At 41.3% G+C, this 72,089-nt stretch overlaps 1 protein-coding gene across 3 annotated transcripts; it reads left to right on the top strand.

Annotated features, from left to right (window-relative positions):
* The first annotated feature begins 32,667 nt into the window (after window positions 1-32,667).
* On the top strand, window positions 32,668-69,049 carry CCNYL1 (cyclin Y like 1). Of its 3 annotated transcripts, none has more exons than XM_035007271.1 (10): window positions 32,668-33,042; window positions 43,786-43,860; window positions 45,496-45,530; window positions 50,647-50,747; window positions 53,844-53,879; window positions 56,349-56,400; window positions 57,647-57,766; window positions 61,836-61,906; window positions 65,424-65,586; window positions 67,004-69,049. In XM_035007271.1, exons 1-10 carry the CDS (start codon window positions 32,817-32,819, stop codon window positions 67,118-67,120), a joined length of 996 nt encoding a protein of 331 aa, XP_034863162.1. In that variant the 5' UTR covers window positions 32,668-32,816; the 3' UTR covers window positions 67,121-69,049. The 3 variants fall into 3 exon arrangements, with proteins under 3 accessions (XP_034863162.1, XP_034863161.1, XP_034863163.1); XM_035007270.1 differs by having other exon boundaries at window positions 32,675-33,042; window positions 61,740-61,906; XM_035007272.1 differs by lacking the exons at window positions 50,647-50,747; window positions 56,349-56,400 and having other exon boundaries at window positions 32,676-33,042; window positions 61,740-61,906.
* Window positions 69,050-72,089: the final 3,040 nt, after the last annotated feature.

The raw sequence follows: 72,089 nt of genomic DNA, 5'->3' as shown, positions 1-72,089 counted from the left end.
TCTGTTCCATGGAGGTATTTATTTTTATGCTTTTTGAACCCAATTTTATCATTTTCATTTTCCCTTTTTATATCCCATTTATTATTGCTATGTGTTTGTAATGGGTGTGGGGACGGCAGCGGGGAGGGGACATTTTATCAGAGCGTGAGGCTGCTCTACCACTTGACCGGACATGGGTTGTTTACTTCCGCTTATATTTAGTGTGCAAAGTGATCAAATATTACTTCATTCCTCTTTTGATTCCTCTTCCTACTTCTGACCTTAAAGAATCCTCCTTCCTGATGTTGGATAAATACTCACTTTGTCCACTGTGTCTGAAGACTTTGCTATTTTATTCGAATCTTTAGTATGTATGTATGTATGTATGTATGTACATATGTATTTATAAGTAGGCTCCACTCCAGTGTGGAGCGCAACTTGGGCTTGAACTCATAACTCTGAGATCAAGACCTGAGGTGAGATCAAGAGTCGGGCACTTAACAGCTCAGGTGCCTCTGAATCTTTAGTTTTTAAATTCCACTTGGAACATTTGATTATAAAGCATGAGATGGGGAATTTCTTCTTAAAGAGCTAAGATTTTCTCAACACCATTTATTGAAAAATCCTTTATTTTCTCATTATCATCCCCTAAAGTATTATATATAATAGGATTTATTTCTGAGCTATTTGTTCTGTTCTATTAATCTACTTCTCTCATCACCTTCTAATAGCATTCTGTTTTAATTATTGCATATTTTATATTTTTTTATTTTTTATAAGGATTTTATTCATTTATTTGACAGAGAGAGAGTGCAAGCACACAAGCAGGGGGAGTGGGAGAGGGAAAAGCAGGCTTCCTGCCAAGCAGGGATCCTGATGCAGGGCTCCATCCCAGGACCCTGGGATCATGACCTGAGCCGAAGGCAGATGCTCAACTGACGGAGCCACCCAGGCACCCCAGATTTTATATAATTTAATATCAGGTAGAACTAGTCCTACTGCATTATTCCTTCTTTTTTCAAAATGTGTTTTAGTTCTTATCTATTTTTTCTCAATAAATTTTACTTCATTTTTCTAATTTGAAAAAATCACTTCGGAATTTTTATTAGTATTTGTACTGAACAAGTAAAAATTTGTATTACATTTGAGGATAACTTACAGGAGTATGACATGCTTTAATATGTCATTTTTTAAATCTCCCATTAAAATGGTTTTGGTTTTCCTCTTGTAGGTTATATCCACTTTTCAAAGTAATTCTAGCTTTTTAATGCTTTTTTTCCTTTTTCCATTGTTTTTTAGAAATAATTACTTGTGGCCCATGGGACAACTCTATCTGGTTAACTGTTTCCTATGTTGGCTAGAATTTCCATCTCTTTTGTTCTTATTAGTGAAAGTATTTAAAGGTATGAATGTACCTCTTTGGTTATGAAAGAACTTCTTGCCCTTTTCGAAAAACCCTGTTCAAGATTTAGTTCAAAGCTATTAAGTAATTTTTAGTTTTTATTTTTGAATGAGAACATTGTGGGGTTCCTGGAGTAAGGAGGACACACACAGGAGGCTGGAAGTGAGTTGGGATGAGATTTTGAAGATCTTAGAATGTTTGGGCTCAAGAATCTGGCATTGCTGAACTACAGGAAGTGACAATCCAAGTTCTACATTTGTCCTTAAAAACTCAACTTCCGGAACACACGAAATTCCTGTAAAGTTCGCTTTGTGCTACAGCACATAGAAGCACAATGTTATATTTGAGAATCACTATTTGTTCATTTCCTGTAAGACATGTTTGAATGTAAAATGGGAGGAAAAGCCTTGTATTTCAGTTCCTTCCTGATTTTTTTTTTCCTTAAAGGGAGGGGGGAGCATTACACCGTCGTCCCCCACAGTTGAACACAAGCAAAACTCCGCATCTATGCCCAGCTGTAAAACACAGTCATGGAAACAGCACTGTAACTACAAATACAGAAAACATTTTTTATTGCTAGAAAAGCGCAGTGACAATTGGTAAAGATTCTTTGTAATGTTATTTAAAACCTGAGAAATCTGTAGTTTGGGTTGTTTTCCCAGCAAGTTGAAAGAACTTTTTTCCCTCCCTTAAATCTTGGATTTAATTTTTCTTGGTCGAAGGCCCAGTGCAGCAAGAGTGGTGAGTCAGAAGGGATGCCTGAAATAGTTCATGTACAAGTTATCTGTGTCCGTGTCTTATCTTCCTTGGATGGCCAAGACTGTCTCTTATTCATCTATTTATTCCACAAAAGCCCAGCCAAGTTCCTATATTAAATGTTTGCTGAATTATGTTAAAAATGTTTCAACTCATCTGTCAAAAATGTGAGACAACAAGTAGCATTTTGTGATGTGTATGTTGATGCGAACTTAAGGCTTGTACTTAGAATCATAAGGCCAAAAGTAACCCAGAAATTTCCTTATCCCTTTCCTTGACTGGAAGAATTGCCCAATGAATGCTATCAGCTGCTGATGAAAAATCTCTGGTGAAGGTATTTTTCAAAATAGGAACAGCAAAGTAAAAACATTTCCTACAGAAAGTGATCATCATTATCTAGGAAAAAAACTGAATTACACATGAAATAGCGGTATGTCCATCTTTCAGGGGTGAGATAGAATAACAGATGCAGGATCACTAAGCTCCCTCTCCAAAACCCTTAAAAAAATTAAAAAATAAGTTGGCCAGTAAATAGTATACTAGCAATGTGCAAACTGAGGGAAGCCACACATTCCGAAGAATGTCATCCTGCGGTAGATTGAGGGGGTTTAAGGAGTCTTGTCACTTCTCCCTTCTACCCTACCCTCCAGAGCACTTCTCAGAGGTGCTACAAGTGACCCTATAAGAGCTTCTACTGGCTATCCACATGGGTATCAAGTCCAGAGAGCCTAAGAATTTGGGTAGGAAGGGTTGAGGCAAAATTGTTACTAAAGGTTGTCGTTGACACCAACCAAAAGAGAAGAGAGAGATGCCTTAAGTACGTTTCTGCAAGGGGTAGGTAAGTTGTTGCTCCAAACTAAAGAAACAGAGGATTCTGAGAACTCTTCCTCCCTGAGGCTCCTGGACATTCTTCATTCCTTCATCACTGCCATATATCTCCCCTCAACCACTCTCCAGTGCTGGATTGGAATGTAGCCTAAGACACGACTCTTAAAAACAGATGGGTGGTTGCCAAGGGCTGGGGTTGGGAGGGAGGAATGGGGAGATGCTCATCAGAGAATACAAATTTCCAGTCATAAGATGAATACATTCTGGGGATCTAAGGTATGACACAGTGATTATAGGTAATACTGTATTGTGTACTTGAAAATTGCTAAAAGAGCAGGTCTTAAATATTCTCACACACATGCACACTAATGATAATTATGGGAGGTGATGGATGGGTATTAATTAACCTTATAGAGGTCATTCTGCAATATATATACCTATATCTTATTATACCATCGTTCACCTTAAACTAACACAATGGTATATGTAATTATATCTCAATAAAGCTGAAAAAAAAAGACATGGCTCTCAATGTGCTTGTGGGTCTTGTGGTGGAGATTCATTTAATCATTCAACATTTTTGCAGCACCTATGAGCCATGAATACATGACAAGAAGACAGAGGCTTTGCCAAAGGAATGACGCAGCTACTCCACGAAACGGGATTTAGAAAGTGATATTCGTAAGTTGGATAGCCTGGGAAGGCATTGCCAAAGCACTCATGATTAGAGGGACTCGTGGATTGGGTAGGATTTGGACTGCAAGAGAGAGAGAAGGTGATGGCTGGAAGTGCGAAGGCATGAGTAGGAGGGCTAAGAGAACGCAAGCTGGAAGGGGAGGTCTGGGTCTGGTTGGGGAACACATGGGGGTTTGGAAATGTGGGAGGGAAGGGCAAGTGTGGTAGGCAGAATAATACCCCCCCCCCAAGATGTCCATGTTCTGGTCCCCGATTCTGTGAATATGTCACCTTACATGGCAGATGGAGCTTTGCATATGTGAATAGGTTGAGGATCTTGAGATGAAGAGATTTTCCTGGATTATCAGGGTGGACCCAATGCAATCACAAGACGGAGGCAAGAGGGTCAAAGAAAGCCATGTGACCGTGGAAGCAGAGCTTGGAGGGATGGGAGGCAAGGAATTGGATCGTTTCCTAGAGCCTCCAGAAGGAATACAGCCTTGCCAAAACCTTGGGCTTAGGCCGGTGAGACCCATATTAGACTTCTAACTTTCAGAACTGTACAATAACAAAGTTGTGCTCTTTTAGGCCACTAAGCTCATAGTAATTTGTTTCAGCAGCAACAGGAGACAAATACAAAAGAGAAGAAACATTAAAGGTCCTTCAAAAAATGTTCACAACATCCTTAGGAAGCTGAAATACAGCGGAAATACATAGCAGAATCCTCTTACAACCGTATTACCAGGAAGAAAGGGAGGCTTAGCGAGATCACACCACTGCCCAGGATCTCACACATGGCAAAACGTAAAGCAGAGTTCCAGCCAGTCCGACCCGCCCCCCCAGCCTGCTGCCCTTTCTGGGCACCAGGCTGCCTCTGGCAGTGGGGAGACGATGAAGTGGCTGGGCAGGGTGGGCAGGTGGGCGGGGCCGTGTGTCCGAGGAGTGGTAGCCTGGTGGAGCATGAATCCCCACAGCTCCAGGACCGTGCCTCAGACACAGTGACCGCCCAGTCAGTACTGATGGTCGGAGAACACCACCACTGACAAGATGACAGATGACAGTCCAGCCCTACCTGTGACTTTGCCCTTTCCTCCTCACCCCAAGGTAGATTCTGACTGGGGGAAAGAGAGTTTGTCCAGAGGCAGGGCAAAAGGGAAGTAAGTGAGGGGTTCTAAGTTCCGAAGAGAGAGGGAAGGAGAAAAAGAGAGAGTGGAGGGGTGGGGGGTGGGGGCACTAGGGATGAACTCTGTGTACTTCTACTGTGGCTTGGGGTCACCAGGCTCAGAGGAGTCCCTACCATGTTAATGAAGGGGCTGGTCAGACCTTTCCCCATTGACTTGGTCTGATCACTTCCCTTTCCAAATGTTAAAATATGAATTTAGGGGCACCTGGGTGACTCAGATGGTTAAGTGTCTGCCTTCGGCTCAGGTCATGATCCTGGGGTCCTGGGATCGAGCCCCGCATCAGGCTCCTGGCTCAGCGGGGAGCCTGCTTCTCCCTCTGCCTCTGCCTCTGCCTCTCCCCGCTGCTCATACTCGCTCTCTCTCTCTGTATCTCTGTGTCTCAAATGAATAAATAAATTTTTTTTTAAATCTGAATTTACTTTTCTTTAAGAAAATCTGTGGAAAGAGGGGCACCTGGGTGGCTCAGTCGTTAAACGTCTGCCTTCAGCTCAGGTCATGGTCCCAGGGTCCTGGGATCGAGCCCCGCATCGGGCTCCCTGCTCTGCGGGAAGCCTGCTTCTCCCTCTCCCACTCCCCCTGCTTGTGTTCCCTCTCTCGCTGTGTCTCTCTCTGTCAAATAAATAAATAAAATTTTAAAAAAAAATCTGTGGAAAGACTTAAAAGGCGATTTCTCTTTGCTCTGTAGATCTTTTGTGCCATGTTAAACTCATCATTAAAACCAAATTTATACCCTAAAAGGGTGCATTTTATGCTATGTGAATTGTATCTCAAGTTAAAAACAAATTCAGTCTATTTAGTTAAGATCCCTGGAAGGAATTAAATGTTAAAATCTACCCTAAAATCAAGACTAAAGTCACTGTTTAAACAAAGGTTAAGGTTTTACACAGCATGTCAAATGAAAATGTCTGCTCTGTGACAATTACCCTGGAAAATCCCATGAATTGCCCAGGGTATAGTAATAGTGAGCATTAGTATATTACCTCCCGCTTCTTAATAAATCCAGGGCAGCCAGCCTTTCTTCCAGGAGTCCGTCACTGTTTCTATGGTTAAGCAACAGATGAAGCTGTTGGCTTGCTTTTGAGGCCTAGGTTGTGTGAAAAATACAATTTGAGTGAGCATAGTCACTTGTCAGAAATTAGAATCATACATGATGCAATTTCACTGTATTGTTAAATTGTACTATTTATCTCAGATTCTTTCATCTAGTCACTTTCCTCACTTCTGTTTAGCTTATGATTAAATTCAACTGTCTAGTCCTAGTGAACCTTACCATTCTTTCTGTATTATTATATGTGCCCCTGTAAAAAAAAAGGGGGGGAGGTATAATCCTTTCATATAGATACACATAATCTTAACATTTTCACGTTTTTCTCTTTTTTATTTTTATTTTTTAAGATTGTATTTATTTGACAGAGAGAGACATAGCGAGAGAGGGAACACAAGCAGGGGGAGTGGGAGAAGGAGAAACAGGCTTCCCGCAGAGCAGGGAGCCCGATGCGGGGCTCGATCCCAGGACACTGGGATCATGACCTGAACCAAAGGCAGATGCTTAACCAACTGAGCCACCCAGGCGCCCCTCTTTTTTTATTTTTAAAATACTTTTTTAAAAAAGATTTTCTTTATTTGAGAGAGAGAACACATGCACGAGTAGGGGAGGGGGAGAAGGAGAGGGAGAAGATCTCAAGCAGACTCCACACTGAGCCGGAGCCCCATGTGGGGCTCAATCTCATGGCCCTGAGATCATGACCTGAGCCGAAACCAAGAGTCAAACACTTAACCAGTTGAGCCACCCACGTGCTCCTCTTTTTTTTCTATTTTTTAAACACAGTTGAGATCATCCTGTATAGATTGTTACACCTTTTCATTGTTTTTCATTTTCTGGTATTATAAATAATGCTGCGGTGGGCATATATGAACGTAATTCTTGGCCTGTCCAACTGTACTTTTTCATTTTTGAAATTTTGCAATAATAACAGATTTAAACTAACAATTACAGGAAAGTTGGAAGTACAGTTCAAAGAATTTTATTTTCCCTAATCATTTGAGAGTAAGTTATCAACCATTAAATATTTCTGTGTGTATTTTCCTAAGAACACTCTCCTACGTGACCATAAAATAACAACCCAAATCCAGAAATTAACACTTCTACACCACTACCACTTAAAAACACTTAGTGCTCATTCAACTCCGCCCCCCTCTCCCAGTTCTTCCATCATATCAGAAGCATCAAATTCAGAATCAGGTGTTACCTTTTTAATGGTACACACTGGAACATAGGTTCAGTCTTTTCTTGATCTCCTGGACTTGATACTCTAGAAAAATACAGCCCATTATTTTGTAGAATGACCCTGAATTTCGGTTTGATTAATGTCGCCTCATGATTAAACTCAAGTTTATCCTGGATTTTTGGCAAGAAGGACCCAGGACTGATGCTGAGTTCTCTTCGCATCCTCCCAGCTGGTGCATGATTTAACTTCGTCTCGTTACTGCTGACATTCACTTGGATCATTTGATTAAGTAGTGTCTGCCAGGCTTCTTCATTGTAAATTTACTCTTTTCCCCTTTGTAACTGGTAAATATTTTGTGGGATTGTCCTTTAAAAGTATGAAAAGATCCCATTTCTTATTAAACTTTCCATTTATTTATTCATTCTTGTACATTGGTGTGGACTTGTAGATTCTTGTTGTATTCATTGGATTATAATCCACTGATATCATCATTTATGTTAATGCTCAAATTGTCCTTGATTTGGCAGTTGGGGACCCTGTTCAGCTGGCTTTCGTGTCCTTTGGCATATCCCCTTTATTCTTTGAGTACCTTTTTGTTTTCTGGTATAGCAAAATATCATAGGCTTTCTTTGTACTTCCCTTGTACCAACCCTGGAATCAACTATTTCTCCAAGGAAATCTGATTCCCTTTAGTGGGAAACGGTATTTAAAAGCCAAGATCTGGGCACTGGCTGTACTCTTTGCTATTGACATGTCACTGGCCAATACACAGCATGAACACACAATCACACACACAGGCAGACATTTACATCTAGAATTATTTCTTTCCTTACCTATAAAACCATCAGTTAACACTGATCCACCTCATTCCAATTCAATGTCTTTTCATACTGTCCTCCTGTAGGAAAAACCAGGCTTGCATGATCTTTAAAATATTTGCTTATTTGATCAGTTCCCTATATGTTACTGTCCTGGGTTGAATGGTGGACACCCCCCCCCCAAAAGATTTGTCCACATCCTAAGCCCTGGAAACTGTGAATGTGACTTTATCTGGAAAAAGGGGCTCTGTAGATGAGATCATCTTGGATTATGAGTAAGCCCTAAATCCAATGACCACTGTCTTTATAGAAGACATACACAGAGGGGAGAGACACACAGGGAGAAGAGGGGAAGGCCACCTAGAGACAGAGGCAGAGATTGGAGTTCTGCAGCCATAAGCCAAGAGATGCCGATAGCCACCTGAAGCTGGAAGAGGCAAGGAAAGATTCTCCCCTAGAGTTTTTGAAGGTGCCAGTGCCCTGCAGACATCTTGTTTTCAGACTTCTGCCCTTTGGATCTGTGAGAGAATAGATTTCTCTCCTTTTAAGCTACCAGATTTGTGGTCATTTGTTACAGCAGCCCTAGGAACCTCACAGCCCCTCTGCTGCCCCATCTCCCATGCCAAGGCCCTCCTTTCTTGGCTCCAGGTCTGAGCCTCCCATTTTGGGCCACTTTCCACCTTCCTCATGGATGCCCCCCTCACCCCCACGTGAGCTAACACACCCCACTCCAGGCCATCCTCTGTGTTGATGTCCTCCTTACAATGTTGCCAGATAAAATGTAGGATGTCCAGTTAAATTTGAATTTCAGATAAACTACAAATAATTCATGCAGGATTTGAGACACATTTATACTAAAAAATATATATATATTCATTGTTTATCCGAAAGTCAGGTCAAACTTAACTAGGTGTCATGTTTTGCTTTGTTAGCTTATTTTTTTTCTCCTAAATCTGGTAACCCTACCTCCTCACCCTACTCAGGCTCAGATCTTCACCCCCGCTGTACCAGGCCACCTCTCCTTGGGACAGGCTCGACTCTCCACTGTGGCTCTGACATTTGCGCCAGGCTGCCCCTCTGGTGGGGTCCCCGTGCTCTCTGCTCAGACTGTAGGACCCCACCCTGGACCATTGCAGCTCCCCACTCGAACTCCTACCATCACAGACACATACCTTGTTTTGCTCAACTTCATGGCTTTAAGATGGAATTCTTTAGGAAGAGAAGAGAAAGGAAGGAAAAGAAATAGAAGAAGAAGACTGATTATTCTTTTAAGTGTGGTTTACATTCTCCCTGTAGTGGAAGATTTTAGTGTGAAGAAATGGCCCTTATTAGGGTTCTCCAGAGAAACAGAACCAATAGGATACGATGTGTGTTCGTATATCATAATATATATACATTGTATGTGTGTATATCATAGTATATACATTGTAGGAATTTTAGGAGTTATAGGAATTGGCTCACGTGGCTGTGAAGGTTGAGAAGTCCCACGATCTGCCCTCTGCAGGCCAGAGAACCAGGAAAACCAGTGGTATAATTCAGTCTGTCTGAAGGCCTATGAACTGTGTATGGTGGGTAGGGGTGGGCCTAGTGTAAGTCCTGGAGTCCAAAGGCCTGAGAACCAAGAGCTCTGATGTCCAAGGTCAAACGGATTGGATGCTGCCCACCCACACCGGCGAGGGTGGATCTCCTTTACCCGGTCTACTGAATCAGATACTGATCCCCTCCTGAGATGCCCTCGTGCGCAACACCCAGAAATAATGCTTTACCAGCTACCTGGGCATCCTTTAGTCCAGTCATGTTGACACATAAAATTAACTATCACATGGCCTATATGGGGAATTGATAACCCTTTGTCAGCCATTAAGTAGAAAACAAATTATGTTTTTTGAGGATTACCTGAGGATAGTGAGATTTTTAAAAGTTCAGATGCTGGGAGAAATAGCATTTGAAGGCCTTTCAGTGCCTTCTCTTCTGACCTCCTCCCCGTTTTTCAGCTTCTGTCCTTGTTACCGCCTCTCAGGTTTCGACCTTGTGTCTACTTGGGATTGTTATGAGTTTTCTGAATAAGGACCCATGAGCACCAACTCAGAATTTCCCACCTATTCCCATAAGTCATTGTCTCAGCTTCAACCAATCCTTTGATTGAAATGAAAAAAGAAGGGTGGGGGGTGGGGGTAGATGTAAAACCAGATCCCATATATCCACTAACTATTGCAAAGAAATCAATAGTCCCGCTCAGAGTGACTTTCCTGCCAAGTTCAGTTGCTCTCCTCTGGGATCCTCAGGTGACCCCAGACCATCCCCAACAACATTACACACCAGCTTCGCCTCAGCGCCACGACCTTGCAGATAGGCCTTTCTCATGTGCTCTTGGGGCCAATGCTGCATTACTGTTCCTGTGTCCGGGCACCGGGCAGAGCTGGAGGCCTGGCCTCTCTCCTCTCTGCCTACCTTCTTTTTTTTTTTTTAGATTTTGTTTATTTATTTGACAGAGAGAGACACAGCGAGAGAGAGGACACAGGCAGGGGGAGTGGGAGAGGGAGAAGCAGGCTTCCCGCCGAGCAGGGAGCCTGATGCGGGGCTCGATCCCAGGACCCCGGGATCGTGACGTGAGCCGAAGGCAGACGCTTAACGACTGAGCCACCCAGGCGCCTCTGCCTACCTTCTGTCGCCAGCAAAGCTCTGTTCCTCTTTGTACCAGAGACTTGTTGCTCACGGCCCCTTCCCTTTCCACTCCCTGCTGTTTCCTGCTCTTCACCCACGGAAGTGTGACCCTGGACAGGTCCTTCTCCTCAGGCTGAAGCCATGTGGAGAGCCTTCACGGCCTTTTGATTACCTACTTAGCCCTTTTGACTCGTCCATATAACTTCTACAAAGTTATAAGGCCAAAATCAAAACTCAAGCAGTGTTTGGGGCTGAAATAATAAGCAAATTAGAAACTCTAATTTAGGGAAGCAGCTCCATTTCCTACGTGCTCTCTAGTTATGCTTTTTAATTTACGGTCCAGCCAACTATAGCCATAAATTAAAAGGCGATGGTTAGAGCACCCATTTCTGATCCAATAAATCACAAATCCAAGTTAGCCCGTCAGAGCATAATATGCTCTTTGCAGTGTTTATAGCCGTAAGGAGCAATAAATGACAAATGACAAGGGCTCGCATGCAATAAAGCTGTTTCCACACTGTGAGAAAATCCCCATCTATTAGTAGTTACACTGTAGCCACGCCAACCTCATAAATTCAGATGCCTTTTCTATGTCGGAATAGTTTTCCATCACAAGCAAGGTACCAAGTAATGTTTGTCTTTCCGAAGATTTGTCCCAGTCATTTCTACCATTCCTGCGTGAATCACACTGGTTCATCTGTTATGACTCAGAACGTCGTGGCCAATGGTCCACAGAAGCCGAAGTGACAAATGCACAGTTGGCTCGTGTGAAAACCCATGTGGGCTCATTTCAGGAACAACAGGGGGAAGATTTACGGTGGTAGGGCAGCGATACGTGTGGGAATTCTAGCAGTGGTGGAGCCGGGACATGGAGCGATCAGGAGAGGGTTAGACCCACCGCCTGAGCTAAGAGAAAGTTTGGAGAGAAGCGCTGAATGGAGATCATGGTTGCAAAGGGAAAACTCGCGGCAGGGGAAAGCTTCAGGTGGGCGCTAACTTGGATGCCCCAGGTTTGCCCAGGGGACACCTGGGGGCCTTCAGCACTGAGCAGCTTCTGCTGTGAAATGCATAGTAACGAGCCACCAATGAGGTGACGGGTGACAAAAAGAGCTTACAAAAATCTTGGTGATGTTCTACCGAGGGAGAAACAAATTTTGTTTTTTATTTAATCATTACTCTCTGTTGAGGTGTCACATATTTGAGTAAAACTCATTTTATTGATGTAGATAAAAATCAGACTCTATTGATCAATTATCCCTGGGTTGTGCTTGCCTGTCCCCAGTGTTTCCCCCCATCCCCGCCTTAAGTTTTCCTCCACCAATAAGGAGGACGTGGGAGCAAATGCCTGCGACCTCAGGAGCAAGCGTGACCACTGTCATGGAGCAGAGACATGAGGTGAGGGATGCCCCACTGCGGTAGGTTTCACTTTCCCTCTGTCGGGCTCTTTGCCTCAGCTCGGGGCTGGACTCACGGCGAGGGAAGAAGCCCAGTTCAGTTCCCTATTATGGGAACTGGGCATCTACAGCCACATACTTTATAGATTATGTTTCTTCCGGGTGAAACTGCACTTTGGAATTAATCATAAGAAAAATCTTGGGAAAGATGCAGAAGGTAAATTTAGTTTCCTGCTTGTTGTGATGAAGCATGGCATTTACTTTTTTTTTTTTTTAAAGATTTTATTTATTTATTTGAGAGAGAGAGAATGAGAGACAGAGAGCATGAGAAGGAGGAAGGTCAGAGGGAGAAGCAGAGCCCCCGCCGAGCAGGGAGCCCGATGCAGGACTCGATCCTGGGACTCCAGGATCATGACCTGAGCCAAAGGCAGTCGCTTAACCAACTGAGCCACCCAAGTGGCCATGGCATTTACTTTTTAAGAATTCATTTGATAATGGTTTGGTGTTGAAGGTGTCTTTCGATGACGCTAAGAGGGTAGGGAATACAGTTCAGAGAAACTTCTTAGCCTCGACACATGTAAAGGATGACATTCTTAGAGCATTTCTACCCAGTGAAGAATTTAAGGAAATGAAGATCATGTTATTATATATGAAAGAGCCTTGAATTTATTTTTTTTAATTAATGTATTTATTTTAAGTAATCTCTCCACCCAGCGTGGGGCTTGTACTCATGACCCTGCGATCAAGAGTCACACGCTCCACCGACTGAACCAGCCAGGTGCCCTGAGCCTTGAATTTACTTGAAAGGTTGAAAAATTGGAAGAACTTAGATGCTCTAACTATTGTTAATGATTAGTCTCTTGTGACTCTCCTCACAGGGCCCCACGGCAGGTGGGCTAATAATACAGTCTGAGGCGCTCTTCTCTCAAACACCGCTTGAGGACTCAAAATTTAGCTGAGGCAACTCTTCCCACTCCAAACCGTAGGATTCTTGAATAAAATGCAATAACTTTAAAAATGTATAGACAGCGGGGCGCCTGGGTGGCTCAGTTGGTTGAGCGACTGCCTTCGGCTCAGGTCATGATCCTGGAGTCCCGGGATCGAGTCCCGCATCGGGCTCCCTGCTCGGCGGGGAGTCTGCTTCTCCCTCTGACCCTCCTCCCTCTCATGCTCTCTGTCTCTCATTCTCTCTCTCTCAAATAAATAAATAAAATCTTAAAAAAAATATGTATAGACAGCTTTTGAAAGGAAACACCTAGGTGCCAGAACAAGAGATGGAACTCAAAACGAGAGCAACAGGTGTATGAGAGCAGGACAAAGAAGCCCCAGGGCCACTGTACACAGACATTGGTCCTAATGGCCGTGGGCTGGCATTCCAGTATTGTCCTCGTGGAGATGAAGCCTGTGACTAAGGGCTCACACCAGGTCCGGAGCTGGAACAAGAGCCCTGCTTCAGAGCAGAGCCCAGGGAGGGCTGACCCCTCTGGGAAAAGAACGTTACCCATACTGTACCCAGGGCCCACAGGAAGCTTATGCCCTGGGCACTTTGTGTGCAAGAAGGAGTCTCCTTTGAGACATGAAAACCCCAAGTAAAGGTCTAAGATCTGAATTTATAGTGTCCACATGGGATGAGACTTCCGAGCCCCAAGATTAGTATAAAAGTAGGTCCTGGGAGCGCCTGGGTGGCTCAGTTGGTTAAGCGACTGCCTTTGGCTCAGGTCATGATCCTGGAGTCCCGGGATCGAGTCCCGCATCGGGCTCCCTGCTCGGTGGGGAGTCTGCTTCTCTCTCTGGCCTTCCTCCTTCTCATGCTCTCTGTCTCTCATTCTCTCTCTCAAATAAATTAAAAAAAAAAAAAGTAGGTCCTGAATGGGACGGAGTCCCAGAGAGCCGTGGCAGAAGCACATGCAAAACCTCTCTGAGGGCACTTTTGTAACTCAAGGCCCATGGACCATCTAAAGAAACAATACACCTTGCTAACAATATGCTCACAATGAAAAATTATAGGCTACATGAGGAAAGGATTCTACAAGAGGGAGAGTCCGAAGACAGTAAATGGGAGAATGAGCACCCCAAGAACTTGAGGTAATAGAATGATACAATAAAACAATCCAGAGATTGTAAAATAAGAAAACGCATGGAGGAAAAGAAGGCATGAGAGGTTGTTTAGTAAAAGAAAGATGTTAGAATACGACAGCGCACATATTCCCATAAAGTCACTAATTTGTGATGGATTAAACTGAAACCAAAAAATTGAAGGTAAGCTTGAAATGTTTTGATCAGGGGCGCCTGGGTGGCTCAGTCGTTGGGCGTCTGCCTTCGGCTCAGGTCATGGTCCCGGGGTCCTGGGATCGAGCCCCACATCGGGCTCCCTGCTCCAAGGGAAGCCTGCTTCTCTCTCTCCCACTCCCCCTGATTGTGTTCCCTCTCTCGCTGTGTCTCTGTCAAATAAATAAATAAAATCTTAAAAAAAAAAAAAAGAAATGTTTTGATCATTATACTTGGGAATAGATTACCTGCAGGGAAACTCGATTATGTGATTCTCAGAGGATTATATTTAAAACTACCCAATGGGTTTAGCTTATATCATAAATGTAAAAACTTTTCACTGATTTTGAGCTGCTATATGAATAAATTTTGTCCATAGAAATGTTTTCTAGGGGCGCCTGGGTGGCTCAGTTGGTTAAGCGTCTGCCTTCGGCTCAGGTCGTGATCCCAGGGTCCTGGGATCGAGCCCCGCATCGGGCCCCCTGCTCAGCGGGAAGCCTGCTTCTCCCTCTCCCACTCTCCCTGCTTGTGCTCTCTCTCTCGCTGTGTCTCTCTCTGTCAAATAAATAAATAAAATCTTAAAAAAAAAAAAGAAATGTTTTCTAGTTTTTAACTTTTTTCTAATTATCGATATAATACATCTTCATTATTTGAGACAAATTGTGAAGTGTGAAAACAAAGCAGAAATAGTCTCACTATCCTGAAACACTGTTAACATTTTAGCATATTGTCTTCCAGTTTTGCTTCTATTTGGTATATCCTTACAGAGCTCAACTTATACTGAAATAAAATTTGTGTTCCCTTTATTTTATAAATTCTACATTATGTCATAGGCATTTCTCCATGTTCTAAAATGGTTATTAGTATAGTTTACATGGTTGCATAATATTTCTTCATGGATAGGGGCACCTGAGGGGCACCTCAGTCGGTTAAGCATCCGTCTCTTGGTTTCAGCTCAGTCACGATCTCAGGGTCATGAAGTCAAGTCCTGTGTTGGGCTCTGTGCTCAATGTGGAGACTGAGATTCTCTCTCTCCCTCTCCCTCTGCCCCTCTCCCCGCCGCCCCCCCCGCTCTCTCTCTCTTTCAAATAAATAAAATCTTTTTAAAAATTTCCTCATGAATATACCATTTATTTCATAATTCTCTTATAATTGCCTATTTACATTGCCTCCATGTTTTCATTGTTCTAACTCTGCAATAAATATCTGTGCATAGATCTTGGCTTATGGGGTTGACTATGTCCTGAGGCTGTATATTTTTTTAAGATTTTATGTATTTATTTATTTATTTGAGAGAGAGAGAGCACAGGGAGGGGAGGGAAAGAGGGAGAGGGAGAAGCAGGCTCCCAGCTGAGCAGGGAGGCCGATGTGGGGCTCAATCCCAGGACTCCGGGATCATGACCTGAGCCGAAGGCAGACGCTTAACTGACAGAGCCACCCAGGTGCCCCTATGTCTATGGGGTTTTTTTGTTTTTTGTTTTTAAAGATTTTATTTATTTATCTGAAAGAGATAGCGAGAGACGGAACATAAGCAAGGGGGAGGGAGAAGCAGGCTCCCCGCGGAGCAAGGAACCCAGTGTGGGGCTCCATCCCAAGACACTGGGATCATGACCTGAGCCAAAGGCAGATGCTTAATGGCCTGAGCCATCCAGGCGCCCCTATGTTTTTTAAATCAAGGGACAATTTGGAACACCTGGCTGGCTCAGTTGGAAGAGCATACAACTCTTGATCTCAGGGTTATAAATTCAAGTCCCATGTTGGGTGTAGCGATTACTTTAAAAAGAAAAAAAGGGACAAGGCTTGATCTTTTACAATTTGTTTTCAAATGTATTTTATTTCACTTCAACAAAATTAATTAAGTACCTGCTATATGCCAAATAACCTTTCCCTGTACACCTTTGATTGTGTGTTTCTTTTTCTTTTTTTTTTTTTTAAAGATTTTATATATTTATTTGACAGAGAAAGACACAGCGAGAGAGGGAACACAAACGGGGAGTGGGAGAGGGAGAAGCAGACTCCTGCCGAGCAGGGAGCCCGATGCGGGACTCGATCCCGGGACTCCAGGATCATGACCTGAGCCGAAGGCAGTCGCTCAACCAACTGAGCCACCCAGGCGCCCGTGTGTTTCTTTTTCTTTTGATTGTCAGACTCATCATATGCACTGTAGAAAATTCGGCATGCACTCATGCGTGTGTGTGCGTCCGTGTGTGTGTGTGTGTGTCCGTGTGTGTGTGCAAGAGCAGGAAAAAGGAAGCATGAGGAAATTCAGCCACCTTCTGTGTTCAGCTTTTAGGATCTAAGCCAGCAAAGAGAGAACTCTAATTAGAAGAATTTTTGTGGGGCACTTAAAATTTTTGCAAAACAAGTTTGCTAGTTAGATGGAAAGGTGAGTGAGTGTTGGTTTAATCCGTTTGATCCTTAGAATATGCCTGCTTTAAACCAGGAATATGCGTTATATGACCCCTTTCCCAGACTTTCCTCCTTTTATAATTCTAGGATTTGATGACAACTTTTGTAGCTACTTTCAAAAACTATGTTAGCGTACCAAAATGTCTATCCAACCAAAACATACACCTCTCAGAGCCAAGTTTACAAACCCCAGCTCTTCAGGACCTATCTCAAATAAGAGAAGCAACACTAACGCTTGAGCAAATGAACCAGATTTACTCCACAGCCATAATCTCCCAGAAAACCTAAATTAAACAATAATAATAAATGGAACCTATTTCAAGTAGGCCAACAACTGATTCTGTCTTATGCACATAGGTAGATATACTATTTTGTTTGTCTGTTCAGGTTCTGCAATAGCAGAGAAAGAATTTAAAAGTCACAATGCTAAAACCTGGAAATAAGGGAAAGGGTTGTGGATAAAACAGGGGGGAAAAAGAGGATAGGAAATTTCTGTTGTTGTGTTCTTTGCTCCAGTGCTTGGTTCTTCTAGCACAGAGCCGTAACGGCCGGGGGGGGGGGGGGGGGGCTATGGTTATGCACTTGCACACGGAATAATCCTAGGGACCACCATTCACAGTGAGCCCTGGCAGAGGACTCGAGCATTGTGAGTCAATTTGTGATTATGTAAATGTCTATATGTATATGTAAACTACAATAAACTGAGATGATTTCAGAAAAAAGAAGTGACGGTGGATGATTGTGTGAAAAGACTCATTGCTGAAGAAACAAAGAAAAGGGACAATGGTGTATACAGTCCAGGAAAATGCAACATCTCTCTTTCAGGAGAAATACCTTTTGCGCAGTGCACACGCCTGGGCTGGCACCTTGGCCTAATTTTTGACAGGTTGCTGTCAAAAGCTGAGCCTAAGAATATATGTCAAAAAGTAATTTAAGAAAATAGAAATGACTGCAACTTAGCACTTCAATACGTCCTTAAACAATGTTCAATGGTAAGGAAGAGGAAACTCAAAATGAGTAACAGGAAAGCTACAGGCTGGTTTTCACTCTGCAGGAATGGTTTCCCTGGTGCTTCCAACTGCTTGCCTGTCACTTGAACCTTTCAAACCCCTGGCCTACACAAATGACTTAAAACCATATGGAATCGGGACTGGTGAGGATAGATTCAGACCCTATGTCTTCAACCTGGGCAAGCCCGTAACAAGTCAGACTTGCCACACAGCTGTTGGAGGTCTTCCAGGCCTGGTTTCTGAAGATGGCAGCCTTAAGTGCCCTTCTTTGCTCTCTGTTTCTCGGGCCAACACCCTGGAAGGTGCAGGGTGACACGTGGACAGGGTGTCATCCAGTTCTCCCCTCCTGTGTGTCTAATGTACAGCATGCTATGTTTATGGAGTGTTTCTCCTACTTCAGGACCTGATTACTTGGACTCCCACAAGGCGTATACTTTTGCTTTGGAGTCACCATGCACCTTTAGAAACCCTACCAACTTTTTCTGTGCAACAAAATGGAAAGAGAATGAGCTTGGGAGGCAGGCCAGACCAGGTTTTGAACCCTGAGCAAATGGCCAGTGCCTTATTTTTCTCATTTGAAAAATGGGAAAACAATGAGCTCCTCAAGGAGGAATAATTAACACTTGAAGATCATTTGATACAGTGCCTGGCACACAAAAGGTTCAAAGAAAATGTAAACTGTGTTGAGCAGCTGTTTAGTAAGGCAGAGATTAAGCTTGAAGCCAGAGCTGAGGGTTGGCTGTGTCACTTACAGCTACGTGGCCTTTGGCAGGTTGCTTCAACTCTGTGCCTTAGTCTCCTCATCCCTAAAATGGGAACAACAATGAGACCACCTGCTTTGTGGAGAGTCATGAGGAATGAATGAGTTAATACGTGTACAGCGCCCGTCACACAGTAAGTTCTCAATAAAATCTTAGCCATTCACTAGAATAAGAATTAACAAATTACCTATCTCATGAGGATGTTGGGAAGTTTATATAAAATAATCCATAAAAGTGCTTAACTAGCAAAGCTTCTAGCTCATGTTAAGTACTCGGTTAGAGTTACATATTATGCTGGTGATTATTATTACTACAATTACTGGTATCTCACTATATTGTATAGGTCTGTTGTATAAGGCAAATGTCTACATTTCTAACAACAATGATGTGTTAAAGAGTAATTAATTAGATGCTATCATGAGTTGATAAGAAGAGCATTTTCACATGTGGAATTGTAAAGGGTTGCAATAATATAACTAAAGAAGATAGAAAATTTATTAGCCTTTATGGAAATGCCTGACTTGACTACCTTCCAACTCTTTATAACACAGATTTTCTGAGTTTTCAATGTTTTGCCATCTGAGTTAAAGATATATATTTTTTTCCTTCAAAGTAATTTGAGTCAGTCCCCTGGTATTTAGCTAAATTGAATTCCGGTATTTTGGAACAGTGTCTGTTGACACAAATATATTTGGCATCACTGGGGAATTTAAAACTATATACAGACAGTGTCATGATCCCTCAAACTCAAGACGACAGTATTATTAGGAAGTATTAGCGTTGCTAAAAAGTTTTATGCTGTCATTTCTCTCCTGAACACAGAGGCACGTTAGTGCCTGGGGTAGCCACGGCAGTTACAAAGATTAACTATAGTTTTACGAATGTTCTTAACCGAGTGCACTAGGCTCTTTGCTATTTTGCTCAAGAAAAGAGGAATGAGAATCTGGTAGGATACACAGTAAAACCTGCGTTAACTTTCCACTCACCTTCTATCTGATTTTGAGATGACCGCGTAGGGTGAAAATCAGCTCCCTTGCTCTCACTTCATCCAGAGGCATATCGGATTCTCCCTCAACCTGGAGGATGTGGATTCACACATGAGATTTTGTTTGGTCTTGCTTAGATATTTCTAGTCTAGAAAATTCCCTGACTGCTGAATGAAACTAAAAATCCAAGAATTCAGAAACTGGCTGGCCTGGGCAGAACATTTGCAACTCTGGATCTTCTGCAACAACATTTTATTTTTCTAAGTAAAGAAGTAACATGAGGAGGCCCGAGTGCTGAATGAACAGACGTTGTCACCTCGCCTCGGTTTCAGGTTTTCATACGGCCTGTCAGAGGTCGAGAGAGGTACAGGCCACTTCCATATTAAAGCAAACCAAAACAACACAAAACAAAAAGAAGAAGAAGAAGAAATGCCAAAACAGAGTTACAGCATTTGTGGTGTATTTTAAATGTCAGTATCTAAGATGTAAACAATTTCAACCCACACGTGCATACCCACACACATTCAGTTCAATGCAATTATGCTATTCCCAAGATGATTAAGGGAACTATTAGCGGATTTATTAAAAATACTGGTTCATCATTCACGACAGATGTGGCCCGGTAATGAGACACAGAGTTAAGTTGGGAGGAAATCATCTTCCTTCTTCAAACCCACTGATGTTTCTCCGTACATATAGGTATAACCTGGAGGCATTGAGGCCCTTTGTGACAGCGAGGACCCAGGCCAGTGGCCCTCCTGATGTTCCCCTTCTTAAGCCTGGGGCCTTTGCACTTGCGAATATCCAGCTGCCTGTCTTTATAATGTCAACTCTCATCTGTGGTCAAGTGAAGAGATCAGCCCAAGAGTCTAGGCCGAACTGGGACCCTAACTAATGGCATCCATTTTTTTTTTTCCAGTTCTGTGTGTTTATCGCTCTGGAGAAAGAGAACCAGTTTGATCTCTTATTTTCATGAAGTGAGTAACAGTCAAAATGCAGCCTAGAGCAGATTAAGTATAGGTTGATAGCGTCAGTTGGCCTTGGCGGGGGAGGACACGTCCTGACCTTAAGCAGGAAGCAAAATATGCACAGTGTTAAGGGAAGCTACTGATGAGGGTTCCTGCCGAGAGAGAGGACCCCTAAGGAGCATAAGAGGAGTCTGGAAACTAACAAAAGCTTCCCTAGAGGGGCACACAGGTCAAAGTTTGGGCCAGCCCTGAGCTAGTTACGGCCCCTGTGGTCATTACCTCTGATCTGACAGAAGGCGTAAGGTTTCAAATTGGGCAGAGGAGCCATGGCTTCAGTCGCCCGTCTGACTAATGGACAGCATCTCCTTCCCTGATATTTCACTCGCAGATCTCAGAGAAGACTTCCACTTCTCCATTCCCTAGGGGAAGGCAGGCATGAGGGAATGGGAGGGAGAGAGGGGGAGAGAAGAGTAAGATGGAACTCTGGCAAATGGCAGTTGGTGAGGTGGAGTAGAGGGAGCCTGAGGATTGGGAACCCGGGTGTAAGCTCCAGGAAGAGGGAAAAGAGATAAGGGAGAGGAGGAAGGGAAAGCCACCCGAAGGCCTTAACATGGGGAAAGAGAGGTCTCACTGAATGACCCTGTGGAAAACGACTCATGGAAAAAGTCTGAGGCTGGTTTAAAATGATGGCTTATCCAGTTTGTCAGATGGGGGAGTGGGAGGGCCAAGTGGGATGGTGGAGGTACACAGAGGGCTTAGGACTCGGGGCCCCCGGCCTCCGCCTGCGAACCTTTACCCGGCACTGCTGTGTCATTTCACTGATTGATATGAGCGTTACAACATTTCTGATACAGCTACACTGTTGTGAAAATATGTCAGGTCCAGTGGTTCTCCAGTGGTTTCCTATTTCCCAGAATATACTCTGAAGTCCTTTCTGAGGCCTGCAGGATGCTTTAGGACCGAGTGGTACCTGCTTCCTCCTCTGACCTCACCTCCTTCCATTCCCCCCTTGCTTCCTCTCCCACTTACATCCTCTCTCGCTCAGACCGCTCTCTGCCCCTGTTAGTCTGCTAGGGCTGCCATAACAAAGCCCCCAGATTGGCAACTTAAACAACAGAAACAAATTTTCTCACAGTTCTAGAGTCTGGAAGTCCAAGATGGTGTGGCAAGACTGGTTTTCTCTGAGGGCCAGGTGGGAAAAATCTGTTCCGGGTCCCTGTCCTTGGTTTATAGGTGATCGTCTTCTCCCCATGTCTTCACACGATCTTCCCTCTCTGTATGTCTGTGTCCAAACTTTTTCTTCTTAAAAGGGCACCAGTCATTTGGATTAGGGCTCACCCTAATGATCTAATTTTAACTTATTACCTCTCTAAAGACACTATCTCCAAATACAGTCACGTTGTGCGGGAGTGGGGGTTAGGACTTCAACATATGAATGGGGGGAGGATACAGCTCAGCCCCAAACAGCTTCCTATCACAGAAGACTCCCTGACAACATCCAAAATAGTGTCCCTATTAGCTGACAGATTTTTAAAAAAGATTTTATTTATTTGACAGAGAGAGACACAGCGAGAGAGGGAACACAAGCAGAGGGAGAGGGAGAGGGAGAAGCAGGCTTCCCACGGAGCAGGAAGCCCGATGTGGGACTCGATCCCAGGATCCTGGGATCATGATCTGAGCTGAAGGCAGACGCTTAACCGACTGAGCCACCCAGGCGTCCCTAACTGACACACATTTATTCATTTATTTTTCGAAGGTCTTCCTCTATTTAATTTTTTTTTTAAAGATTTTATTTATTTGTCAGAAAGAGAGAGGGAGATCACAAGCAGGCTGCAGGCAGAGAGAGAAGCAGGCTCCCTGCTGAGCAAGGAGCCCGATGCGGGGCTCGATCCCAGGACCCTGGGATCATGACCTGAGCGAAGGCAGATGCTTAATGACTGAGCCACCCAGGTGTCCCTGGTCTTCCTCTATTTAAATGTCAACCCTAGAGGGACAAATTCTGTTTTGTTAACTGATACATCTCCAGTGCCTACCTGGTCGCTGCCTGGAGAGTAGCAGGCCCTCAATAAATATTCATGAACCAGTGAATGCATATTATGAAGCTATTGCAAATTACACTGCAAAACATCAACGACAGAAAAAGATGCTCACGGGATACTGTTAGGAAAGCATGTTAAAAACAACTGCGTGTGTAGCATTTTATTTTTAAATCATATGTATGTAATTTATCTTTATTAAAATAAAACTTGGAAATGCAACAAAACACTAATAGTGGGGTGGTTCTTGGTGTAGGATTTTGATTTATTTTGATTTCTCTCACTTATGTGTATTTTCTTATTTCTCTTCAAAGAATATATATTACTTTTGTACCAGGAAAAAACTTATTAAAAATTAACAGAAGATATTTTTGTCATGACTTTTAGCTGGCTATTAAGAGGAAAAAATACATTATTAATCCTTTTTGTGGGGACACAGTGAATGGGCAGTCTCTCAGAGCACAGACTACGGAGCCAAGTCCTCACTTTCTACTTTCTAGATTTGTCTTCTTAGGCACGTCGGTCACATGCACTGAGTCCCTGTTTCTCATCTGCAAAATGCAGTAATAGTGGTCCACAGAAGACTTGGGCTGTCTTTCATCCCTGACTAGAATTTGATTTTTCTCATCTCAATGATTTGGAAATTTCAAGACACCAAGGATCAGAGACCAGTCCAAGGGTTTGGCTCGCCCTCTCTTCCCTGCCCAGGGCAGGCCAAGCAGTATCCAGATAACCCTCCAATTGTTTCTGGGCTTAAGACCTGGTCTGAGGAGAGGTGAGTGAGGCACTTGCCACAGGAGTCCCATGTAAGGGGGCACAAACACTCAGTAATTAAGATAGATAGATAAATAAGTAGCATGTTTTGAAAAATAAAATTATGTTAAAAATCTATAATGAACAAAATACCAACAATTTTAATAAAGATGGGATAAGTATTACCAATTTCCCCTTTGCCTCAGGCTCCATTATGGCTCAATGTGTTACTGCTTCCAACCCATAGCCTGAAGGTAGGGAACCTGCAATTATTCAAATCATTATTAATTACTACTCAATTATAATTAATTATCCAAAGGATCCTGAGCCTCAGAATCGCCATTGTTCACTCTGTGATTGTTTTGGCTTCTAGTCAAGCCCCTGTAGGGATACCCATAGAGAAAGGCGTATTTTTCTGACCCTGTTTTTTTCTTTCTCCTCTAGAGACACCTAATCCCAAATGCAAACTAATCAGCCATCTTACCTCACCGAAGATTCTTAGGGGCAAGCGTCTCCCTATTCTTTTATAGAAACATAAATTGCCAGCAAAGTATGATCTCTACCCAAAAGAGTGCTAAGCAGAGTTTGCAGATGTGGCAGGCTCCTCCCTTGATACTTTTGGGGAAGGGCACATAGACCTTGGCATACCTTGCTTCAAAAGTAGGCAATAGCAAACAGCATGCTCCTTCCATCTACTTCCCGGAAGGAAAAATCCTTATGTAATGGGAACAGATGGGTCAATGGTGCCAGGTGGAGAGTTGCCCTGAGGGGCTTTCATATTACCACATCCTGAGATTTTGGTGGCTATATTAGTTTATGCATATAAAGCACTTCACAGTGCATGTTCGCAGGGAAATTACTAGTTAAACATACCAATGACGGTAACATTTAAAGTCATGTTTTCATGCGATGGTTTCATTTTACACTGGACACTTCATTTGCTGAAACCATAGATTCTAAGTTGCTCTACCAAAGTAATCACTAGAAAGATGCGACGTTGTCAGCATGTAGATTTTAGGAGATTTCTCCGATTGCTCCTAAATTTGATTTAATGTGAATGCTATTTTCAAACATACAATTCGAAACATCACAAAACGCACGTAACCAATGGCAAATTTGTTTCTGAAAGCACCTGCAGAAATCTGTGTTCTTGCTAACTACTAAAAGACTCAGAGAGCAAGGAGGGAAAGGGATCGCTTAGATGCCAGGTAGTGCAGAAGACTTAGATTTGGTTACAGTACATTCAACATGATCCATTGTAAGGTGATGATCTGGACAAACTTGATAATAGTGAAGGAACTGGCTTGGTGGCGGGTGGGGGGGGGGGTTGTTTTAATTGAAGGAATGTTGCTCACCACGCCTCTCCCTCCCCCACATTTTTATATTAAATCGTGTTTACCAGAGAAAGGAAACCCACTGGGATTTTATATTTGCGTCCAATAAGTCTGACTACTCTGAGACCACCACACCCTGAGGGATACCCAACCAGTCCCTGATGTTCTGGCCTGGCAGACCAGGCCCCTGATGTGTGAGCGAAGAAGCTGCCTGGGCCCTCGGGCCGCAGGACTCACGACCTGCAGAAGGCCGGAGGAGCCCAGCCGACAGCCAGAACTGCGGCTCCAGACCCCAGGTGAGCCATCCTGGCCAGCTCCAGTGGCCAGACTCGCTCCAGCTGAGGCCGCGGGGGTGCTGGGGCGCTCATGCCCAGTTCTCACCCTGTCCTGCCTGCTGTCCTCACCCACACACACTTGAGGGCGTTATAAAATAGCTGTGGTTTTAAACAACGCAGTCAGGGAACCGAAACTAGAAGCAGAGGCACAAAAGAGAAGAGAGAATACCGAAAGATAAGGAATGGTTACAGTCGCTCTTGAATTGTGATTGTTGGTCCTCGCAGATTCAAATTTTTTCATTCAAGGATCCTCTCATTCCAGAAAAGTGTATGAGAGAGCTGTAAGCCAGGCATTATACTTAGTGCTGGGGATACAAAACCTGAATAAAATAGCTCTGTCCTCAGGGGAGTGCCTAGTTTAATGGGGGTGGGGGGAGGCGGTTCAAACAAGTAAGCAATTCTCATACAATGTGATACAAGGCTGCATCCTGGCCAAGGTTTGCAGAAGGGACTGATTGCCCCGAAGATGCAGAATTTTAGTCTTAAGGAAGTCAGAGAAGCTTGGCCTCAGGCTCTGCTTGATATAAGCCCCAGAGCCTGAGTAGAGGTTGACCGAATGGCCCAGGTGGGGCAGCTGCAACACGCCAACAGGCAGACTGGGGTGGGGTGCGGGCTTCAGCTGCTACCGCTTCTGTTGTCTCAGTTTTCCTTTGCCTCTTCTCGGCCAAGCATTGGCTCTATAACCAGCCTATCTTTTTTTTTTTTTTCCAGAAGAGTATTCTATGTTATCTGCATAGTAAAGAGAACAGAGAAGACATAGCTCATGGGATGTGGGGCATCACTCAGAGAAGCACCCTTACAGAAGTGGTGCCTGCTCAGCAGAGGGGCCAAAGCCCTAGCTTCCCCCCTCCCCAAATGCAATCTGAGTTGTTCGTTTTGTTTTTGCTGTTGTTTTTCTAAGTGCACTTTCTCTACAAACATGTCTCTTAAGACAAATTTCCTGGTCCCTACATCTATCCAGTTGGCCATCCTAATCCCTTATGATAGAAAATTCTAGAGGTAGTGCAGGGTGGACTCCGCACTGTAAGGATAAAGATGGATCTGTCTCCACAATAGGGCAATAGAGTCATCACGAGGAAAAGATCATGCCCTAAAATCTATGAGCTCTGTTCCTAGGGGACAAACTGGGTTAAAAAGCCTTCTTTAAACTTTTCCCTGCTGTCAAGTTTAATGAGACTCCTCCTCCTACAGTGTTTCTAATATCAACTGGACTTCAGGAAGCTGCTGTCAAAAAGGCTACCCGAAGACACGGAGGGGAACGTGTTAGATCACTGCAAGGAAAAGGTTCTAACTTCAGTAAGCCACCTTGGCCAAGGATTCCATTTTAAGAGCAAAACTGACACATCTAAGATTGACACATCTTAAAAGCAACAAGGTATCACTCAAGTGAAACAAGTGGAAATAGTGAAGCCTGTTGGGGTGGGGTGGGTAAGGAGGATCCGCAAGATAGGGGAAAACAACTGAAATCATTTAATGTATTTATTTCTACTCAACCTAGTTCTTTTTTTTTTTTTTTTAAGATTTTATTTATTTATTTGAGAGAGAGAGAACACCAGTGGGCTGAGGGGCAGAGGGAAAAGAAGACTCCCTTCTGAGAAGGGAGCCTAATGCAGGGCTTAATCCTGGGACTCCGGGATCACAACCTGAGCCAAAGGCAGACGCTTAACCGACTGAGCCACCCAGGGACTCCTCTACTTGGCCTTGTTCTAAAGTGGATTTGGCAGTGAGTTTATTTCCGGGGCAAGCGTGCAGGTCAGCTCTTTCTAGAAACTAGTTAAGTGCAGATCACATGCCTTTATAGCCTTTGGATCTGGGAGTAGAACTGGCATCTGCTTCAGAAAACGAGCCTGAACAGCTGTGGGCTAAGATTTTAGATTACCTGTAGCACTTAGACAAATGCAACTGGAAGCAAATAAGCCATTAAACAGCAAAGAAGAGAAAAGGCTCCAGGAAAAGCAAAAAGAAAATCCTGGGCTCTTAAAACTATAGGCCCTCCCTAGAACTTGTCCTAGAAAGTGCCCCGATGTTTGGAGTTGTAATCACAGTGGACATTTGGGGCCAGAATTTCGAGGCACTGGAGAGTTTTCTTAAGTATAATCACCAGCACTATCAAATGCCCCACTTACTGAAAAATACCAATTATAATTTTCTAAAGTCAGGAATGAGAAAAGTCAAGTTGTTCCACGTCAGATCAGATATAGTAATAATTCTTAGCATTTTGTCATTGAGAATATGGTGATAAGGGTAGATTCTCTGCCCAGAAAAAAATGTACATATTACTTACACACAAAATCCTATTCTATGACTAGTCATTATAGTCAAGATGGAATCCAATTAGTCACAACACACATATGATATATATTCCTAATCACTTGACTGCCATAAAATCTTTCTTGCATCTAAGCTAGTTTTGTTCTATAGCTTAAGCCTCGCTCCACTTTTTCTGTCATCTTAGCTTAAAAGATCATTACAGAACTCTTTGTATAAATTTTCATACATGCTTGCAAAGGGATATGAAATTTTATCATGATCCCTTTTGCTTTAAGCTGAAACTTCTCTAATCTTTCCTTACAGACTGTAGCATAGAGTGCTAGTTACTGTCCAATACCCAGTTATCCCTTCTGCATTAGTTACTCAGCTATATGATTACGTTTTCTGAGTCTTTCTTGCAGCTACGTGTGGCCATATGACCAAGCTTTAAATCAATGATATATAAGTTCTATGCTATGTGCATCTTCTTAAAAATCTCCATTCTTTTCCCCCACCCTGATGTCTGGAATGAAGAAAAAAAAAGTTAGGCAGGAGAGGAAAATTAATTATAGTCTATTATATGGCTCAAATAGAATAGAATACAAGGCCCTAAAAATGTAACTACCAATTATTAATCTAATTAAAGAGGCACCTGGGTGGCTCAGTCATTAAGTGTCTGCCTTGGGATCAGGTCATGATCTCGGGGTCCTGGGAACCAGCCCTGCCTGGGGCTCCCTGCTCAGCCGGGAGCCTGCCTCTCTCTCTCTCCCTCTGCTGCTCCCCCTGCTTGTGCGCACGCTCTCTCTCTCTCTCAAATAAATAAATAAAATCTTAAAAAAAAAAAAATTCCTCCCAGGGGATATTCAGCCATCAGTAGGCACATGCAAGGTCTCAGGTTCTATCACAGAATCAAACTCTGCTTAATTCAAATCACATTACTACTCTTTGCTTCCCTTTGTTCTATCATCGGAGGACAGAGTTTTTTCTTAAAGCTCTCCAGGGTCCTCTTCAAACAAAATATTTTAAAATCTATTTTTATAACAATGCTTTCCAATGTTTTCTTAGCAAGATTTAAGATTCTTTCATTTTCAAGGTCATACATATCTATTTTGATGTGTGTCTATTGTTAAATGCAAGCACTATTTTATAACATAATCTTAGGCATTGTCTCAAGTCTACAAGAATCATCCAAAATGGCATTTGTAGGGGTTCCTGGGTGGCGCAGTTGGTTAAGCGACCGACTCTTGGTTTTGGCTGGGGTCCTAATCTCAGGATTGTAGGATCGAGCTCGCGCTGGGCTCCATACTCAGTGCAGAGTCTGCTTGGGATTCTCTCTGCTCATCCTGCCACATGCTCATGCACTCTCTCTAAAATAAATAAATTTGGGGGGCACCTGGGTGGCTCAGTTGGCTAAGCATCTGCCTTCAGCTCCGGTCATGATCCTGGGGTCCTGGGATCAAGCCCTATGTCTGGCTCCCTGCTCAGTGGGGAGTCTGCTTCTCCCTCTGCCCCTCCCCCTGCTTGTGCTCTTTCTCTCAAATAAATAAGTAAAATCTTAACAAAAAAAATCTTTAAAAAAATAAACAAATTGGCGTCCCATGACATTCCTAGAACTTCAGACAATATTATTATTATCATGGAATGTAGTCGCTGAGGATTTAACAAGATATTCACTGAAACCTAGACTTTACTGAATCTTTTGCCATTCTACTGTGGTTTCCCACATTTCAATTTATTGCCTATTTTTGTCCCCAAACCTTATTTACATCTTTTAAACAATTAAATTAAGCATTCATCATCTCTGCTTCTCTGATTTTTAGATCTTTATCTTTTTTTTTTTTTTTCTTTCTTTTGAGTATAGTTGACACACAATGTTACATTAGGTTCGGGTGTGCCTGCTTCTCTGATTTTTGAGGTGACCTTTTCTTTCTGCCATCCTAATAAAGGGGGACATTCCTCCCTTCGGTCCTTTTTTGGGTACCTTATGTGGTTAAAGGGTTTGTAAATGTTCATACTTTTTGCAATTACATGTCATTTTCTTCTTATTTTTGTTTTTACTTGCACCCCAGAGTTGATGCAATTTCTTTTAACTTTGGGGGGGGGAATAATAGCCCCATCTACTTTTGCAACATACCTGTTTATACTAGAGCTCCTTGATTCATGGTCAAATCTCTCTACAATTTACCCACCTTTGAGGGAAGATATTTACATTTTGTAAATAAGTATATTGAGCTTTTATAAAGTGCTGACTTCTCTACACATTGTCCTCTCTTTCCCAGAGGAGCTTTGCAAATAGAAGCTTATTAAAATAGAGAAACATAGAGTCACCAGATGAGCACTTCCTAAGCCTCTCCTTTATCAGAAATGTCTGTGTGGCCACACAGGTCCTTTCTTCTTCCTTGCTTTCCTATCAGTCCAAAGCTAATCTATCCCGGCTCTGGAGTACATCCACTTCTGCCTCCTTGGGGACCTTGCTTCTTTAATTCTCTCATCTTCTGTAACTTCAAACTTTTTTTCTCCATTGACTCTTACCTTTAACATATAAATAGACTCACTTTTTGGGGGGGTGGATCTTAAAAAAGAAATCCTTGATCATACATCTCCCTCTAACTACTACGCATCTCTCTTCTCAGTCAAATGTTTGGGAAGAGAAGCTCTCGGTTCTGGTCTTCCCTGTCTCACCTCCGATTCATTTCTTTATTCACTACCTGCCATCTGCCTCACACACATCCTCAGTCTCCCAGTTGCCATAGCCAATGGCATTTGTAACTTTCCCACCCTTGACTCTTCAGGGAATTGCTTATTGCATGCCTACTGGCCAGGCACTGTTCTAGGTGCCACCCTGTAATGAGAGGCAGATGTGACCCCCACCCTCACGGGACTCACTTGATCCATCAGCCATTCCTGATTAACACTCAGGTCCCTTGAATTCACAGGTCACCTTTTCAGGCTTTACTTAAATGCCGCTTAAATCTCTCTCTTCTCCAGTCTTTCTTTTTTTAAAATCTTTTTAATTACACACATCTTTTTAAGACAATCATTTCTGTAACCATGGCTTAAATTACTTTCTATATATTCTAATGACAACACAATTTTACATGTTTTTTCATTTAAGTTTTATTTTACATAAAATGCTTCATTTACTAAAACTATAGATTCCAAGTTGTTCTATGAAAGTAGTCATTAAGAAATGTTATATTCTTGGGCGCCTGGGTGGCTCAGACGGTTAAGCGTCTGCCTTCAGCTCAGGTCATGATCCCAGGGTCCTGGGATTGAGTCCCGCATCGGGCTCCCTGCTCCTTGGGAGCCTGCTTCTCTCTCTGCTTCTCTCTCTCTCTCTCTCTCTGTCTCTCATGAATAAATAAATAAAATCTTAAAAAAAAAAAAAAGTGGGCGCCTGGGTGGCTCAGTTGGTTGGGCGACTGTCTTCGGCTCAGGTCATGATCCTGGAGTCCCTGGATCGAGTCCCACATCGGGCTCCCTGCTCGGCAGGGAGTCTGCTTCTCCCTCTGACCCTCCTCCCTCTCATGCTCTCTGTCTCTCATTCTCTCTGTCTCAAATAAATAAATAAAATCTTTAAAAAAAAAAAAAAGAAATGTTATATTCTTAGCGTGTCAACTTTAGGAAATTTCCCCAATTACACTTTTTTTCTTTTTTGGTTTAATATGCGTGTTATTTTTGAAAATACAGGTTGGGCTATCACAAAACAGACTTAATCAAAAGAGGTATATATCCAACTTTCCACCAGAGAGCTCCTTTTGGGTGTTCCACTTAACAGGCGAAAATTATCTTCCTCCTCAAGCCTGTTCCTCTTCCTGTATTCTATCTGGGAGAGAGTCACTGTTGTCTACCCCATCCTCCAAGCCAGGACCCTAGCAGCCATTTTTGCCTCCCCCTTCACTTCTCCCTCCATATCCAGTCATCAAGCCCTTTGATTCTACCTCCCCAAAGATCTGAAGTCCTTTCCCTCCACTTCAGTCACTGCCACCGCCTTCTCTCCTAGTTGAACTTAAAGTCTCTGAACTGGTCTTGTTGCTTCCTTCAGTCTTTACTGTCGCAAGTGACCTCCCTACAAACAATCTGATAGTGACTCCTCGACTTCATATTATTCAGTTGTCTCATGTTTGCAGGATAAAATCCATCCTCTTTCCCCCAGCATCTACTTTGGGGTCAGATAGATCTAGGTTTGAATCTCAGGCTCAAGCCCTTTCCGGCAGTCTGACCTCAGACAGTTGGACTCTCTAAGCCTTTGTTTTGTCATCTGTGTGAGCTCACTGAGGGCAGGAGGGTTTCCTGCATACAGTGCCTAGCATGTGGGAGAGAATGTTGAATGAAGGGAAACACTTCAAAATCTACATTAGAAAACTGTCCTTCCTCAAAAAAAAAAAAAAAAATCCTGAAGTTTTACTTCTATCTTTACTTTCTGGTAATCACGATGAGGCGCCTGTGGTGATCTGCACTATCTAGGATCAAATCCTGGCCCCACACCTGAGCAATCACGTGGCCTTAGGAATGTTATTTCATCTCAATTTCTTCTGTAAAATCTGTAAAAGGATTATTTTTGAGGGTTAAATGAATACCTCACTTGGAATGGGGTTGGGCACACACTTAAGTGCTTGCCAAACGTTAACTATCATTATCATCATCAAATCAGGACCGTGTCACCCCGCTTTGTGGTTCTCAATTTTGTATGAGAAAATCGTGCTTTATGCGCTGTTGGCCAAAGAAGATGAACCTGGAAACTCCTGTCGTGGAAGGGAGAAAGAGAAGGGAGAAAAGCGAGTTGGTGAATCCCAGCGCCTCTGGGCTGGGAGGGACGAGTTCGGTCCCTATTTTACGGATAACGAAAGGGAGGGTAACCTGTCCTCGAGTCTCATGCAAGACACACAGCCACAGCGCTTTGTTGAGAGCAGGACCAGGGCTCCGGGAGTTGCTGTGGTCAAGTTGCAGGCGGAAACTAAAACTTGGAAGGCAGGAGAGGAGAAGCATTTAGTTACAAAACGGTCAACAATTCGGGTGGAACAAAGTTCGGTGACCAATACATCAAATGAGTCAGCTGTCAAACGGCGGAACCGAGTTGCTGAGGGAATCGGCCCTATACTGACAAGGCTTTCTATAAAGCCCACCGACCCAGGACGGCTTGGAGTAACAAACGCCTGCTGCGCTTCCCGCAGAACCGGAAAGCTCCCGGCTGCGCGAGATGAATGGAAACCCGAGTCCGTGGCGCGCCGCGCGGGGGGCGGAGCAGCCGCGGGGCAGGGGCGGGGCATTATGAGTCACGTGCCTCCGCTCCGAGGCGGGCGCGTGGAGGGAACTCTGAGCGTGATTGGTCCGTTGTAACCAGGTGACCATAGAATGCGTTCCGGTTGGCAGGTGCCAGCCAGGCAAGCGGACTTCAGTCGGGAGGTGGCGGCGGAAGGAGGAGGAGCTCCGGCCGCGCTCTCTCCCGGCAGTGGCTGCGCCTTTCAGCGCTTGTCGGGTCCCCACCCCTTTTAAATAAGCCGGGCTGGTCGCCGCCCTCACAGACTAGTTGGCTCGGGGGAGGCGGCGGCGGCGGCGGGGCGGCGGCGGGGGTGCGGCCGGGGCCGGAGCCCTGCCCGGGGCCCGGCGGCGGGGCGGACCGGCGGGCAGCGGGCGAGGCCGCGCCTGTATGCGCGGCGCAGCCCCGGCGTAGCCCGGGGCTGCCGGTGCCGACCGCGCCATTGTTGGGGGAGGGGGTAGCTGCTGAGCGCGGCGGAGTCAGGGGCGAGCGAAGGCGGCGAGGAGTGGAGGCGCCCCATGGGGAACACGTTGACCTGTTGCGTGTCCCCCAATGCCAGCCCCAAGCTGGGCCGGCGCACGGGGCCGGCGGAGCCCGACTACGAGTCTGAGATCTACGAGGCGGCGGCCGGGGACGCGGTGGCAGTAGCGCCGGCGCCTGCTGCCGTGGAGCCCGCCGAGTTGGATTTCGGAGCGGGCGAGGGCCACCACCTGCAGCACATCAGCGACCGGGAGATGCCTGAAGGTAAGGAGGAGGCGGGCACCTCTCGTCCGTCTCGGGGGCCGGCGCTGTCCGCTCTCGGGCGGTCCCCCGGGACGGAGCCGCCGCCTCCGGCTCCTTCCTGCCGGGAGCCGGCTTTCCCAGGGCTGGGCGCCGGGGATGCAGGCTGGCTCTGCTTGACGTCCCCACCCCTTGTTCTTTCCCCGTCGTGTCCAGCCAGTTGCTCTCCCTCTTCCCTGCCCCGAACGCTCAGTCCTTTCCCCTATTCCCATTTCCCAGCCCGGCCTGAGACCCTACAGTCCGCAACCCCTTCCTGTTTGTCGGTCTACTTAACGTGTCCGGGGACTTTATAAAGACTTTTTGGTATATTCACTCCCCCAAATGTAAATATCCCAACTTCAGAGTATCCTTACCAAAGCGAAGAAACCAGGTAAGAGCCTGAGGGTATTCTTCCTCGCACCCGTTAAGGTACTTAGTACGCGGGACAGTTCAGACGTATTGGTAAGGATTTGTTATTTAAATTCAAAATAGAGATTGGCCTGTGAGAGTCTATGTGGTGTTCTTAAGTAGGCTGTTTTCAACAGCCTCGATAGAGGCTGCCTTCCTCTAACTATAATTTGAAGACAGACGGAAAGAAAATGATGGGAGGAAGGGGCTTGAAATAACTGTGAACGGTGTGAAATGTTACTGCCAGGGCTGCGACAATAGTTTTTATACCGAACGGAGAACCCAGGGAGTTCTCATTACTTTAAAATTCCCATTTTGACCCAAATATGTCTTCAGCCCTACCTCAGTGACTTAACAGACTTCACTAACTTGTTGCCTGTTCTAAAAATGAGAGGCAGGGTGGTTCATGAGATTATTGGTCAGAAGTTTCCAAAGAGAAAAAAAACCCATAAATTTAGACTTAATTTGTAATATAAAGGTTTGGTAATTAAGGTGTCATCTTGGGGCGCCTGGGTCGCTCAGTCGGTTAAGTGCCTGCCTTCTGCTCGGGTCATGATTCCAGAGTCTTGGGATCAAGCCCCTTATGGGGCTCCCTGCTCAGCAGTGAGTCTGTTTTTCCCTCTTCCTCTGCCCCTCCACCTGCTTGTGCGTGCACGCTCTCTCTCTCTCAAATAAATAAATAAAATCTTAAAAAAAAAAAAAAAGGTGTCAGATTTTGCACAAGAATGTTTGTCTCCTAATCTCCCTCTCCTTCTCAGCGCCCCCCCTCCCCGCCTGTAGAATCTTGTTCAACTTTAAGAATGTTGGGGTAAAAGTTCTTCTGACTAACTGTTGGGGGAGGGGGAGAGAAAAGAGGAAATGTTTGATTTTTGCCTCTGGAATTTTGGAAAGGGATAACTAGGTAAAGATAATTCTGAGTATCTTTAATGAAGTCTTACATCCTTTGAAGTAGAAAACATTGTATCATAAAGATGTTAAAGCCCCATTAGCCCATTTGTTTCATTGAAGTGCCCCAGTTTATTTCATTATTTCCTAGAGGAAATGTCTTGTAGCTCTTTTTCTAAGTAAACTTTAGTTGGGCTGTTAATTTCTTTGAGTTATAATAATTAAGCCTGTGGATTTACCCATATGATGGACATGGCTTTGTAACTGGAAAGTACTGCTTTTTCAGAATATTGAAGTATTGTAAAAGAATGAACAAATTATATGAACTAATTGTACTTTTAAACACAAAGCATGTAAGGACTTGAGAAAACTTCCGCTCTGCTTGGTGCTGTAAGGTAAGCCTCTGAGTGATTTGACAAACTAGTTAGTAGATGGGTAGTGTTGGATGAGAGACCAAAGTTGGACCTTTTTATAATTCTTTGAAGATTTGCAACACATCTTCGTGTCCGCCTCATTTGGCCCTTCCAACTACAAATAAGGCCCGTGTGTATTCTCCCTGTGTTGCTGATGAAGGAGGAGAGACTCCAAGATGGGCAATGACTGTGTAACACAGCTACTGAACAGAAGAGACTGACATGGAGGTGATAGATTGCCAGATTCAGTTCTAGGGATGCCTAAGAAACTCTAGAATGCATCTGGTATTTTATTATTCATCCATACGATAGGCCTATCTCCACTCACTTGTTTTGATTATTTCCATTCAAAGTTTATTGTTCACAATTCAGAAGCAACTTTTACCTCTCCCTCCTTTGTCTGTAATCATTACAATAGATAAGACTAAAAGTAGAAGCCATGATAGAGCCTAGATTAACCAGTCAGATAAATGGGTTGATGTGTTTAAAAGAGTTTGTTTGGTGATCTCTAATTAAAGCCAAGAATGCCCTGGACAGAGGAGCATTAGGAAAAGCTGATAAGGTAAGGTACCCAGTATTAAGCATAGAACTATAAGGAGTGTTAAACCGGAAAAGTTAAAAAAAAAAAAAAAAAAGTTCATGAATACACAATTTACCTTTTGTGTTTAACATGATAGTTAAAATTCAGTTTGTCTTAATTTTCTTTGGCGTTCAATAAAATGATAAGAGAAGCCTCAATTTCAGCATTTGCCTATTAGGTTTCCATAGAAACAAGGTCAGAACACCAAATATAAAGTACAGGCACATTGAGAGTTTGCTTTTAATGTCTTTATTTCCGGCATTTTTATATCAGTTTCCCTGGAAACTAAGAAATACCTACTTAAATATAAAACATTTTGGCTTTTCTACGATGAAGAATTTAATTGGTTCATTTCTTAGACAAAATCATCCATACATAATGTTGTGCCTTGTTTTTCTGAAACATTTCAGAAGAACATGATTTCTTCAAGCCATTTCAAAGAGCTATTCCTAAGAACCTAGTGTAGATTTCATATAGACTCAAAAGAATTTTTCTACTACCTTACCTTTATCTAACAGCATTTCCACAATAACTGATGGTAGGATCAATAACACAAAATAAGACACTAACATCGTATTATCCGGCCTTATTACTGTTCATCAACTTTTCATACAGCTTTTTATGTTCCGACCTTAGAGGCTTCACTAATTTGCTGGCCAAAAATGCTCTCTCAAGTGACCCCTTCTTCCCCCTTCCCCTGAGGAGTGGGGAAGGAATTGGCAATATGATGTGGAAAAACCTCTGAGCAACAGAGCTTTCCTCTTTCCAGTAGCTATTTTAAACACATTTTTTTTTTTTTGCTGACAATAGGCGTTTGCTGTAAAAGGTTTAGAAAATACAAAAAAGTCATTCACTTAGAATATCCAGAAGTTTTATTAATATTTTAGTGTTTATTCTTACTAAACCTTTCATATGTATATAAACAACATTTTGTTTATTTCACAAAAAGAGATAACTCTTTATTTTTGCTGCTTTATAACTTTTTGTTTTAAAGACAAATAATGACCTAGAGCTCCTGGAACTGTGCTTGACACCTAGAAAGCACTCCAGGATGTATTTCCGTGGAGCTGCACAAAGCTCTACCACATGCCTTTTAATAACGGTTTAGTGTGCCATTAAATGCTTGGAGCACCATTCATTTACCTACCCTTTATGGTTGGGCATCTCTTATAGTAAAGCAGAACAGAATCCCATTATCATGCTTTATTCTGGGGACGCAGATAAAAACTGGTGCATTGTACCACTCTTTAGAATTCAGATGGTATATACTTTGTCTTATGACTTAGTCATTTTGTAGGTAAAGTACTTTAACATTAAATGTCCTTACGCCAAATTGAAGTTACTGTTGGTTTTTCACTGGATGTTAGAATTCCTCTTTGAGATTTTTGTGGTTCTTGGTAGCCTGTCTTGTGTCTTTAATTCGGAATAACTACTACTCTAAGAGATCTGAAAGTAACGCTGGTCTAAGATGACTAATCAAAAGAAGCATTAGAAGAAATCTTAGTTGGGAAAACTGGGAGAAACTTAACTGGGTTTGAGTACACTGAAACAGATGTTTTTTGGGCACTGTTCCAGATGCAGGACAGACAGTGGTTTACAGGATAAAGCCCCTACCCTTCACCCCTTACCTTCTGGAGGGACCTAGGGGCAGACAGCACATGAATAAGGAAAGAACCTCAGGTAGAGAGGTGCTGAAAGAAAGTGAAAGAAGGCCAAGGATGGGGGAAGGGCAGGTTTACAAGATGTGGCTAAAGACTGCGGCTCTCAAGTGACAAGTACACAGCCCTGAAAGCGAGAGGGAGCTGTGGGAGGATGTGGGAGAAGAGGCTTCCGAGCAGAGTCCTCACATGGGAATGTGCTGGTGCAGGCACAGGACAGAGACACGGGCACGGCAGCAGCAGGGTGAGAGGGATGCCAGCAGGGATGTGGTGGGTTCAGACCTCGTGTGCCCATCGGGCCTTCACAAAAAATAGGGATCTTAGTTTAGTTGGAATGGGAAACCAGTGGAGGATTATATGCCGGGGAATGAGCTTAATTCTTTAAAAAACGAAACACAAAAACAACAGGCTAGCCGCTGTGTGAGAATGTGTAACATAGGCATGGGTGGAAGCAGGGAGACCAGGTAGAAGGCTGGTGCGGTAGAGGTGAGAGCCAAGAGTGGACTGAACAGAAAACCATTCAGGCCTAAACTATGGACTGACTTATAACAAAGATATGAAGGGCAAGTCACAGAAAAAGAAATGCAGATGACCCTTAACCATGTCTTCATGCATATGTGAAATGCAAAATAAAACTATACTGTAGCTTCTCTCCTATTGAGAGAAAATCCAGTGATGCCACATTCTTTGGTGAGACTGTGAAAAAACAGTTATATTCATATATTGCTGGTGGAAATGCAAAATGGTTTGACCCCGTGAAGGGGAAATCGGCACAATCTCACAACGTTGCAGATACGTTTAATCCAGAAACCCTATCTCGAGGAATTTATTCTGAAGATATACTCCACAAATATGAAAACCACATATTCACTGAGTTTTTGTTTTAATATTTTCAAAAGCAAAGTATTAGCAATAACTCAAATGTCCGGTAGGAGCTGGTAAAATCAACTGGTACATCCACATAGTGGAGAGCTATGGAGCTGTAAAAAAGAGCAAGGTCTTCACTGCTGTGAAGTGATCTCCAGGATATGTCACATGGAAAAAGCAAGGAGAGGACATAAGAGTAATCTACATGACAGAAGCAAGGGAACTAGGTATTTGCTTAAAGAAACCAAAATCACTGAGAGAAATTCTTACTGATTGTGTGACTTTTATTCCTTTCCCTTTACTGTTAGCCGAAGCACATATTTGCTTAAGGTGGTATTTGGGTGTGAGTAATGAGTGGGCATTTCATACACTTTCTAATGAAATGCTAAATGTTCACTTTTTGCTTTTGAGTTCATTTGTAAAAGCTTTGTTTTGTCATTTATTGTGCTTTATAGGTATATCGATTGTTCTTGCATTTCTTTTGATCCTCACAATGTTTTGAGTTACATAGTATAAGAATTAAATGTTTTACACATGAGAAGACAAGCTCTCAGAGGTATAAACTGAGTTGTCCAAGTTTTAAAAATGAGGCAATAGATCAGGGATATAAATTACAGATATATGACATACTGGAATAGAATTTATTGAATGACTTATCATGTGGGCTACTTTGGATACTACTTTTTTTTCTCACCCTTGTGTGTGTGTGTGTGTGTATTAAAGTAATTAAGCTTTAGAATTAAAATATTAACATTGCCCAGTGTGAAATAAAAATAAAGGTAACTTGCAGCCCAGAAATGTTCTTTGAAGTTCAAGAAACTGAGCAAAAATACTCGTTAGAAGTGTATAAAGGAAGAAAGGTGTACTTCACTCTATGAAATGTCACATCTCTGCTACAGTCCCTAAACATGGATTGAGAATTAAAACAAGGCAAGACTGAGAACCAAGGTAGACGCAGGTACAGAGGTGGCTTGGAAGCCAGAGTTAAGAAGCAGAAGAATTAATTAGGAATTACCTGGAAGGGGTGGACTCAGGGATAAAATCATCAGTGTACATGGTAATTGTAAGACTTGAAATATTTGTGTTAATGGGCCATAAAATGAACACAGTGTACTGGATAGGGATGATAGCATAGTTCAGTAAATGCAGGAAGCCTTAAGTGAACAGGTGCCCAGCAGTTGGCCCAGAAACTGCTGACATCTTCTATTTAATTGGAATATATTGAAATCAATCTCCTTGTGAAATACGCTGCTCTGACAGTTTCTTGGTCACTACCTTCTCTCCCCAATATTTTGACATTTATTGACATTTATAGTTGCATAATTTTACATATTTAGCCTTTGATAATGCATTTCATTTTTTCTAAGTTGCCTGTATTTTCACATTTTTAACATCTGTACATCTTATAACTGGGGGAATCTTAGATTAAGGGAAAAGCAGTATTGCATGTCAGTGGTTTTTATAGATTTCCTCTGTATTTACATTAAGATCCAAGTTTAATTTTTTTTTGAAGTCCTTTTCCTACATCAACCTGTCATGCTGTCAAATTAAGTTGCAATTTAAATTGATTTAAAAAAGTGATGGGTCTTAAAATACAATTTGAATCATAACTTCTAATCATGAACTCAGGAGTATTTCTCTTAGGTTGAAACATTCTTAGAGGTTTCTAAAGTAATTTGGGGGGCGCCTGGGTGGCTCAGTCGTTAAGTGTCTGCCTTCGGCTTGGGTCATGATCCCAGGGTCCTGGGATCGAGCCCCGCATCGGGCTCCCGGCTCAGCGGGGAGCCTGCTTCTCCCTCTCCTGCTCCCCCTGCTTGTGTTCCCTCTCTCACTCTCTCTCTCTCTGTGTCAAATAAATAAATAAAATCTTTAAAAGAAAAAAAAGCAATTTGGGGTAGGTTCACATACAAGATGTACAGTAATTTCATGCCATCTCTCTCAGTCACTGTGCATATGTGCATGTTGGTGGGAAGTGGTGACACTTTGCTTAATAGTTGGCAGTCTTACCTTTGTGATAGTGCAAGCAGGGTAGTACAGTTGATCACAGTTGTCTTAGGTTCTTGAGAAAACAGTAATGGACAGTGCAGAAACACTGTGTCCTCTGAGTTTAATATCTAATGGCTTAAGTATCCATTCTGTAAAATAGAAATGTGGTTTTTGTCATTAGCAAAAAGTGCAAGTTATATAGAAAATTGTCATAGAGTAGAGACAGAAGATTACTATTTTCTGAAAACCTCATGCAAATTGACAACATTTTAGGGTCCTCGTAGGTGTAATACATATAATACATACAAGTGATAGGCAACTCACCAAAGTGGAAATAACACTGGTAACTGTCAGGAAAATAGTCAAACTGTGTAATCAGAAATGCAAATTAGAGACCGTGAACTTCCTCATTTACATCAGTAGGAATTTTTTCTTTCAAGTATTGGAAGTTAGGGTGGGAGTGAAAACTGGTGCAGTTGATAGCATTATATACTAATATGCTCACACCTTTTTTAGAAAGCAGCTTAATTGGTATTATACATTGAGCCATGACAATGATCTAACCTTATGGTCTACTCATCCCATTTTGGAGATCTTTCCTAAGGAGATAAAAACAAAATTATTTTTAAAAAACTATGTATGGGAAGGTTTTCCTCATACATAATATAAGAATAAAAGTTTGTAAGGGCCTAAACCCTAAGAGGGGATTGACTAAAGTATAGGAATAACACTTGGTAGGCCATTGTGTATCCATTAAATAGTAAGTATATTTAGAATGGGGTGGAGATTGCTTCTCAGGAACAAAATAAGATGTAAATGATACACTGATTAGAGCTATTTTTTCTTTTTAAAGTGTAGGTAACAAAATAATGGTTGTGAGTTGAATACTTTTTTTTTTAAAGATTTTTATGTATTTGACAGAGAACACATCGAGAGAGGAACACAAACGGGGAGGGAGGGGGGAGAAACAGGCTTCCCGCCGAGCAGGGAGCCCAATGCGGGGCCCATCCCAGGACCCTGGGATCATGACCCGAGACACTTAACGACTGAGCCACCCAGGCGCCCCTTGATGAATAATTTTTAAACAAAGTAGTATTTTGGCTCTTGCAAATTTTTGTTCATGATCAGATATTTCTTAAAGGAATGAGCAAATGACTTTTATCTGTTTGCACCTTTAATGTGATCATCTGTACTGCTGATTAACCAGGTCTCTTTCAGTTGCAAATTAAAATCTAATTTTTTTTTTTTTAAATATTGACTTTGTAACCAGAGTTCATGGAGTAAATTGGGTATTACTTGACCTAGGAATTAAATGGCCTGTCTCAGTTCTGCTCTCCTCTGTTGATATACCCTAGAAAGGCTCCCCTCTCCCCCAACCCCCCTCCCCCAAGATGGCAAAGGAAGCCTGGGGCAGCTCCAGACTAGCCAAGAATCTACGGCTCTGCCTTTCTTGCTTTCTTTTTTTTTTTTTTTTTTAAGATTTTATTTATTTATTTAGAGAAAGCACGTGAGGGGGGGGGAGGGCCAGAGGGGGAGAGAATCTCAAGCAGACACCATGCTGAGTGGGGAGCCTGACACAGGGCTCAGTTTCATGACCCTGAGATCATGACCTGAGCTGAAATCAAGAGTCAGATGCTTAACCAACTGAGCCGCCCAGGAGCCCCAGCTCTGCCTTTCTCAGTGGTTTTTTGGAAGTCCCAGGGCAGCAGTGGCTGCCCCAGCCTAGATGGGGTCGGGGGAGTGCCACTTTCTTTCTTGTCACTTGTGCTAATTTTGCTTTTTTTCTGCATGTTGCTATTTCTTTTATCCAGGGCCTTCTGATTTTTGTATTTAGATCCATAGTAGCATATCTTGGTTTTGGGAAGAGAGAGAGAGAGAGAGAAAGAGAGAGTGAGTGAGTGTGTGTGTGTGTGTGGCCTGCTCCCCCTTGATTCTGGTACTTAACTTTTCGTGGATTTCCCATTGAAAAGTGTTAATTAAACTTTCGTGCCATAGGCACTGATACATAATGTGTTTACTTCTGCAAACATTTCTGCCTAGTTTTTAGATTCACATGTAGTGTATTTGCTTTCTTTTTGGTAAGAAGTTGGTCATGAACTCTTTTGGAAGCCTTAGGTTAGAGGCAGCTGTGAAAGTCTTTGTCACTTTGAGCACAGCTGACTTCATTTATTTTCCAAATAGCTAACATTGTCTCATTTTTCAAATATGTGAAAAGTTTAATTTTTATGGTTCTTTTACATAAAAATGTTGAATAGAATAGTTTCTCCAAAAGTAGTCTAACAAACTTCAAATTCAGTGAAGGAATTTCCATGAAGAACAAAGCTGTGTTTAGCTATGTAAATTTTTAGTGCTGGCAGTACCATTAAAATGGATGGTTCAGATTCCTGTTAAACCAAGAAGTCCCAAATGATGTTTGTGAAAGAGTCTAACTATATTACTTGGAGGAAAAAGGGATTCTAGGTAGATAAATTGTGAAATGCTGAATTAGACAATATTCACTATAAGACTGATTAGTTTTTAATGGACATTTTGATTCTCTAAGAGCCAGGGATATTATTTTCTATTAGACTGCCAACATCCCTTTTAAAAACAGAACAATTCTTATGTGGTTTGGGAAATACTAGACTTAACCATTACTCTGTCAGGATCTTGGTCCAGTTTCTTGCAAGATTATCTAAGTACTTTGGGATGGACATTGCTGAGGAGTGTCATGGTGGGTTTTTTTTTTTTTTTTCTTTTTAAGAGAATTTTGAGTTGTTCTTACAAAGGTTGTTGCAATATGAAAGTCATTTGTTTGCTTCTATTAAAGTATCAGGCTGTCTTGTCAAACACAATGAAGTGGCCCAAAAATATATTTCAGAGCTCACAGAGCTTAAAAAGAACAAAGATCATATGCAACCAGACAAAAACCTATTTCTGCATTTCCTATTTCTTGCTCAGACTGCTTTGCTTACCAGACTGTCACTAAACATCTTGAGGAAATGCAGGAATCATTTTGTTTGGAATCTTAGACACATCAGAAGTTTGGCTTTTTTTTTAAATGACAACTTTATTATCCCCTATGGTGGCAAACCTTGTTCTATGAAAATTCAAGTACCTGTTTTGTATTCTTGTGTAAATAGAGAATTTCCCCACCTTGGTGCAAAGTGAACTACAGGCAGACATACCTTTACATAGTTATGGACAAAATTTTTTACAAGTAGCTCCATGATCTGCTCCAGAAAGTACTCTTATTGAAGCCCCAAATTAATCATGCAGCATGGATGGAAGAAGCAAGAGTTTAGCTTTGGAAATTGAGAGCAAAAGTTAAAAATTACTTGCTATCATAGAAGTGTACCTGTAGATTAGAACATTGAACTTTTATACAGTTTTTAAAAATCTGCCATGATGGATAGTCCCCCACATAAACCACAGCAACTAGATGAGTTCATTTGTTGAATGGAGTTAGAATTAGCTATTTGATTATCTAAAGAATATTTGCTTGCCAAAAGCAACTTGTTTGGTTTTGGCATATTTGATATATTGAGCTGGTATCTGACAGTAATAGCCACAGCATAACTTGCTTTTTGAAGACTGCTTTTGGAATATGGTAGTAATATCAACTTAAAGGATGGTGACAGGATTTTTAATAGTTAAGTAGGAGGGGGAAGGCACAAATATAATTCCATCTAAAAGTTGCATAGATTATTTAGGTGCAGGTTAAAAAAAAGTTTAAGACACAGCCTGGTTTTATTCCACATATGTGGATTCTACAATTTTGCAGTTTCCCAGTATAATTTTTATATTGTTGCCTTTACTAAAATTGGCTTTTTATCATTACTAAAAACTCTTCCCAAGACTGCTAAGTGATTAAAATTGATGTGTAGTTATTTTTAAAGTCATGTATTTTTCTACTCAAATTATCACACCTTTTTCTCTTCTTCCTATACAGAGTTAGCTTTGGAATCAAACCCTTCTGACCATCCAAGGGCAAGCACAATTTTCCTGAGCAAATCTCAAACGGATGGTAAGACAGTATTTTTTTCCCCTGAGAAGATTGAAAACTGTTTTTTGTTTTGTGTTTTATAGAAAGCCCCTAAAAGAACTCATACATCAGTTTAAATGTTTCACTTTTTCATGTATTTGTTTCTTATTTTAATATGTGATGATATACTTTCCTTTAATTGTTACTGATTTAGTTAGCAGAACACGGGAGACTGTTTACACGTTTTGCCACCTCTTTATCAACACAGTCACTTGTGACCACATGATTTAGATGTGGTCTAATTCTCCATACTCACCTTGTCCTTTTCCCCTGGCTCCAAAGAACACAGGCTTTAAAGATGAGTGATAGGATTTAGGCCACAGTTAGGTTTTCATTTAACAAATAAAATTAAAAAAATCAGTCATTAATTTATGGGGATTGAATCTGTGATTCTGGCCCCATTTTACACTATGCTCAACCAAACAAGCCTATCTCACATCTGCATTTATTCTACTCTATTCTAATGTAGTGACGTGCCAGGATACGTGGGAACAAACATGCCCTGTGGGATTTCCTAGAAGGTTAGCTTCAGCAATAGAGACCAGTATAAATTGCCCGTGTCCTTGATTTATAATGAGAATCAGAACTGTAGAGTTTTTAGCACTCCTGCTTGCCTGTTTATTTTCCTTAATGTTATGTTAAATCCTTTTTTATTTGAACTAAAAAGTCATACATGACCAGGTTTTTCAGTTGATTATGACAGCAGGAGTATAAAAATGGGGGTTTTTAACCTGCATTTTCACAGTGTATGTACATAGCCTGACTTGAGCAGATCACTTCTGGTTAGGATTGCTATATTTCTCTGTTTCTTCCAGAAACATAGCCTGCCCACATGTAGAAACAGTGTGGAGACAGTAAAAGCAAAGCTATCCCATGTCTCTTTCTCCTCAGTCATAAAGAATGTGTACCTATGATGTCACCCCACATTAAAGGAGGCAGTGTGGGAAACAAAGTGGGGTCCAAGACCCTCATTGGAGCTTTTATTCTTCTTCTGGTCTTTGTTAGAGCAAAGTGATTTTGTGTGCTCTAGATATATTCAGTTAAGTTAGCACACTCATTAAAATATAAATTTAAGATAGATACTTTCCAGTTGTGTAATGACCCATTTTATTTTTTTAGCAAGGTCTTTTAGTAGATCACCAATAAGTGCTTCAGGATGCTTCCAGGATACTGATGTATCTAGAAATTAGTGCCTGGTCAGAAACTGATTCTTAGAGCTGTCAGATCCTGGTAATTGAAGTAAGTTGTATGTAAACATAGAATTAGAAAATACTGTGTAGTGGTTCAGATATTCAACAGGTAAACATTTTTATTAGTTAAATTTTTCACCTGGCCTAGTTTGCTTTGTCCTTTTCTTTTGTACATGGGGAGCCTTTCGTTTGTACCTAACAAAGAAAATCTGTTAGGTCAAAAAGTAAAAACTAAGTTTTTAGATTTTACTTTATAGGATTTATCTTGCTAGGGGATTTAAATTATAAATTTTATTGGAAATTATATTTGAAAAATGGAATTTCATCTCATTTTGTTCGTTGGTAATCTGTCAGATAAGTAGCAACTACTTTTACTTTTCTATGGCATTTGTATCAGAATTGATCAGTTAATTTTTTTTATTCTTAGTGCGAGAAAAGAGGAAGAGCAACCATTTAAACCATGTAAGTAAACAGTTGAAAAGTTAAGTAAGAAATTAATAGTTTGAATTAAAAGTATGTCTGCCATTATTCCTAAAAAATATGATGGATCCAATACTGTTAGGACCTCTTTTGTAGATTTTCTAAATCTCTTCTATCTTCCTCATTATCAAATGTATTCAGGAAAGTCTCTGGCTCAGTAGTGCCCATTTTTTAAGCGTTCTGACATGTAGCTTAAATTTAAATAACGTGGTTGTGGTATAAAGTTCTGTCTTCAATTTTTTTGCCTTAATTTTTTAATCTTATTTTTTAACCAAAGTAACCAAACATAATAACTAAGTTAATTTTTAGCACTATTGACTTCCTGTTGTGCCAGGTGAAAGCTTAGCTTCATCACTCCACCGTGGCCTTATTCCCTCAACCTGTATCATGGTTTTTGTTAAGTCAGAATCAATGTGTATGTTGTTATGACTATGCAAATATTGTTCCCTGCTGAGCCATATTGTTCTCTGTCTGTGCCTTCTCCTGTATACGCTTCATTCTTTTTCTTAAATATTTCTGAAACCCGAGCACTTCTGCACTTCTCCAGGATAATCCAGTCCCCATTTTCCTAGCCAACACGATCTCACACAGCCAAATGCTGTAAGTAGCTCCCTGGCGGGTCTTTCTGCTTTCACATTCTTCCTTTTTTTTGTGTGTGTGGAATTAATTTCCTGACGATATTCACTTGCCTATTTTCTAACAGCTAATTCCGCCCCCCCAAATGTTGTAACATTTGTCACGTGTCCATCAAAAATATTTTTCGTTTACTAAAACACATCTGTTCCATTTTTTTCTTGGATTGTCTTTCTATTCCGGTAGAGTAGACTGGTTTTCGCTAGGCTGGCTATGTGTCTGTTTTCCTGGGATATCTCCTTGAAGTCATCTGGGATCTCACATAACTGCTGTCTTGTTGGATCCCCTATATCCTAGATTCTTGGTTTCCCTTTGTCTTGTTATATGCCCTTGTTTTACTGGAGCACATTTTTCTGGGAATGGGCAGAAGTTTTTAGAGATCTAGCTTCTCTGAAACTCCTGCTGTTTGATAAAGTATAGAATTCTAGGTTGAAACTAATTTTTGCAGTTCTACAGACATTTCTCTATTGTCTTCTCATTTACAATGTTGCTCATAAATCTGTTGACATTATATGATACATTGTACATTTCCAATTTTAGTCATTGTTCCCCCATCCCTTCTTTCTCTGAAACCTTCTAGTACCTTCTCTGTCCCTGAGATTCTGAAATTTCATAATATGGTTTGATATGGACCTTTTCATTTTATTGGGGCCAGTAAGTCTGCAGACCATCTCTTCTTCTAGTGAATGTCTTTTTTTTTTTCCCTAGTCTGGTATTTCTGTCATTCAGATGTTGGACCTCTTGGACCATTGTTCCTGCACAGATCTCTAATTTTTCCCCCTTCTTTTTTCCATTCTGTCTTTTTGTCCTACTTCCTGGGGACTTCCTTTACTTTATGCTCTAACCCTTCTTCTTCTATTGCATACTGAGTTTTGTCTATCTTATTTTTAATTTATACAGTTCTCTTATAGTCTGTCATTATTGATAGCATCTAGTTCTTTCACCAGTGCAATTTCTTATCTTTCTGAGGGTTTTTAAGAATTTTTTAAATTTTCATTTGCTTCTTAATTTTGTCATTCCCACCAATTCCTTTTTTCCGTTTTGATCTCTCTTACTTGTCGGAGGCTTCTCTCAAATGTGTAGTGGTCCCTGCCTGTATCTGTGATCTCACTGGAAGTGTACCACAAGGGAGCAAGACTTGTTCACTAATGGGCCTCACTCTGGGTGTTTGGGGGCTGAGCCTCTGAATTCTGAGCCTGCCTTGGGTTCTGTAAGACAAACTGGCTTTCTTGTTCCTGTCCCAGTCTCTGTGCTTTCTCTCTTCTGCCATGTCAGTTGCCACTCCTTGTCTAGTCTTTTCACCTTTCAAACATTAAAAAGCACCTGCTATTTATCCTGTGTTGTATATAACCTCTAAAAGGAGGGGGAGAGGAAATAGATTTGTGATCAGTCCACCATGTTTTTAACTCTAACTTAGAATGTGTTTTGAAAGTATAAATTTAAGTTTAAAGTTTTAATTCAATATAATTAATGATATTAATTCAGACCGTATTTCCGGTTATACCAATAATTAGCATATTACGCTTTTCTCCTAAGGCCTTGATTAAGAATTCAAACCATGCACCCTGTCATATTGTCCCATTAATGTGCAACATAGATGAAGCAGTTTTCATTAATGCATAGTGTTGGAAATTTTTAAGTTGTCTTATGAAAAAGACAAAACTTGTCCTGTGAAAATGGGAGACACAAAAGTGAACTTCAGCAGTAGGCACAATGGGCAGGTCAGTGGCTGGGGGCAAGATTTCAACAGGTACTTGACCTTTGATGGTAAGGCTTGGATTGTGATTTCCTAGACTTCTAAGTATGATTATTTTCTAGTCTTTGCCATTGAACCGTAAGTTGGTGAAATAACCTTCGTTGTAAAGATCGTAAAAGTCCATCTATTCTGTTAGTGCTCAATGAGTAAAGATGAACACTGCCTTCCCTGTCTATTCTAGTAACCAACTGAAATAATATCTGTGAACACTAAACTGCCAATACTGTTTTTTGCTATTTGATTTTTTTTTTGTATTTGCATTTTATGACCCTATTTTTGTCAGTGTTGTTTATTGAGGCTGTAAGCCAGTGATGGTAAGCCTTTAACTGTAAAAAATAATTGCCTTAAAATTTTAGTTAATTTTAAGCTAATAAATAATTATAGCTAATATATCCAGGCTTTGTTCAGAGGCTTAATTCTGCAACCCTCTAGCTGAATACTAGGTTATTACTGAATACTGAAAAGTAGGCCTGGCCTGATGGGGAAGTGTTCAGTGTTTCTTTGGTTGGATCTAGCCAGTAGACTAAGTTGCTAATTCACTAGCCCCCCATATGGCTGTAAGACCACATCTAATTAAAATTTTTAAATGTTTCACTAATATTTTCAAAGACAAGCCAGTATATATCCGTAATAGAAAAAAAATTTAATGGAGTAAAGTGGGAGCAAATATAACCCAAAGCTCTACCAACTTGTCTATATTTTGGTGCATTTTCTTTCTATTCTTTTTATGGCTCCCCAGTAGAGGTTTTTTGGTCAGAATTGACTTTTATTATGATATAATATACACCATAGTATACCCTATTAGTAGTGGCCTTAAAAGAGAACTTTCTTCCATTTAGAGTAAAAGTATTTAAATAAATTCATTTTCATTTTTTATGCTGTATTTATTGAGATTCTTAAAATAAATTACATATTCACTGAATAGCTTTAAAGAACATAACAGTTTTAGGTATAATTGAGCATTTCTGGCTTGAAGGAGAATTTAGTGATACTTTTCAAAAATAGAATGTCTGGAACTTTTTTTTAATAAGAGGTAAATGGCTTTGCAGGAAAACATCTGAAACAAGCAAAATGGTGTTTTTATATACTGTGTGGATATTTCTGATTATTGGCTACTGGCAGTTTTTAAATGTTCTGTATTTTAAAAAAGTTATCAACTAGATTTTTTTTCCCCTACCCCATCTGTCGTGTATTTGAGGGGGATGCTGACAGGAGAGTATGACAGCATGGCGAATATTTTATATTAATAGGAGGAAGGAAGGCTCATCTGAATTAGTAAAAAACAAAAAACAAAAAACAAAAAAACACAACAAAACCAAGCATTAAAATTATTGGTATTCTGTGGTATTGAATGCTGCCATTACTTTTAACTACTTAAAGTGACTGGGATTTGTTTATTGGTCTTACTTTAAGGAAGAGAATTGTCCTAACATAGCTTAGGCTATTTCAGTATTTGACTATTGCTATATACTTGGGCTCAGGCTCTTCACAGATAAATGGATACTTCTAAAGTGTTTTAAAGATGGTTTATTCTATGGAGGGTCTCCAGAAGTTCATTGTCACCTCTCTGACACTATGCTAATAAATTCTCACTAATTTGTAGTAAGATTTACCTTCAGTTGTAACTGATTTTAAATAATTTGTCAAGCACTTATTGAACTCCTAATTTGTCCCAAGTTCTGTGTTCAGTAGCTGGAGGTAGGAGGAGTAAGAGTCCTCCCTTCCCTGGAGAAGCTTACGTTCTTAGGAGGGAGACATCCTGCAAGCAATTGGTAACATGTATCAAGTGGCAGATTAGATGTGTGAGCATTCAGAAAAGGGAGAAGTTTTGTGGTGTGACTGCTGGCAAAGGTGTCCTGGAGGTAGATGGGGTCAAGCTTTCTGGGACAAGGAGGAAGAAAAAGGCATTGTAGGCATAAAAAGCAGCACGAGTGAGGCAGGAAATTGTTGTGATGAATGTCAAGCAACTTACAGAATAGAATTAATAAAATTTTTAAGTGAATGGAAAGTACTCAGAGGTTCCCACTTGAGTAATGTGATGGCAGTCTTATTTAAACATGAAGTTAAAGTGAAGTTCTCATAATAAGCTGTTTTATGGATGTGAGAGAATCTTAAAGCAGTACTCTGTTGCCCTCCAGATAAGGAAACTGAGGCCTAGAGAGACCTACACCCCCCTCCCCACCCCAGCTTATTAGTGGTAGAGCAACCCTGGTACAAACAGCCTCTGACTCAAGAACATCTGTTTCATCACACTGTCTCCTGAACTGATACATTTATTATCAGCTTCCATTTCTGCAATAAAATGTTCTTGCATCAATATTATATAAGGCATTACATTTCATTGTAGTAAATGAACAGTAGAAATAGTCTCAGCTGCTTTTCATTTCTTAAGGAAAAAAAACCCACTGAAATCTTATTCTAAGTTTCTTACATTATTATAAAGGGAATTTATAATAGGTGCTTGCCAGGTTTGATAATAGGTAATTTATCAAGGGCAGTAGTTTATAACCCATTCCTTAAATCTTGTGTGGGAAGTTAGAGCATCCACTGGGTTCCCACAGAGCTGCACATGATCGCACACTTCAAGCAGTTCATGAAGTATAAGAAAAATCTTAATGCTTTATCGTTTGACATTTTAACCGAGGAAAAAACACACTTTTATAGGTTTAACTTACTGTGACATTTTCTTCTATTTCCCTTCCCCTTCAGGTATCTCCAGGGCAGCTTACTAAAAAGTATAGCTCATGCTCAACAATATTTCTAGATGACAGCACAGTCAGCCAACCTAATCTTAGAACCACAATAAAATGGTGAGTACAACTAGGTTGCCAAGGGCTGAGTGACAGACCCCCTCATGCTAAAAGCATCCTAGCCATACTTGGTCATTTCAGTCATTTGATTGTCCTTTTCAGTGATCAGGTTAAGAAACTGGTGTCTATTTTATATTGCTTTCCAGGACCTCAGTCTGAATATTCAGTTTCCATTTTAATCTTAGAGTGCATGGTAGAAGGGAAAGCCAGTTAGCAAATAAAAAAATCCCAGGAAAAGTACACTTCTTACTTAATACATTTCCATTGTTAAGACATTGTTGAACATAATGAGAGGGAGAGGTGCTTTTTATTGGATGTTTCTAGAAAAAAAGTATTTCTTTATGAATTATGGGCCTAAAACAATGTGTACTACTTTGGAAGCTACTCTTGAAAGAAGGAATAGTTTGTCCCCTACTGGCAGCAAAGTGTATCTGCATTTAAATTTAATTTGATTTTTGTCAGATTTTCCCCATCATGCATTTTTTTTTTTTCCCTGCACTATTTCTGTATGAAAATTAACTTCTCCTTCCTATCTCCCAAAGAGGGGAAAATACACCAAATCAATCTTAAGGAACAAATTCTCAAGCTTAATTTCTTTATGGATGAAATTTTGCTCAACTGAAAATTATAATTTAATAGATATACTTAATTTTAACTTTATATATGTGTATAGATATAGAAATATATCTCTAGGACACTATATCAGTCCATTTATAAGAAAACCACAGCAGAGAACAATGAAAGAGATAGTTTTGGAAACATAACTGTGGTCAAGTTTATACTTCAGCAAACACGAACAGTGTTATGATGGAAACTATTCCTTAATTTCTGGGAGCACCTTATAATCCACAATTAAAGTTGCACTTTCAGAACACCCTAAGATGAACCTTTCAAGCTTACTTAAGGGAGGAAAGAAACCCCCCAAAACTGGATATGCAGAGCTTCCTGACTTCATCACGATTGGCCAAAGAACATTATTAACGTCTCTTTGGGACGTGAGTGTTGATGTTCCAGAACACAGTTTGGAACACTACTACAAAATATTAATATTCTCATCTTTAATTTTTAGTCTTAAAAAAATTGGCTTGTAAATTTAATCTTGTTTCTGATGTACCAGCTTTGTCAGCTCATTGAATTATCAGTAACTTCTACTTTAATTAAAAACAAGTTCACAGTCATAATAATATAACTTTCCTCTCTCTCTTATAACAGTAGTAGAGATCAAATTGTGTTTCAGCAAAAACTGAGCCCCAAAATTCTGAAGTCCTGAGCTTTGACACCTAACAAGTAATTGCTGAATGTTTTTATTCAGCCAAGACACTAAATCCATGTGTAAAAAAACCTCTATTTTGGTTAGAGTCCCCAGCTTTTGAGTTCAAAAGATTCTGATGTTTTAGTATTTAATTCAGAAGTGGTTTTAAAGATTAACCTTGCTCAGACAAAGTAGGTTTCATGCTTGTTTTTCCCAACTTAGTCTAATTTGTGGAAGTACAGTAAATTTAATTTGCTTTCATTAAGTTTTAAAAATAACAATTCAGTGCATTTATTATTGATGAAATAAAGGTTTACTGAGAAAATTAATAGGGCAAATTAGCTTTTAGGAATGATTTTGAAAAATGTTTACATTGAGGTAGTGCATTGTTCTCAGTGGTGGGAGCCTTATTAGAATCACTTGTGCAACTTTTTTCAAAAATCTATGTTTCAAAATACATGCATTTCCCCCTTCCCCTACCACAGTCTCACAAGCTTTTTGATAGCCTGAGGAAGGATACGAGGCATAATTGTATGGACAGAAGCATCCCGAATGAGTCATTCATTTCCAGATTTCGTTGCACACTGCAGTCACCTGGGGAACTTTAAAAGCACTTCTGATGCCCGAGTCGTACCCAGTGGCAGTTAAATCAGACCATCTGGAGGTGGAAGCCAAGCAGTTTTTAACGCTCCTCAGGCGATCCCAGTGTGCAGCCAAGCTTGGAGAACCGCTGCCTGGTTAGAGTGTGGGAGACTGAGACCTGCTTCTGACCACCTGTGGGACCTTGGGCAAGTCAGTTTTAAGCCTTGGCTCCTTATGTGTAAGATGGGTTGTGTAATTAAATGCTCTCTAAGGTTTTGTGGTTCTTTTCAGCATAGAACGTTGAATTCTGTGATTTTAAAATCAAATTGAAGATGAAACTGTTTGAAGCACTATAGAAGTATCCATCTTTGATGCTAATAGCATTATAGGCCTTTTTACAAGTGCTCATATTCTGTAGACCTAGCTCTAAAATTCAGATTTGCCTTCCCTCAGTAGTTTTGAGCTTCATTTCAGACATCTTGAGGGCAAAGGGAAGCATGTATCTTAACTAGGAGAACCCCTTTGTTGCCTAATACAAAACATCTGTGAATAACAGGACTATAGTAACGTAAAGAGTGTCTGAGGACTTACGTCTATCTGTTCATGAATACTTAACTAATTTGGAAATACCTGTCATTAAATATTATACTGTGTAGTATTATGTTGCATTGTTAGCACTGCTTATTTCAGGGTAGCTAGACCTATCATTGATTTTGTGGGTACTTATATTTGCTATGAAATTTTCTAATTGTGATCTTCAATTATTTGGTATGGAACACTTTACTTTTAGGGAAACAATGGAAAGTGGGTGGGTTTGGTAGATAGTAAACTAAATCAATTGAAATGCAGGGCCTAACCTTTTTTTTTTTAGTAAACACAAAAATTACCGTATGGCTTAAATTTAAGCATGTGTACAAACAGATAAAACTTGTAGAGGAGGAGGAAAGATTCTGTGAGTAGTATGATGACAAAGGACAAATGACAGGGAAAATGTGTAATAATTTATATATTATAATTATGGACCAAAACAGGTCTTCTAACAGTTGATCCTCCTTTTTTTTTTGGTCCTCCTTTTTTTGCCAAAAGCCAAAGGACTAAAACAAGGGGGAAAGTGCCCATATGAACTGTTCTGTGAATTAGAGGATTTCAGGGCCCCTGGGCCCCTGGAAGGATCCTGTCTCCCTCCCAACCCCTTTTAAAATAATGTCTTCATGCCTAACATGATAAAATCAATTGTTACAATTTTCTTTTTCCTTCCACAGTGTGACCTTAGCAATATATTACCACATAAAGAACAGGTGAGCTCTTTTAAAACCTGTCTTGTTATTCTAGCTAATTTGCAAGATACTAAGTTTAGTGTTAGGTAACAAGTATAGATATTATTAGAATATCTAATAGATAGTAGAGTGCTTTTATTACACTATTGAAGACTCAAAGAGTATTTGTTCATCTGGGTTATACTGATATTTACTGTATTAGAAATTAAATTTGAGGATTTAAAAATTAAATCCACTGTATGTCAAAACAGGGTTTTTATGGCACTATTGAAACTTTGAGCTAGATGAATCTTTGTTGTGGAGGGTTGTCCCATGCATGATAGGATATTTAGCAGTCCCCCTGGCCTCTGCTCACCAGATGCCGGTAGCGCATCTCCCTCCCTCCACACTGTGTCCTGGACATGGCCAGGTGTCCCCTGGAGAACAAAATCACCCCTGATTGGGAACCCCAGTGTTAACATAAATCATTTTTTTTATTAAAAGTAACTTTTCCACAACAAAAAAGTTGAGTGAAGAGTATGTCATTGATCTACAGTTTTACAGATCTCTTTACTATCTGGCTTAATAGAAGACAGCTCATTCTCATATCCTGTCTTCGGTGATTTGTTTTGAAGAAACAGTATGAAGACCCAGCCTTGTTCAGATATATAGTTGGAAAAAGGTGTACTTTTAAAGGCTTCAGATATTGTGGATATTCTGTGATACTTTACTAAAAGTCCACAAGTACTAGTTTCTTAGATTATAATGGAATTTATATAAATATATATATATTTATATAAATTCAATGGAATTTTAAATCGTATCAGTGAACTTGTACTGTGTTAATACCCATTGATCTATCTTGCACACTGAATGGATCTTTTACCTGTATGTGGTTTTAGAATATTAGGCATTAGTCAGTTGGAAAGTACTAGTTCACGTTTCTTTATACAGTGTCAAAAACTCACTTCTGTTAGTATCACCACCTGTCTTATCAGAAAAGCCTTTAAGTATTGAGAAGCTATCAAGCTTACAGTAGATGAAGCTCACAGTAAAAGGTACATGTTTTCCAAAATCCTGATTTTTTTTTTTTAGCTTGATAGTCTGAATTTTATCATTGGCAACAAATACTTTATTTTTCTTAAAGTTCCAGGCTCACTTTGTTCTTTTTTTTTTTTTAAGATTTTATTTATTTATTAGAGAGAATGAGCAAGAGAGAGCATAGGAGCAGGGGCAGAGGGAGAAGGAGAAGCAGACTCCTCTGCTGAGCAGGGAGCCCGATGCGGGGCTCAGTCCCAGGACCTTGGGCTCATGACCTGAGACGAAGGCAGATGCTTAATCGACTAAGCCACTCAGGCGCCCCACTTTGTTCATTTTTTTTTTTTTAATTTTTAGATTTAATTTTAAGTAAACTCTACACCCAACATGGGGCTTGAACTCATGACCCTGAGGTCAAGAGCCCCATGCTCTACCAGCTGAGTCAGCCAGGCACCCCTCACTTTGTTCATTTTTAAGAGAATGACTGTCAGTTGTACCTTAAAAAAAGGATGATGCTCTGTGAAAAAAGTGGCTTGTTCAGCTCTCAACTAAGTCACAAGTGCCTTTCCTTAACTGTCTTTCAGCATGCAGAAGTGTTTCATAAATACTTTCTACTTATTCAGAATATTAGAAGGATCGAGGTTTAATAACACTGTTAAATCTTACTGCTTTATCAAGGATGTTCTTTAGTAGAGCAGAATTTTTTTCAACTGCAAGCGGCAGTGAAGACCGGAATGACTAGGTACGGCTGGGTACCACTGCCTTGATTCATGCGCAGAAACAAGCAGTTTTACTCCCTTTTATTTTCTATACAGTCACTGCAAATGTCAAAAGTGTATGAGCAAGTAATGTCTTTAGTATACCTATAAAAACAGTTTTGACTTCATGGGCCTCTGAAAAGGGGAGCCCTAGAGGCCTACAGACCACACACCTGGAGAACCACTGTCCAAATGGGCACAGCATGTTAGTGTGGTAATCTTTTAAATGAAAAGACTGGTCTCTTAAAATTTAAGAAAAAAATTACATTTTTAACTCAAACTATTTAAGAGAGACTAGAAGAAATACATGATAATATATAGAGAACTATAGAGAGAAGAAAACAGGGAAAAACATGAATTTCATATTCACATTTATTAAATTCTAAAGACTTTTTGCCCACCACTACTACTTTATAAGATGTTCTTATGTATTCCAATGTGGGGTTAGAGGAGTGAAAATATATTTGGTTTACTAGCATTGCCTGCTAGGGAAAGTCAGGGTTCTGAAAGGCAGCTCTGGCTTGGCTGGTCGTGGTAGAAGAGATTTCACAGACGTCAGGAAACCCTCTGAAGGCCAGAATGCAAAAGAATTTGTAAAACTGTTTGCTTTGTTGAAGGTTAAGCTTCTTCCACTCCCCTCTCTACTTCCAGCAGATACTTTACTAAGATATTAATTCCTGAATTAATTTTTAAAATGCACGTTCTTATTTTATAGAGATGCAAATAGATCCTTGGATATTTTTGATGAGAGATCACATCCACTCACAGTAAGTGTCAGTTTTATTAAAGTTGTATTTTTCTCTCATGCAGTTGGGTTTATTTCATGCTGATTTGATTTGAAATTAATTACCAGGAGAAAATTACTCCCTCCAGCTTGAAGTCAAAATCATCTTAAGTCTTCTTCCCTACTCCATGTTGTGTCTAATCATTTTACCAAAGGAATGATGTATAAGGGATATGCTAGAGCAAGAACTGAGCTGCAGCTTTGTAGAATTAGTGAGCTAAAGTGAGTAAATGGACCCAGATAACAGAAAATGTATCTTTTTAAAAGATAATTTTCAGTAGCCACAAATATAAGTATTTGTAAATAAACCTAACAAGTATGTTATGATCTCTGTGAAGAAAATTAAAAAACAATTTAAATGTTAAATCCTTTAAAATAACAATTTTATCTTTTTGAGATTTTATTTATTTGTCAGAGAGAGAGAGCACAGGCAGGGGGAGCGGCAGGCAGGGGGAGAAGCAGGCTCCCCGCCGAGCAGGGAGCCCAATGCGGGACTCGATCCCAGGACCCTGGGATCATGACCTGAGCCGAAGGCAGACACTTAACCATCTGAGCCACCAGGCATCCCTAAAATAACAATTTTAAAACTCACTTCCTCAGGTTCTCTACAGCCACGTGTGGCTAGTGACTCTTGCATAGGTCAGCACGGACTTAAGAGTCTTATGGTTACAGGGAACTGAAAATGTTTTTCTTAAGATTTATTTATTAGAGAGTGTGCGCATGTGCACACGTGCAGACAGGCAAGCAGGGGAAAAGGGAGAGAGTGAGAATCTCAAGCAGACTCCCTGCCGAGCGTGGAGCCCCACGCAGGGCTTGATCTCACCACCCTGAGATCATGACCTGAGCTGAAACCAAGAGTTGGACGGACGCTCAACTGACTGAGCCACCCAGGTGCCCCAAAATTGTTTTTTCAAAGTTGATTGCAGAGAAATACAACATGGTAATCAACCAGACTCTTGAGCCTAAAAATAGCTTACGTTTTGATAAAAAGGAATATATATAAATTTTCTGAGGTCATGCCTGCATTTTTCTTTAATGAATGGTGGTGAGTATTGAATCAGTATGGTATTTTGAGATCCCATTGTTTATATTTAAAAAACTAAAAGACATGTTACCCAATCAAAATAATTTTGAGCACCTGGGCCCAAATGTAAAGACTGCTGTATTATGGGCACTTAAGTATTTTTCTTCGGTGGATACTTATACTGCATTTTTTTTTCTTCTTTCAGCGAGAAAAGGTTCCAGAGGAATACTTTAAGCATGATCCTGAACATAAATTTATTTACAGATTTGTTCGTACTCTTTTCAGTGCTGCACAGCTAACAGCTGAATGTGCAATAGTAACTTTGGTAAGATATTTCTTCTTTCTTACAGCCTCTTTTTTTCAATTTCAGTCTTATGCACAGGGTATGGTCCCGCCTTTCACATAAAATAGGTTCCTGAAATCATCAGAAGTTTATTAAGAGAAACCTATTGAAAGTACAATGCACACATTCGAGCTTAATAATATAATCATTATTTTTCAAAACGTTGCTGTTGCTTTTCTCATCACAAAAGAATTGCTGTTAAAGGCAGCAGGAGAGATTTCTCCCTCCATGGTTTCTCCCTCCATGGTTTCTCCCTGCATGGTTTCTCCCTCCATACCGCAGCACGCAGATGGACATGCAGAGCACACACATACACACTCAGAAGGTGCGCTGGGGGGAGCTGGCCTAGGACAGGGGCAGTAACAAAACCGGTCCTCAGGCAGAGACTCATTTGGTGTAGGTCCAAGCTGAGTCCCAGATTATTTCAGTATTCCCCACACAGTTCTCATGTGTGTCTTGATCGAGAACTACTGCCCTAAATTCTCTGTTCCTTGGATGACGGGTGTGCATCCATCCCTGGTGTCCTCTTGTGCCTGCCTGTGAAGTTGCCCAGGATTATCGTACCAGAAGTACTTGCAAGGACCTTTGTGTTATCCATACAGGATTCCTGTGGTAAGATTTTATCATTTGAAAAATACATTCTATTTAAGTGAGAGGCAGCTGGGGTTATTTCACTGCTCTGTACAGCAAATGTGTACAGGAAAGTTAACTGCACGGGCTGAAGGGAGAAAATACTTAGGTCAGCGCCTGTACTCCTTTAGTATCCAGTTAGAATTTAGGAGGGAGGCTTGTGCTTTTTGAGTAGAGAGCCCTCAGGCCATTTCTTCGAGCCACAGACCATTTGAGTGCTCAGCCCAGGCTGCAGAGAGGCAGGAGTGGTCCTCCCACATGGGGAGCAAGGCGATGCTGGAAGGAGAGCATCCGGGTTGGAGAGGGGGAATTCTTTGTGGACAGGTTAAGTGTGACCTACCTGTGAGGCAGCAGAGTGACACTGTCTAGTCATCACTTGAATATATGGAACTGAGCATGAATCCGAGCTAGACATAGGGAATTTGGTAAGAGTAGTAGCTGTTCAAATGCAGAGAAAAGTATAGAATAAAAAGTGGATAGAAGCTAGATCTGTAAGGACTAACAGCATTTAAGGGACACGTCCTCAGAGGAGTGGCTAGAGTGGTAGGACCCAGGAGGGAATAATAAAAGTGATGCCAAGATGAGAGGCTCAAGGAGAGTGTGGTCAAAAGGCCGAATGCCAAGCAGTTGCCCACTGCATACCCATCGAATACCAAGTCTGTGTCACTATTCTAAGTGTTGGGGACAGAGGAGAAAACAGGTGGAATAAAGTTCTTGCCTTTATATAGCTTATATTCTAGCAAGGAAGAAATGAGTTGTTTTTTTGTTTTGCCAAAAGAGTGTTACCTAAATATTTCAGGTAGTGGTAAATACCAGGAAGAGAAAGCAGCGTGAAGGGGTAAAGTGATCAGAGGGGCGCACCATTTTAGATAGCATGATTAGGACGAGCCTCTTTAAAGAGGTAACACCTGAACCATGGCCTACCTGAGGAAGATGATGAACTCTGGCATTATAGGCAGAGGGGACAAATGCAAGACTCTGAGACGGGAGCATGTTTTGTGTATTCAAGGAACAGCGAAGTGGCCAGTGGTCAGAGGAAGAATGAGGGGAACAACACGCCAGATGAGATCACAGAAGGGCAAGGCCAGATCTTCCGGGGTCTTGTAGCTCGCAGGCCTGGGAAGAAGGGAAACTGTTACTTGTTTGATGGGAAACCTCTGGCAGATCTCGAACAGGGGTATGAAGAGCTGTTCATTGAAGAGGCTGTCCTGGCTGCTCTGGGGACAATAGACTGTAGTGGGAGTCAGAGTGGAGGCAGGGAGGTAAGGACGCGGTGACGGTGATACAGCTGAGAAGTGACAGAAATCAAATCACCAGTGGAGGTAGAGGTAACAAAAACGGCCAGCGGATTGGAACAGGATTAAGGCAAATGGAGGCCCCAGCAATGAGGCCAGTGGTAGTGCCCTTTAGGTTACTAGGGAAGGCTTGGGGAGTGCAGAGTTGCACTGAAGGCACCAAGGACCTGGGCAGTGATAGCGGCAGGGGGCAGACTACCCAGAGTTAGGAAGCGAATGGGAGATAAGAAGTCAGCATGGGGCATTCTTCTGTGAGCAAAAGCGAGAGGAAGCTGGCTGGGGCTAGAGCTGGGGGCGGGGGTCCGTAGGATGGGGGCAGTGGGCATTGTAAATCCATTCATATTGGGAAAAATCTCAGGGAGGGAAAAAATTCTTCAAAAAGAGATAATTGTGTGAATAGTTCTGCAGAAGTGGGATGGGATCACCGAAAGAAGAGTTACTTCAGTGAGAAGAAGAAAATCTCATTTCCGCAGACAGGAGAGCCAGCGGAGTCCGTGAGGCTGGGCAGCTTCCAGGTTTGCCAGTAAAGGGGACAGAGAAAGTTGAGAGACCGCCAGTATTGTACAAGTGCCTCTGATTGTTCCCATAAGGTAGAGAGTTGGATCATGTAGGTTCAACTTGTTCATTCTTAGAATACCTGAGAGGGCTGAGTTTGGGGGAATGGGAGCAGAATTTCACTAAGAACATAAAATGTTCAAGAACCATTTGTTTTTGAAAACACAGTTGAGTTTGGAAAATGCTGGCAACCAGACAACCTTCAGACAATAAACACACTCTAAAATTGGACTTCTCTTCTTGTCAAATGCCATATATACTCTTCTGTAGAGAACCCTTTGAAGTCACAACGAATCATGGCTTACCTCTGTAATCTTTACTCAGCTGGGAACCGCCCAGGGCTGGGTGGAGCGGACATTTGATAAGTGTAAGAGAGATCCAGGAGTCTCTTACAGCGAGTGTAGAGGAGTCCCCCGGTGCAGAACCTGGAGGCTCTGTTAGCACTTTAAAACCACCAGAACTGACTAAGCTGCGGGTAACATAAGACAGAAACGAATTATCGTGAAATAATAATGGAGATGTGAAAGTGAGGGGATGGGAGAAGGATTGTCCTTTGTATGCATGTATGTTCCTTTATTTTTTTTAAATTTAATTTAATTATGTTATGTTAGTCACCATACATTACCTCATTAGTTTTTGACGTAGTGATCCATGATTCGTTGTTTTCCTATAACACCCAGTGCTCCATGCAGTACGTGCCCTCCTTAAAAAGTCAAACAGAGAAAGTCAATTATCATATGGTTTCACTTACCTGTGGAACATAAGGAATAGCATGGAGGACATTAGGAGAAGGAAGGGAAAAATGAAGTGGGGGAAATCAGAGGGGGAGACGAAGCATGTATGTTCCTTTAAAAGACACTCTCTATTAGGGGCCTACTTGAGGGTTGTGAAGGCCGGCCCTCCAGCATACCTGTTTGTACTTGCTGTCCTGCCATGCCACCCAGCAGCCACAGGGGGGCTCTCTTGACCACCAGTTTCTATCTTCAGGCTTGTGCCACAAAACGCTTACTGTGAAAAGGGGAAGGCAAAAATGTGCTCAATATTAACCAGGGTTTTACATGTTCAAGTATTGTGTAAAATGACCGTGTAACGACCAGCCAGGTGTAGTATCTTGCATGGGGTAGGCACTCGGGTTTATTAAACAACTCGAATCTGCAATCAGTTGTATTGAATCACTTCCCTTTATGAATGGGAAGGGTAATAACCCAATGCCTGTCTTCAAGATGCCCTTTGCTGAGATGTTCATTCATTCCTGTGACCAAGGCTGGAAATTCACATGGGCAGAGTAGGCAACAGAATTATCTGACCTACAACTGTGACCTGGCCTCTGGCTTTGGGTGCCGGGGCCAAGTCTTTGTAGACCTTTGTAAGAATAAAAGGCATGTCAAAAACAGATGAAATCTGTCATTCCTAACAGTTCTTATCACAGCACTTAAACTGAACTAAAATCAAAGACCAGTGCTCTACTTTTGCAGGTTTACTTAGAAAGGCTTTTAACTTACGCTGAGATCGACATTTGTCCCACTAACTGGAAAAGAATTGTTTTGGGAGCCATTCTTCTTGCCTCCAAGGTTTGGGACGATCAGGCTGTATGGAATGTGGACTACTGCCAGATCCTCAAGGACATTACAGTTGAGGACATGTGAGTTTGTAAGGTTTGGTGAACTTTCTAACCATTTTCCAGTGCCTCCTTTGCTCCAGTAAAGTGTACATTTCAAGAAATATTTTTAAAGGTTACATTGTGCAAAGAACTGAAATAGGCATAAAATTACAGACTTCCTATCTGGCTATGGTATAACAATTCCTATTTCCTGTCATTAATTGGTAGGTCTTGATGTGTTGTTGTTTCAGTAATCTGCTTGGTAAATTGAAGTGTGTATTTCTGCTGGTTTTTGGCATACATTTTACAGGCTTACGCCCAACACAGTATTATAAATAATCTTCATGGCTTTCTTAAAGCTGTTTATGAGTTCCAGTCCATTTTAAAGAGGCCTGTGTCTGACTTTTAAAATAAATGTTTGGCCACTGTTAAGGTCTTAGGGCCTCTAGACCATTGAGAGGTTAATACCTTCAACGTGAGTCAGCTTTTGCTGGTCATTCTCTCCTTTTTTTTTTTTTTTTTTTAAAGATTTTATTTATTTATTTGTCAGAGAGAGAGACAGAACACAAGCAGGGGGAGAGGCAGGCAGAGGCAGAAGCAGGCTCCCTGCTGAGCAAGGAGCCCAGTGTGGGACTCGATCCCAGGATCCTGGGATCATGACCTGAGCCAAAGGCAGCCGCTTAACCAACTGAGCCACCCAGGCGTCCCTCATTCTCTCCTTTTTATATGAAGTTCTGTTGTTACAGAAACCATGGTACAAAAGTAGCCACATGTATGAAGGTTTCAGGTCCCAGTTCTCCTGCCTCCTCCCATGCTAGCAGTATTGCACCTGTTTAAAAGTAGGTCTGAATTGTTAGGAAGCTCCTGTTTCTCAGGCAGTCCTGAAAAGCAGCCCTGGGACATCAGCCAGTGCCCGTGGCATTCGAGAGTCTCCGGGGCCACTCGGCAATCACAGCAGCGCTTTGTGGGGCCTTCTGTCAACCATGAGGGGGGTGCTCACAAGTGGCACGCTGACGCAGGATTGAAACACCAGACTTAACGAGGGCTTTCGATCTGGTCACCCTGGCTTCCGTGAAGGACCCTGAGGGTGGTAGGCAGGATGAGCCAGCGAGGTATTTCCAGTAGATTCTCGAAGTGCCCTCGTGAGAGTGAAAATGTCTTTGTGGGTGGCATTTGGGAAAATGTGGAAGAACACGTCTTGATTATACGGAACAGCGTAGGAAGATTAAGATCATGGCAGGCAGTGGCAAGTTTGTTTTTGTTACCTTTGCCCGTTACTCTAGATAAGATTGTCATTCAGAATTACCAAAGTGCATATTTACAACTGAAGTGAGGACACTTATGACTAGGAGAAGAGACCAGTGATGGTGGCTGTCCAAATGGCTTTTGATAATAGTGGAACCTGAGTGGGCATGGAGATGTTGCTTGCAGCCATGGTAGCAAATGGGGTAATGGCAAATAATGGATTTGAAATGAAACAAAAGTACTTTTGGAAGTGGCAGAAACTAAAGTGACTTTGATCACCACTGTCATCAGTCTGCAAACTCTGGTCCCTTGAAGGAAGAAAAATTTGTAATCTTGAACACTAGCCCTACCATGGTGGCAACTGAAATTTTCTCAAAACCTTCAACGAACCTGGCTGGGACTCTGATTCTAGGGAAGACCTCAGAACATGCTGGGAGGTGTGTGAGCTCTTCAGAGTGAGTTTCCAGGAGCAGTGATGGCAGCGTCTAGCTACGGGAAGACCAGTTCCAAACAATACTTTTTGTTATAAACAGAGAAGCACCAGGAGCTATGTTGATAATAAATAGGCTGCTTTTGTGTATGATCTTTGGAAATTGGAAAGCATTACAACAAAGTGTTTAATACACATTTGTTTTGTCGCCCTGCTGTTGCCTTCGATTTCTAATAGTCTCATTTTGAGTCTTAAATGGAAAAATTGGTGTCTATCAGCTTTTTCTTCAAACTTTCCAACATCTATGCTTTAGAATGTATTCCCCTTCAAAAGAATAAGTTAAACTGAGCAGCTGCTATTCAGAAGATTTGCTGTGCCTGTAAATGGTGTGCTATTCAGCTGTTTGGCTATTTAAAAAACAAAAAACCCAGAAGATGCATATTCTATAGGCATAATGCTTTTTTCCAGTGATTAAACCTTTATTAAATAGACATGTTAATCCTATGAAGTACTGTATTTCCACACAATTAAAATGTGTTAGCGGATAAAATATAAAAGGGACAGTGAAGTGCATTTATTCCTGTAGTAAATTAAGTCCTGATTAGCTGATTATCAAAACATTATCTGATTTACATTTCTATAGACTTAGAGCCATATGAACAGGAAATTAAATTTGGAAGTAGGTTCAATTGGGTTTAAAATTCAACAAATGAGAACCTCATCTCTGCTCATATTCTGAATGCTCTCCGGACCATACGGGAGAACATCAACATTTGTTGATCTGTCCAACGCATAAAATACTAAAACTTTAAAACTGAGAAACCAAATATGTTATAAAGTAAGCTGCTCATGTTTGTTCGGGTATTTATCATTTTTATGTAATTCTCTAAAGGATGACTGGGAAAGTGGTCAATTTTATATTTATTAAACACTGCGCAAGTGAGCCTGTATGGTCATGTGAAGCAAAGGACTGCTCCCAACGTTTTCCTTTCCTATTTTATTGAACTCGCCCCCTGTGGGCGTGCTTGTTCTGTTCTGGCAAGGGGGTGGCGCCACATCTTGGGGTTGCATCCCCACCCTGAGAGAAAGGCTGTTTGAGTCCAGTGCTCCACAGAGGTCATATCATGGTGAGTTTAGTCGAGCCAAGACATCTCTTTCATCATTCTGCCCTCCAAAGTTTAAAAAAGTGCATCCTGCCCTGTCAGAGTGACAGTTTCTTGCCGTAGTAAAATGAAGCTGAACAGAGACTGGCATTTACGGATGCCCCTTGACATAGCCCCATGCACTGGGCAGGGGGAGGGGATTCCCTTTTCCATCCAGTGTAGCTTATTTATTTATTTATTTGAGATGAATCCTTGTTGCTTCAAGAGTTTTTCCCCCTCAGAGATAATAGCGGTGGCTCTCGATGGATCCATTTGTTGCCGTGGTGATGTGCCCACTCCTTTTGTTGGCGCGTCTCTACTTCAATAAGCCCCTTCCTGTTATCGGCCCGGTGAAAATGTCTGCAAGTTCTTCAGAGCTAATAAACAGCATACATCATTCCTTTCATCTGATCACTATAGTGGGGCCTTGTGAGTGAGCGTGGAGCATGAATCGTACAGCTGCACTAATGGACCTCTGAAGAATGAGCCCCTGAGTCAGCAGCAGGAGTGCATAAGAGGGCCATAACCTCTTCCCCCTTGTCCCGAACTCAAAGTGCTGGGATGCAGAGAGGACCACAAATAGCTGTACCTTGTTTGAACGTTAGTGTACTAATCCACTGGGTAGCCTCTGTTTGTTCCAAAACAGAATTTAGAGCCCTCTCCGTAGCTCAGAATGATACTTTTGAAGATCGCCCAGTTAACTAAAATTGTCTTGTGTTGGTTGTGTTGTCTCCTCCCCCAGGAATGAGATGGAAAGGCATTTTTTGGAGCTACTTCAGTTTAATATTAATGTTCCCGCCAGTGTTTATGCCAAATACTACTTTGACCTTCGCTCCTTAGCAGATGACAACAACTTGAATTTTCTATTTGCTCCTCTTAGCAAAGAAAGAGCACAAAACCTAGAGGTAAGGCTGTGAAATCATTAGTTGGGGTTTTCTGTCAGCCACCAAAACCAGCATCTGTGGCTAAATCTCATTAAGCAGTGATTAGCAAAATGGAAAGCTTTTAAATTAACACATCGAAGAGCTTATTAACCCTTTGGTGGCATATTTCCTGTGTCTTTTATGATTTATATAAGGATCTCACATTATTTTTAAAAAGTATATAGATATTTCTTCTGTGACCATAATTCAGAATATTTTAAGTCAAATTTAATCTGTTCTTAATGGTTTTCCATTTGAACCTCTACCCTTCCATATAATCATACATGAATAATTTCTTACAATTGTATCCTTAATCATATCTACGTACTCACCATTCTTTTTAAGATTTTATTTATTTGGGGGAGAGAAACAGAAAGAGTGAGCATGAGCCAGGGGGAGAGGGAGAAGCAGACTCCCCACTGAACAGGAAGTCTGACACAGGGCTCCATCCCAGGACCCTGAGATCATGACCTGAGCCCAAAGGCAGACGCTTAACTGACTGAACCACCCAGGCGCCCCTCTACTCACCATTCTCAACAGTCTTTTACTCCGTTCACAAATTCATGCCAGTGTTTTGTACAGATACCACAGTTCAGTCCCATGAGTTTATTAGACAAAGCATCCGTGGCTCACCTGAGACTTAGACTGTATAATGTGTGTTTTAGGTACTGTCGTAGAGAGCCCATGGATTTTTAATGGAAATGGTAATGTATAGGAGACAAAGGAATTATGGTTTATGACTTTTTAGTGAGTACACAGCAAAATTATTCACAACTGAAATTTCAAGACATATTTAAAATGGACACTTTCTGTGGTACTTTGGTGTAGTTTACAGTAAGGTATTTTCTACCATGGTTAATGTGCAAGTGAAAATAGCACTTTTTGGTGCTTCGGTCATTAGACCTCTGACCTTCTGATAAAGTCCAGACATGCCTGCCCTGTTAGAATTGCTTAGAGAATATAATAACCAATGAAGACTAGAAGTTGAATGGCTGAGTAAACGCTGATTTCGGCCCAGGTGTATGTTCATTATGTTGAAGGAACAGGTGTACAGGGACAGGTGATACTGCTGTAAGGAGCCTGTCAAAATACCTTTTTTGTTTCAGCCAATGTGTGCCATCTTTGGAACCCAGTTTGTAAATAAGCAAATTCTTCGTTGCCCAGTATCTAATCATAGCCTTTTAAGGATATTACCTTAGTGAACTGGCAGGAAGTAGCATCCCCAGCATCTGGGAATGTAGACCTCCACAATCCAAAGTAGCAGTAACTGTGAACTGTCTAAAGGAGTGTGGCTGTGTGGCTTATCAGTGATGCTTTCTGTTTTGTTTTGTTTTGTTTTTTTAAGGTTGGAACGCTTGTTTTAAATTGTTCTTGTGTTCTATTTGATTGACTTTCCCAGGCCATTTCCAGATTGTGTGAAGACAAATACAAAGACTTGTGTAGAGCTGCTATGAGAAGGTCTTTCAGCGCTGATAACTTCATTGGTATTCAGCGCTCTAATGCCATCCTCTCTTAAGGGAGAAGGGAGGGGTTGTAACATCATGAACCCCTCAATCTACAAGGACTGGAGAAATACCACCTCTCCTGCTCAAAAACCAGCAAAGTTAGTATTTTCATCTAAAAGAAAGACTTCAAATTCAAGAAACTCGTGGATCCACCACAAGGATGATGCTCATAGGAAAGAATGGGACCTTGTCAATGCAACACACTCTTTTGTCCTTTTTAATGTAAACAGAGTTACAAAAACCACTCCAAAGCAAAAGCTCCAACCCACACACAGATATCTGCTTACTATGTAGGCTGATAGCTGTGAACTAAGTGAGGGTTTTTTTTAATAGTTTAAATTTTTAGACTTTAAAGACACTAACTATATAACTTTTATGTTTTTCCTATTTTTCTTGCCCCCCTCCCCCCATATTGCTGCATATTTCTTTAGAATCAATGCAGTATTACCATGAAAACATGGGACCCCCAACAACTCATAAAGCCACTTAGGAACAGACTGTAGCATTGTTAGGTATTGAAGGGTTCTTCCTTCCTACTTTATCATTGAAGCTGCTAGTCCTTATTGGCAATCAGTTTAAACCAAAAAGCTGCTGAATAACACTTATCATTCAAATTCTTTGCAAGCACTACTTATTAGCATATTAGTATGTTTAGGATCATAAACAGAGAAAGTATGTTATCAATGATTATCTACTTCTGTTGGGTCCATGCTGCATTTCTTGTGAACTATAATGGTGCTTCTCATTTTCTGATGATTTTCCTCTTTATTAAATACATGTATTAAAGGATGTTTTCGTAATTCCAACCAACATGGTGGTCCAGTGGTAACAAGCAGGTAGTGAAAAGAAGGTGTCCTGCAAAATCTTAGTGCAACTTTAAGCTTTAATCTAGTGTACATGGGCCCTCTGGGGCACTGCTGAAGGATAAATGCTTCAAACTTAGAAAACATCATTTGAAAGTTTAATTACATTTCTTGTAAACTTACCTAGTTTTGTAAATTTTAAATATTAAGCTTTTCATTTTAATTTTTTGTTTCAGCCCCTCTTGAAGATGGCACACATTGGCTGAAACAAAAAAATTAAAATGAAAAGCTTAATATTTAAAATTTACAAAACTGGGTAAGTTTACAAGAAATAACTAAACTTTCGAATGGTGTTTTCTAAGTTTGTAGCGTTTATCCCTCCACAGGTATCAAAGCTTAAAATTGCATTAAGAATGGAGGGATGCCTCGTATCATCATAGACGTGCCCTTCCCTTTTTAAAACCGTTTTTTGCAGGGCTGTGCGGTTTACCTGCTTTGGTCACCTGAATCTCTTTTTTCTACATTTGTAAAGAGTATGAAGAGCAATGGTAATTCACATGTAACAAACCGAAAGGAACTGGACTAATAGTAGTGATCTGAAAGTAGGTGATCTGAAACAGTTCTTCTAGCCTTCCTGTTAACCTAGCTGGAGGGGGTCTCATTTCAAGTCCTGCTGTTTAAGAGGAACCCTCACCTCAGGCTTTAAAGGGCAGGGAGTTAAGTAATCAATCTTCTCAGAGATTGGTAATGATGTCACTTAAACTTGAAATGTTAAAAAAAAGATTAGTGTTCTTAACCATGTGAAATCTTTCTCCTACCTTCTCAAATGTAATCATAGGAATTTTGCCTGTAAACATAGCATTTCTGGGCCAGGAATACTTTCTCTCAGTATAGCAGGGCTTCATATTCTATTGAGTGCTGCAGGTTCCATCATTTTTAAAGGACAGACACACAAATGATAAATAACAGTATATAAAATATTACAATCTACCACCTCAAAAAACATTGTTTATGGAGTTCGGAGCTTGGAGATTCAAGTATTGATTGCAGTTTTATTTTGAAAAGAATGCTACAACTTACGTGGTTTTTCTTCCTCATGTTTATATTAAAAGCTAATAAACTCTATTTTAATTAAAATACGACTAGTGTTGTTTGTAACCTTTCTTAGTTCACATAGCATTACATCTCTGCCTAACGTCAGTGCTTTCTAGTCAGCCCTAATGGTGAGTGGGGTCTTAAAGCATTTTCAAACTGACCATGATTTGGTTTGACCCTTGCCTCTGGTTACAGTGTTGTCATGTATTTCTTTGACTTCTGCTCTTTTCAACCTGAAGATCATTTAGTACACTTAAAATCAGTGGCCACAGTACTCAGAGGCATTGTGCATTAGATGGCATCTTTGAACAGCTCATTATTGTACCAAGAGGGGAAAAAAGCACACTGGAAGATTAAATTAGGTGGAATATACCAGGGAGAAGGGAATTACAGGAAGAGTGTAGAAACAATGTGAGTTATATGAGGATTTTAAGCAGTTAAAACCTAGGAAAGAAAATGGAAGAACTAGATTTGTGGTTGCTGTAAAGAGAAACAGCCCACATGTTTTGACTTTAAAATACTCCTTTTCAAACTTACATTTCAGTGAGAAATATGCCAAATCTTCATAAGGTTTATGACACTAGCCACTCAGGTTGAGCAATATACTCTATAAACCCTGAGAGTCCTGCTGTATTTTTGTCCACCTTAATTCACTACCTAAGGTCAAATCTTCAGCTGATCACTTTGTTCTTGATAAACTGCTGACAGGGTTAAATGATCTGATTTCATTTAGAAGGGCAATCTCACAAAACGTTGTAAGATTGTACCCTTTACTATGCCAACTACTAAGCAGAAGTGCTGACATGAGCAGTCAAAGGTTACATAAAAATCTGGGAGGAAGAACCCTGGACAGGACTAGCTTCAAGAACTAGTTGGCAGAGTAAGTAGAATCACACATTGTCCTTTCCCTCTTGGCTGTAATTCTAGATGGCAGTACAGCTATCTTGATAAATGGGAAATTGAGTCAACTCAGGGTAAAAGTAATAAACATCCCTGAAAGCTAGTAGGTTCTCTGACAAAGGGCATGGAAACTGGTCACTAGTAGTTTAGTAACTATGGCAGTGTTCTCAGGGCTTTATACCTAGGAAGAGTTTGTTCCCTAAATAAGACTATATAAAAGAGTATCTACCTCAACTCATTTACCTTCAGTTTTAGTTTTTTTTCTTATTAGACTACTGACCAGTGAAAACTTTAACTCTGATATATTGTGAACTGAGTTTTTAAGTCTTTACAAGGAAAAGACAAAGGTCTGAAATGTATGTCTGAACGAAGTGAAACTGCCATTTTTGTAGGTCAAAAATGGCTGCTCGTGAGCAGTTTCACATGGTTCATCCTAAGACATTCTTAAGGCCCAATGTTTCTGGTTAAAGAGAAACTTTCTCCTTGCTGTATCATCAGATTCCATTACGACCTTCTCTTTGACATTTACTCTTAAATGTACCCCGTGTATGCCCATACATAACTGAAATCCAACACCACTGAATCTTGGTTTTATAACGGTTCAAGGTTCATTTCTTGGTTTAGTTTTCCTATATGTACAAATACACTATTCCTTGATTTAAAAAAAGAATGCTGAAGCCAGTATTTATGGGAGAACCATGCACTCTGTATCCATGTTATACAGTGTTTTGGAAAAGTTGAGCCACAGCATATAAATTAGCTAAAATCTTTCATCACCAAGACCTCTCTCTACTCACATGTGATAGGACTACAACTGCTGCCTCACCCAGAAGCGGTATTCTTGAGTACAGAGCTACTTGGAAAAGCACTTGAATCTGTAGATGACACGCAGCATCTATCACGGTAAGGATTCGATTGCCTAAAGTCTTAACTGTTAGCCACTTACTGACCTGGTCGACCAGACACTGTGACAGCAAGAAAGCAAAAAATCTAGGAGCCTTTCAGCAAAGCCTATTCCTGTAGATCACAAGTGCAAGTGGCTTGGTTTCGGAGGCAATTTCCACTATTTTTAAGAACATGTACTTAATGTGATACAAATTTTAAGAATACCAGTTTGTGGCTGGGGATTTCTAGAGTGCAGAAAGAATGAAATATAGAAATGAAGAGGAATCTGACATCAAAGGAAAAAAGGTTAACGTTCTTTTAAGAAGGAACAGGTTAGGTGTTAATGATTATAACTGCTGGGAAGGGAACTACGTAATCTGGATTAGAGAAATTTGATGATCGCCTCAGAACCTAAGGTCCTCAAGAAGGTATTAATGGCATCCACTTCGAGACCTCAAATTATTCTGCTAGTTTTTTGGTGGGTTGTTTTTTTGCTTTGTTTTTGAGAGAGAGAGTGATCAAGCGTTGGAGCGGGGAGGAGGGGCAGAGAGAGAGAGGGAGAGAGAGGATCTTAAACAGGCTCCATGCCCAGCCCAGAGCCTGAGGTGGGGCTTGATCTCACCACCCTGAGATCATGACCTGAGCCAAAATCAAGAGTTAGATGTTTAACCGACTGAGCCACCCAGATGCCCCTGCTAGCTTTTTCTTAAAACATCTATTCCTTCATCATCATACCATTCTCAATTCTACTAACCTTCTAGCCCCCCAGATGGTGGCCCCATTATCTCCTCACTTTTGGAACAGAGTCGCAAAAGCAGATCTTCCGTGTGCCCCCTCCCACTGCTGATTAGGGTCCTTCCTCAAGAATATCGTCTCCCCTCTGCTAGTGTCCAGTGGCAAAGCTGGATGTTAGTTACCACTATGACCCACTTCCAAAGCATTTGCACCAGGTTGCAGGAAATACAGGATCTATGTGGCCCCCAGGCTAACCGGCCCTTGTAATCCCCTATACTCTACTTGAGAGAGCTCCTGGTTTCCCCCAAGCAGCTGTTCCCCGAATACTGCCCTTGTTCACTCCCCTGACCTGCCCACAACTGGAGATGATCTCCTCAGTCTCGGGAGCATCCCCACCTTCCAGCTCCAAGACTCACTTCATCCGGCATTAGGAATAGATGCCTCACTTCTTAAGGTAGCCCTCTCACCTTATGGAGGTGATTCCATTCCAACTTTTTAACACCAGCCTTCTATATCCACCCCTCCACCAATTTATCCCCTTCTGCTTCAAAACTGCACCTTC

Source organism: Mirounga leonina, unplaced genomic scaffold (assembly GCF_011800145.1).
Source record: "Mirounga leonina isolate KUSES-001 unplaced genomic scaffold, KU_Mleo_1.0 Mir_151, whole genome shotgun sequence".
Classification (NCBI taxonomy): Eukaryota; Metazoa; Chordata; class Mammalia; order Carnivora; family Phocidae; genus Mirounga; species Mirounga leonina.
The sequence above is the reverse complement of the archived record's forward strand: the minus strand, read 5'-3'. Positions and strand labels throughout refer to the sequence as shown.

What these genes read in the sequence shown, in the direction of transcription:
- CCNYL1 (XM_035007270.1), top strand. Translation starts at nt 32,817, where the DNA reads ATGGGGAACACGTTGACCTGTTGCGTGTCCCCCAATGCCAGCCCCAAG. An exon ending in GACATTACAGTTGAGGACAT is followed by an intron (nt 61,907 to 65,423) that starts GTGAGTTTGTAA and finishes CTCCTCCCCCAG; the next exon opens with GAATGAGATGGAAAGGCATT. An exon ending in AAAGAGCACAAAACCTAGAG is followed by an intron (nt 65,587 to 67,003) that starts GTAAGGCTGTGA and finishes TGACTTTCCCAG; the next exon opens with GCCATTTCCAGATTGTGTGA.